General features: G+C 37.0%; 1 protein-coding gene and 3 long non-coding RNA genes across 10 annotated transcripts; 2 read left to right on the top strand and 2 right to left on the bottom strand.

Moving 5' to 3' along the window:
- Positions 1-38576: 38576 nt before the first annotated feature.
- Positions 38577-40004, bottom strand: LOC145018814 (GDSL esterase/lipase At4g10955-like). Its single transcript, XM_078976662.1, has 2 exons — positions 39805-40004; positions 38577-39723 (listed from the first exon to the last, which is right to left on the bottom strand). Exons 1-2 carry the CDS (start codon positions 39867-39869, stop codon positions 38754-38756), a joined length of 1035 nt encoding a protein of 344 aa, XP_078832788.1. The 5' UTR covers positions 39870-40004; the 3' UTR covers positions 38577-38753.
- Positions 40005-43668: 3664 nt separating this feature from the next.
- LOC145017920 (uncharacterized) lies at positions 43669-46365 on the top strand. The gene is made up of 3 exons (XR_013666711.1): positions 43669-45722; positions 45815-45869; positions 46070-46365. It is a non-coding gene; the product is annotated as an uncharacterized LOC145017920 (long non-coding RNA).
- A 3381-nt stretch (positions 46366-49746) lies between these two features.
- On the bottom strand, positions 49747-53058 carry LOC145014161 (uncharacterized). 7 transcript variants are annotated; one of them, XR_013665434.1, is made up of 6 exons: positions 52802-53058; positions 52650-52724; positions 51729-51813; positions 50674-50926; positions 50109-50460; positions 49747-50037 (listed from the first exon to the last, which is right to left on the bottom strand). It is a non-coding gene; the product is annotated as an uncharacterized LOC145014161 (long non-coding RNA). The 7 variants fall into 7 exon arrangements; XR_013665435.1 differs by having other exon boundaries at positions 49747-50031; XR_013665433.1 differs by adding an exon at positions 52280-52316 and having other exon boundaries at positions 49747-50460; positions 52802-53057.
- A 9359-nt stretch (positions 53059-62417) lies between these two features.
- LOC145018086 (uncharacterized) lies at positions 62418-63808 on the top strand. Its single transcript, XR_013666822.1, has 2 exons — positions 62418-62551; positions 63143-63808. It is a non-coding gene; the product is annotated as an uncharacterized LOC145018086 (long non-coding RNA).
- The last annotated feature ends 8281 nt before the right edge of the window (positions 63809-72089 follow it).

The following is a 72089-nucleotide window of genomic DNA, read 5'->3' as shown; positions in this document are numbered from 1 at the left end:
GGTTTTGAGGAGAAAGAGGTGTAGATCAAGAAGAGGAGAAGGAGATCAGGCATCTTTGTGTCATTTCAACATATTCCTTGAGGTATAGCTCGTTTCCCCTCTGTTTTCAAGCTTGTAATCCCTTTTTGCTTCATTGGAGTCCTTCTTGGGCTCTTCCCCAAGCTTGTTTGTGCTTTGTGGGTGATGATAAGCTGTTAGCCTTTAGATCTAGGCATGATTTAGTTCCTGGAGCTTGGATCTATTGCCTTTATGGGGTCATATTGCATGAAAGCCCTAGATCTACCTCTTTTGGTGCACTTTGAGCCTTAAAATCCATATTGGTGAATATCTACACGTAAAGTTGGAAACTTTACGTGTGAATTGTGTCCTAGAAGCCCAGATCTGTGAATGGCATGGACTGGAATCGAGCAAATCGGTGTATTTGATGGATGCATGGCTGCGACTCGGCGAGTCATATATGTGACTCGACGAGTCTGGTCGCGAGTCACTGGACTGGTCCCTTCATGATGTGTCGAGTTGAGTCGTGAGTCACAGGGGGTGACTCGGTGAGTTGGGAGCTGAACTCACCCATGATAGGACTCGGCGAGTCAATGCCCTGACTCGGCGAGTCCAAGGCAATCTTCATAGATCAAGAACAGACTCGGCGAGTTGTTCATACAACTCGGCGAGTCTTAGCATATGTGTTCTTCGGATGAAGATGAACTCGACGAGTTGTTCATACAACTCGGCGAGTAGGATGAAGGAGTTGAATGACAGGTTAGAAGATGAGCTCGTTGAGTCATAGCCCAACTCGACGAGTAGAATCAGGGACCCAGGACAATAGTCTGGTCAGGGACTCGGCGAGTGGAGATCCACTCGGCGAGTTGGGTCAACTAAAAGTTGACTTCGAATTGACTTAGGGCTAGACCAAGGGTAAAATGGTCTTTTTACCCAAAGGACAGTTAACAGTGTATGATTAAGTATATTGTGGGAATTACAGCCGGGGAGTTTCCGGAGCAGCAGCAGCAGTAGTAGGTGATCAATTCCCACACAGACCAGCAGCTATTTCGAGGTGAGTTTCCTTCCAGTAGTAACGGGTCTAAGGCACCAAGGCCAGCCCGTATAGATGAGACGTTAGTATGATAGTGTGGGCCGAGCCCGTATCTATTAGTTGAGTTGATTACGATATATGCCAGTATGATAGAATTGTTTACACTGGGTGTCTGTGTGATACTTGTATGATATGAGTTGGCGGTTAAGTGTGGGCGAGGCCCGTATCTCTCCGAGGGTGGAGTGTGGGCTAGGCCCGTATCTCCCAGATAGCGAAGTGTGGGTGGGGCCCGTATCTTCACGAGTGTGGGCGGGGCCCGTATCTCTCAGAAAGTGAGGTGTGGGCGGGGCCCGTATCTCCTAACTGCATGTTATTTGTTAAATGCTTGTATGGTATGGGATATTATGGGGGAGCTCACTAAGCTTTGTGCTTACGGTTTCAGTTTTGGTTTCAGGTACCTCCTCAGCTAGGGGAAAGGAGCCGGCTCGGTAGCAGCATGTCACACACACACTCTTCGTTTTCCGCATTTACGAGATTTACTGGGATTGTACTCTGATATTCTGATTAGTTGTATGTTTTGGTTTTTCGGACATGGTTCAGTTTATATTATGGATGATCGAATGATGTTTTGGTTATTAATATTTTCTAAAGTAACGTTTTTAAACAAAAAAATTTTGATGCGAAAATTGGGTCGTTACAAGTTGGTATCAGATCCCTGGTTTGAGGGATTCGGACACGCCTTCGGGAGTGTCTGAACTCAAATCGAGGGATTGAAAGATTTTCCAAAAGAAAATGTTCTCTAAAACTCGGAAAAGAGTCATAAAAAAAGAGCGAAGTGTGTGACGTGCGCGACCGACCGAGCTCAAGTAAGTATTCCCCATAGTACCCATACAAGTTTATGTTATGTTTATCAGCTTACGTAGAACCGCATGCTAGAATAGGGCTAAGGATCTAGGAGTGATGCCTTATGTGCCTGCTTATGTGTTACAGCTTTATGAGTATTGCATGCTAGAATTGAGTAGACAGCAGTATGATAGCCTGTTTAGGTTATGCCTGATAGTATGAGCTTAGCATCCTATGCTAGTGCCGTTTCTTGTTATAAGAATAGTTTTGGCTTGAGTCTGTTTCCCCTTATCCGAATGTGCTTGCTTCGTGCTTGGTGGGGTTCTGAGCAATGGGAGTTAGCCACTAGGTGAACACGTCACACCACATGTAATCAGGTTTGAATAATCCCAAAGTACTGGAACTGGCCCTATTGCGTAGCTCTTGTTTGAGTCCAACCGTTGTAGGGACGGATCTTTTACTTGAAGGATTATCTAATCCTCATCACATGTGATGGTGTTTAGGCGGTGGCTAACTGGCATTATGAGGAGACCTACAGCAGCTGAGGACAGTCGTGTTGAACTTGAGTTTTCCCTAGGGCAAGCCTAGGATGAGAATAGCAGAGAGTAGCAGTAGTAAAGGGGATCTGGTGAAGTCGAGGAATTCCTCGGAGAAGGTACGGATAGATGTGGAAGGTAGTATGGGCCCGTACTACTGAAAGCAGAGGATCCGTACCCGAGCCGAGGAAGTCCAAGATGAGACCAAGGAACCTGTAAGTAGTTGAGATCCCTCAGAAAGTAGCAGTATCACTAATGATTATTATGATGTCTTGCAGAATGGTGGTACTTCGACCGAGACCGACAGATGGCGGTTCAAGAGAGGGGTCAGGTTCGGGATCAGGCACCGAGCCGATTGATGAGAGGCTACGTGAGTTCATCACATCGGAGATCACCAGGGGCATCCTTGAGTCGACCCCCATTCTCTTTGGGTCGATCAAGGAAGGGATCATAGAGTTGATGGAGGATCGCTTACGGGCATTCAGGAGCGATTTAGCCTCTAGCCAGTCAGGATCTCGCACACTGTCCTTCAAGGACTTCAGGGGCAGTGGTGCGCCAGATTTCCATGGGGTGAAGGACCCCATTGTCGCCAGGCGGTGGATTGCAGATATCGAGTCTGCCCAGTTGACTAGCTTCTGCCCCGAGGGGTCGAAGGTGAGGTACGCAGCAGGGTGTTTACGGGACCGAGCCCGGGATTGGTGGGAGTCAGTGGGTGACTCGTTGGGAGCCTCGGCTATCGAGGCAATGCCCTGGTCGGACTTTGTGACTAGGTTCAGGGCACTTTAGCAGGGATTGTACTGCTCCAGTTTCAGCTATTCAGACATCCGAGTTGCTGTGTTTTCACTGCAACCAGAGGGGCCACAAGAAGGCCAATTGCCCCCAGTTGTCAGTTGCAGCGCCAGTGAAGGCGCCGGCTCCAGCGACCCTGCGGATCACGGATGGTCGGCAGGGCAAGGCAGAGGCTCCAGTGGTAAGGAGTCGGGCATTTCAGTTGACTGCCAAGGAGGCACGCGCCGTGCCCGATGTGGTGACGGGTATGATTCTTTCCTTCTATCTTTTGTTTTATGATGTTATGGTATTGATAAGTGCTCCATGTGTATACATGTGTATTAGGATCGTTCCATGTGAACGGCATCCCGGTTCAGGTATTGTTCGACTCGGGTGCATCCCGATCGTTCGTTTCTCTTGCTCTTAGCAAGAGATTTCATGAGACTTCAGGCGAGTTAGATTGCCCGTTAGAGGTAGAGATTGCTGACGATCGATCGGTGCGAGCATCGATGGTGTTTCGAGATTGTGTTCTGCGACTGTTCGAGGAGCGTTACCTGGTAGACTTGGTTCCCATCCCGTTGCGTGGGAACAAGGTGATTATTGGTATGGATTGGTTGTGCCCTAATGGGGCAGTGATAGATTGCGCGCAGCAGCTAGTGCGAGTCAGGACCCCAAGCGGGGGAGAGTTAGTGATTCATGGCGAACGGCCGCAGTGTGGACCCACTGTATGTTCAGCAGCGAGGGCTAGGTGCTACCTTCAGCAGGGATGCGCGGGATATGTCGCGTATGTGATGGATACCCGGGAGGCGGGTAAGGCGACCATGAGCGAGGTCCCGGTGGTTCGAGATTTTGCAGATGTTTTCCCGGAGGAACTACCTGGGATACCTCCGGAGCGACAGGTGGAGTTCAGGATTGACCTCATTCCCGGTGCGGCTCCGATAGCCAAAGCACCGTATCGGTTGGCTCCTCCCAAGATGCAGGAGTTGTCTACGCAGCTGCAGGAGCTGCTAGACAAGGGATTTATTCGTCCGAGCAGTTCACCCTGGGGAGCCCCGATTCTGTTTGTAAGGAAGAAGGACGGGTCGCATCGGATGTGTATAGATTATCGGGAGCTGAACAAGGTAATGGTGAAGAATCGATACCCGCTTCCGAGGATTGATGACCTATTTGACCAGCTTCAGGGAGCATCTTGGTTCTCCAAGATTGACTTGCGTTCGGGCTATCATCAGATAAGGGTCAGGGAGGAGGATATGCAGAAGACCGCGTTTCAGACGCGCTATGGTCATTACGAGTTCGTGGTGATGCCGTTTGGGCTCACCAATGCTCCTGCCGCGTTCATGGACCTCATGAACCGCGTGTGTAGACCGATACTGGATCGGTCTGTGATAGTCTTTATCGATGATATCTTGGTCTATTCCAAGACTCGGGAGGAACACGAGGAGCATCTGAGGGAGGTATTGGAGACCCTGAGGAGGGAGAGCTTGTATGCCAAGTTCTCCAAGTGTGAGTTTTGGTTGCGCGAGGTGCAATTCCTTGGACACCTCGTCAACCAGAACGGGATTCTGGTTGATCCGGCCAAGGTCGAGGTCGTGATGAGATGGGAGGTCCCGAAGTCTCCATCTGAGATTCGGAGCTTCCTGGGATTGGCAGGCTACTATCGGAGATTTATCCAAGATTTCTCCAAGATAGCCGTACCCCTGACACGACTGACGAAGAAAGCCGTGGTCTTTCGGTGGGGACCCGAGCAGTAGGCTGCGTTTGAGATGCTGAGACAGAAATTGTGTGAGGCGCCGATCCTAGCCCTGCCTGAGGGCGTAGAGGATTTTGTGGTTTACTGCGATGCATCCATTTCGGGGTTGGGCGCAGTTCTGATGCAGAGGGGGCATGTCATTGCCTACGCTTCGCGGCAGCTCAAGCCTCACGAGGCGAACTACCCGACGCACGATTTGGAGTTGGGGGCGGTGGTCTTTGCCCTCAAGATTTGGCGACATTACCTCTACGGGGTTCGCTGTACCATCTACACGGACCACAAGAGTTTGAGGTACCTCATGGACCAGCCGAATCTGAATATGAGGCAGCGGCGGTGGTTGGACGTGGTGAAGGATTATGATTGCGAGATCCTTTACCACCCGGGGAAGGCCAATGTGGTGGCCGATGCGCTTAGCCGCAAGACGGTGCCAATCAGGGACGTTTGCTTGAGGATGACCGTGGTGACTCCCCTATTGGAGCGGATTCGGGAGGCTCAACAGGAGGCTATCAAGGAGGAGCATCGGAAGAGCGAGCGTGTGGTGGGTCAGGTTTCCTCCTTCGATTATGATGGCAGAGGACTTTTGACACTACACCGTAGGGTGTGGGTGCCGTATCACGGAGGCGTGCGTCAGATTTTGATGGAGGAGGCGCACAAGTCCCGATTCTCTATTCATCCCGGGGCGACGAAGATGTATAGGGATCTTCGTCCGGATTACTGGTGGCCCTGCATGAAGCGGGATGTGGCATGGTACGTCGAGCGGTGTTTGACCTGCAGGAAGATCAAGGCCGAACATCAGAGACCGCATGGCAAGATGCAGCCGTTGGACATTCCACTGTGGAAATGGGAAGATATCACGATGGATTTTATCACAAAGCTTCCCAGGACCGCACGTGGAGTGGATTCGATTTGGGTCATCGTGGATAGATTGACCAAGAGTGCTCACTTTATTCCAATCTAGGAGAGCATATCGGCCGAAAAATTGGCCGACATCTATATCAGGGAGATTGTGGCACGACATGGAGTGCTAGTATCGGTAATCTCGGACAGGGATGTGCGTTTTACTTCCAGATTTTGGAAGAAATTCCATGACGAGTTGGGCACTCGTCTGCATTTCAGCACCGCCTTTCACCCGCAGACAGATGGTCAGAGTGAGCGGACCATCCAGACTTTGGAGGACATGTTGCGGGCGTGTGTGTTGGATTTCGGTGGTAGCTGGGATACCTATCTTCCCTTGGCTGAGTTCTCCTACAACAACAGCTATCACGCGAGTATTGACCGACCACCGTTCGAGATGTTGTACGGGCGGAGGTGCAGAACCCCGATATGTTGGGGTGAAGTTGGCCAGAGAGTCATGGGAAGCACCGAGGTGGTGCTAGAGACGACCGAGAGGATCCAGCAGGTTCGGAGCAGACTTCAGACTGCTCAGAGTCGGCAGAAAAGTTACGCCGATAAGCGTCGATCCGACTTGGAATTCCAAGTCGGGGATATGGTTCTCCTGAAAGTGTCGCCTTGGAAAGGCGTCATTCGATTCAGGAAGCGGGGCAAATTGGGCCCAAGATTCATCGGGCCGTTCAGGGTTGTAGCCCGGGTGGGCAAGGTGGCGTATAGGCTGGATCTGCCAGCCGAGCTCAGTCAGATCCACATCACTTTCCATGTTTCGCAGCTGCGGAAGTGCCTGGTGGACGATTCAGTGGTAGTACCGTTGGAGGATATTCAGGTTGATGACAGCTTGAATTACATTGAGCGCCCAGTCGCAATACTTGACAGGAAGTCAAAGGCTTTGAGAAACAAGAGGGTAGAACTAGTAAAGGTGCAATGGCAACACCGCAAGGGTTCGTAATGGACTTGGGAACCGATGGACGAGATGATGGAGCATTACCCCGAGCTGTTTCAGGACCGGGCATCAGACTTCGAGGACGAAGTCTAAAATAAGTGGGGGAGATTTGTAGCACCTGGTTTCCGGTATGTGAATTTTATTTGAGCATTGCCCTATTTTAGCCTTGGACTCGGCGAGTCATAAGGTCCGACTCGCCGAGTAGGGACGAGACTCAGGACACGTTTAAGTGGGCGACTCGGCGAGTCCATATCCTGGACTCGGCGAGTCACCGCTGCTGGATGAAACCCTAAGTTTCAAGGGTTTGCACCCTATTTAAACCCTCATTCCGCCCCAACTCGTCCCCATTCACCCCCCAGAACTCCCCAACATCGTTTTTCCCTTATTTCCTTGAGAGATTGAAGTGCTCTTGGTGTGTTCTTGAAGGTTTTGAGGAGAAAGAGGTGTAGATCAAGAAGAGGAGAAGGAGATCAGGCATCTTTGTGTCATTTCAACATATTCCTTGAGGTATAGCTCGTTTCCCCTCTGTTTTCAAGCTTGTAATCCCTTTTTGCTTCATTGGAGTCCTTCTTGGGCTCTTCCCCAAGCTTGTTTGTGCTTTGTGGGTGATGATAAGCTGTTAGCCTTTAGATCTAGGCATGATTTAGTTCCTGGAGCTTGGATCTATTGCCTTAATGGGGTCATATTGCATAAAAGCCCTAGATCTACCTCTTTTGGTGCACTTTGAGCCTTAAAATCCATATTGGTGAATATCTACACGTAAAGTTGGAAACTTTACGTGTGAATTGTGTCCTAGAAGCCCAGATCTGTGAATGGCATGGACTGGAATCGAGCAAATCGGTGTATTTGATGGATGCATGGCTGCGACTCGGCGAGTCATATATGTGACTCGACGAGTCTGGTCGCGAGTCACTGGACTGGTCCCTTCATGATGTGTCGAGTTGAGTCGTGAGTCACAGGGGGTGACTCGGTGAGTTGGGAGCTGAACTCACCCATGATAGGACTCGGCGAGTCAATGCCCTGACTCGGCGAGTCCAAGGCAATCTTCATAGATCAAGAACAGACTCGGCGAGTTGTTCATACAACTCGGCGAGTCTTAGCATATGTGTTCTTCGGATGAAGATGAACTCGACGAGTTGTTCATACAACTCGGCGAGTAGGATGAAGGAGTTGAATGACAGGTTAGAAGATGAGCTCGTTGAGTCATAGCCCAACTCGACGAGTAGAATCAGGGACCCAGGACAATAGTCTGGTCAGGGACTCGGCGAGTGGAGATCCACTCGGCGAGTTGGGTCAACTAAAAGTTGACTTCGAATTGACTTAGGGCTAGACCAAGGGTAAAATGGTCTTTTTACCCAAAGGACAGTTAACAGTGTATGATTAAGTATATTGTGGGAATTACAGCCGGGGAGTTTCCGGAGCAGCAGCAGCAGTAGTAGGTGATCAATTCCCACACAGACCAGCAGCTATTTCGAGGTGAGTTTCCTTCCAGTAGTAACGGGTCTAAGGCACCAAGGCCAGCCCGTATAGATGAGACGTTAGTATGATAGTGTGGGCCGAGCCCGTATCTATTAGTTGAGTTGATTACGATATATGCCAGTATGATAGAATTGTTTACACTGGGTGTCTGTGTGATACTTGTATGATATGAGTTGGCGGTTAAGTGTGGGCGAGGCCCGTATCTCTCCGAGGGTGGAGTGTGGGCTAGGCCCGTATCTCCCAGATAGCGAAGTGTGGGTGGGGCCCGTATCTTCACGAGTGTGGGCGGGGCCCGTATCTCTCAGAAAGTGAGGTGTGGGCGGGGCCCGTATCTTCACGAGTGTGGGTGGGGCCCGTATCTCCTAACTGCATGTTATTTGTTAAATGCTTGTATGGTATGGGATATTATGGGGGAGCTCACTAAGCTTTGTGCTTACGGTTTCAGTTTTGGTTTCAGGTACCTCCTTAGCTAGGGGAAAGGAGCCGGCTCGGTAGCAGCATGTCACACACACACTCTTCGTTTTCCGCATTTACGAGATTCACTGGGATTGTACTCTGATATTCTGATTAGTTGTATGTTTTGGTTTTTCGGACATGGTTCAGTTTATATTATGGATGATCGAATGATGTTTTGGTTATTAATATTTTCTAAAGTAACGTTTTTAAACAAAAAAATTTTGATGCGAAAATTGGGTCGTTACATATATATATATATATATATATATATATATATATATATATATATATATATATATATATATATATATATATTAAATTTTCAACAATTATTCACGAAGTGAGACCATAATCATAGCAACACACATATGATTATCACTCTGAACAATATGATTAATAGACAATTAATCTTTTTAGAAAATTGTCTATCAATCATAGCAACAAAGGACAATTTGAAAAACTTCAATTTTATCAACCACAAGATAAATCCAAATAGCCCGAGAGTAATCATCTACTAAGGTTAAGAAATATCATGCTCCATAACTGGAAGGGTATTTATAAGGACCCCACAAATCACAATGTATTTTCTCAAAAATTCAACTAGTTTTATTATTACTTAAAGAAAATTTATCTTTAGAATGTTTAGCCCGAAAACACACTTCACATACTTTATTCAAACTACCTCTTATATCACTAGTAGGAAGGAGGGATTTCACCACTTTTTCTGAAGAATAACCCATTCGTTTGTGCCACAATTCCAATATTGATGAAGCTCCATTGACTGCAACATAACGAATAGATTTTCCTTTTCCAAAGTAGTACAGTCTGTCTCGTCTAACACCTGCTCCAATCAGCTTCCTCGATCAGTCTTGTATAGCACACATGAGAATCAAATTAAGTAAGACATTTCATATCATCATTTTTTTTGCGACACCAAAATCAAGTTACAATTCAAATGAGGGAATAACAGTACACTTTTTTAGTGTAATTTTGTCAGCCAATTTGACACTACCCTCATGAATAGCTATAACCTTCTTTCCATTAGGCAATCCGACAAGAGTTTTTGGAACCTGTCGTGTATGATGTAACCAAGTAACATCACCAGTGACATGATGGGTTACCCATAATCAATATCCAAAGTCATTTTTGAAACATACCATTTAATCATTCTTCAGGAATTTTAGAAGTGCTCATTAAACCTATTAGAGCCTTCCACTATTCAGCAGTAAACAGTAAAGGTGTTCCTATTGTATGTGCATGTCCTGACCTAATGTTCTGAGTAGGCTTAAGTTGTTGTCCAATAAAGATGGAGTGGGCCCGATGAGAACCCATTCGTCGTCCGCTTGACCGACCACCACCTCTACTCCCTTCATCACTTTTACTTCTATCCTCCCACGACTCTGGGTATCCAACCAACTTAAAACAGGAACTTGAATCATGACCAGATCTCTTGCAATGGAAGCAGTGCAAGGATGATTTGTCCACATTCTTAACACACCCTCCTCTTCTGTTTCTTGAGGTTGCTCGAATTCTAAACCCTAACACATCAACATTTTTATCTTCGACCACTACATGGGCTGTCCTCACCCTCTCATCTTGAATCACAAGCTGATATGCCTTAGCAAGTGATGGAAGTGGATCCTGTGACAAGATACTAGTGCATAGAGTGGAGAAAAGGTAAATGTTCAACCCCATAAGAAACTTGTGAAGCATACCGGTTTCTCTTCTAACTTTATGTTTAGATCTGGAGGTACATGCATAACAACAGAAGCTGTTAATAAGAGGTTCATGTTTATGCAATTCTTCCCACAGTTCAGTCAATTTTCTGAAATACTCAGAAGTTGGCATACTTTTTCCTTGTTCACACTTGGCGATTAGTGACTTCAACTGCTGAATTCGTGGTCCATTGACCAAAGCATATCATGATTTTAAAGTCTCCCATAGCTTGTTTGCATCACGATGTTTAGACAAGGAACACTTGACTTCTAGATTAGTTGTGTTCATATATACGTGTATATATACATCTGAGAGTCCTTATCAGAAACAAAAAAAAAACAAAAAAAAAAAACTAATATGATAGGACTAATCTATACATTCAAAATATATTTATCTATGAGATAATACCTAATTTAGGATAACTCCAACAACATACATAGTTTAAAATATATATAAAAAATACATATTTAACATATCATTTAAGGATAAACAATTCAAATGGGGTATTCAATATAGTATTCTAAGGAAAAATAACAACAACAGCAACAACAACAACAGAAGAACGATTCTGTGAACCTACCACAATCTTACCATAAAACAATCCAAGTAAGATTGTGATCGATTTACCTACATAAGATTGTAGGATCGTACATATGATCCTATGATCCTAACACAATCTTACGTAGGATTGTACCTATGATCATGATCATAATTTTAATTAACAACCTTGGTGGAAGCCCATTATGACACGATATATAATGCTTTTATCTTTAAAAAAATTAAATATCTTTTTATTTTTTGTTTCTACCTACACAACACTCATGTAAAGTAATGACATACATAATCAATTAATTTTCTTTCTTTATTTTATTTTGATTTTGACATTTGTAGTAGGTTATTTGATTTTTCTTGTTTTATGGTTTTGTGACACTGTTTCACAAATTAAGCACATGTTTGCCTGAAATTCTTTTGGGTGCAACTTTTTCGCACATGATTCAAAATATTGTTATTGTTTTTGCAATTGACCTCACACGTGAATCATTAAGATGGTACAGTTTACCATGTTTTGTTTCAAAAAAACAATTTTGTTCTTTGGTTGAATAATGTTCCTAGCTATTTTTTTCATAACATAAGAACATTTCTTAATTTAATTTAATTTTTTTTTGTAAAATGTGTTATTCCAAATTCTTTCAAATTATTCATATTAGATTATTTAGCATGTTGGAGTTTTTTTTGTTGTACTATGTTTTTGAAGAATGATTCATAGTGCTGGTTATTTAAAGAGTAGATCCAAATAATAAAGTTGTTTCCTAATTTTATGTAGGCTATTAGGATTTATTTGTTTCCATGTAATTTATTTATAGTTACTCTTCTTCTAAATACATGAATGGGTTCTTGATACATACATTCACAAATACTTTGCTCTGCTAATTTTCTGAACATTGTGGTATTAGAGCGTAGCTTAATGACTCGGTCTTAGTGTTTAACTCAACATCAAAATGACAATTAATACCTCTATAGTAAGAATCACACAACCCTAGATTCCATTATATTCAAAAGGGATGTATATTGATTTTGGAGCATAAAAAAAAGACATTGTTCATGTCATAAGCCTTGTGGATCTTGTTACACATAGAGTCAATGACACTAGCCAAGATGATGCAAGTAAGGAGACACAAAAAAGGATGCAAAATCCATGTTCTTTATTGAAAAAGTTGGATATGAAAGCATCTTTTCAAGAATTACAACATCAACATTAGAAAACGAAAGCCAATAAACCCCAAAATGTAAATATTTTTACACAAACCCTATCCTATAATTTGGAAGCTGTGACAACCCAATATTTCAACTCTTTGTAATGGCCTAATAGGTCAAGTACTGTAACCATTTTTGAGTCGATCAAAATAAACGTTGATAATAAAATGTCCAAAAAGTTTCTATTTAACTACCTACTATGTTTTATATCATTAAAGCGGGATCGTACGTAAAAGAGAATGCCCAAACCCGACTTCGTATATTGAAGTTAAGATTTTTCCAAATTCGGCTTAGCAACAGTCAACTGAAAACTCGAATCAGAGATCGAGCGACTTTTGGCCGGAATGACCTAAACGAGAATCAAAGGTCTCGACAATGGTTGTTCAGCGGTAAAAAGTTTGGCAAAAACCAACGTCAGATAAAGAAGTTATGAATTTTTAAAGAAATTCCTTAATCACGTCATTTTAATAAATAAATAATAACAAATAATTTTGGAATTTGCCGACAGAATCTAAACGAAAGTTGTAGATCGTAGTCTAACCTTCGCGGGGATATAAAGAACGTCGAAAACGGAGTTCGTATGAAGGAGATATGAATTTTTGAAGTTTGATAATTAATTTATATATAATTTTTATTGAAAACTTATCCGAAGTCTGAGTCACGCAAGTACGCCCCGCGTACACGAGTACACCCAGCGTACTCGAGGCCACGGCCTCGGATCTACCACGTCGCCCCTATGCGAGCCTACCCCCCGTCCCATCCGAAGTGCGAGGCAGTCGAGGACTCGGTCATGTGTGACGTACGCGTACGCCCCGCGTACGGAGGTGGTTCTAGCCTCCTATAAATAGGATGCGAGGGTTCCCGGAAAATTTGCTCATTCTCTCTCACTTTTCTTGCGTTTTACCTCGTTTTCCGTGCCCGCACTACCCTGAAGCCCTGGTCATTTTGTGCAAGTATCGATGGTCGATTTTACTCCCGAGATTCCCGAGAATCCTAAGGAAATCCGTTTCCCTAGACGAAACTCTGCCCGGTTTTCCATCTCGCTATCTTCAAACTTTCAAGTGAGTTCATACCCCTTAATTAACCCTTTAAAATATTCTAAACGCTTTTATATGCTTTCTAGGGGGGGGGAATACAAGAAAAACACACGACTACTATCGGGTGTTATATATAAAGATTATTATACACTTTTATTAAGTGTAATCATGTGTGATTTACAAACTTTATAGGGAACTCCCGTATATAAAAATATATTACAATAGATGCTATCTTTAAAAACTATAAATGGTTGCATTGCATGTATAAACTAAACATTTTCTTAGGTTTAAAGTATGTTGTGTCTATCTTAGACGTTACAAAAATCTATGCTTTCATAACAAGTGATTCTTTTCTAGATATTCTAAAAACAAACGAGGCACACTTTTAGAAAACTATAAAAGGTATAGTTTTATGAAGATATTGCTAACTTTTACATACTAGAAACACGATTTTCGAGAAATCACTTTCATGTACAATAACAAACGAACATTTCAACACGTAAATCTGTTTTTATACTACGGTGCTGTGAGACATTTACTTCACGTACGTTCAAGTACACATTTCAAGTCCTGTATTATACCAGAATCCCTTGGAGGGGGAGCATGGTGTTTGTGTATAGATCTATACGGGCTTGACAACCCGCGCCCTGACTGTTAGCTACAGTCCACCGTTTGGGGTGACAAACTTCATAACATTCCAACGCCTGGAGAACGTTGTGTATAGGCATTCCGAGTCAATAGTATGGTTATAAAGTTCACATGAGGTATTAAAAATACATTGATTTACGAGATTTTCAAACATATTGATTACTTTTACACTTACAAACATTTTGGAAACAAACTTTGGTCTGGAAGGAAGACTACTTTTATACTAGTAGAAAATACAGGATTTTCTAAACACAAACAAACAAGGACAAGATATTTCGTTTCATACAAACATTGTCATTAAATACTTATGAAACTCACCAGCTTAAATGTTGATCTACCCTTTCAAAATTACTTGTATGTCCCAGGGATTCAGTAACTACAGGTATCATTATGCTTTTGATGAAGAGATGCTGCGGCGCCAGTCTAATCTCATATTTTGACATCATATTTGTAATTGATTTTGAACATGTAACGTTTGACAAAATGTAAACTTTCAATTATATATATATATATATATATATATATATATATATATATATATATATATATGATGGTTGTATTGCTTTCTTTACTATGTATTCACTTGTTACGGTACCACATGAAGTCATCCGCCCTCGAACGTTTCCGCCGTTCAGGTTTGGGGTGTGACAGATTGGTATCAGAGCAATGTTTATAGTGAACTAAGTATATCGAACCACATAAGATATACAAACTATAAATGCTTAAGGGACTAATACTATCTGACAAAACGATTTTATTTACGCCTAAGCCGCGTTTCGTGTAAATTAAAAATGTTAGTTCATTCAAGTACAAATACATGCATACAACACATTACTTTCATGTTTATTAACTATACAACAAGTATTTAGACAAGTTGGACACTACGATTAAGACTCAATATATGTAATCAGATTTGGGACAAATATAGCGTGATCAACTATATTTGCCCGAAATCGGACCAATGTATATCGAGGAACGCTCGTAGTGAGCAACGAGTCAAAACTTACCAAAAACATCACAAAGATCGAACACAAGAATTTAAATACTATAGGAATATTTGGTGAATATGCTAGATTAATTAGTATTACATGTCTCAAGTTTTATTCAAATCTTATAACCCTATTCTCGTATAGTCAAATGGCTGACGACTCCGGGACAGACTCAGAACCGGAAATAGTCAACCCTCCACCCATTAGGAGGAACTTTCAAGGACCGACTCCCGTCTGGGGAAGTCACCTTGTCCACTGGAGCTAACACTAAAGTATACGCTCTCCCTACGACATGTGCCGAGATTTCTACGATGTCCGAGGTGGAGGTTCAGCCGATCGGGCACTCCCGGTTATGGTGGTCAAACTCGCCAATCAGTCCTACCAATCGGGGGTTCAAGCAAACCAAATCCGAGAGGTAAACGTGGAAGTACAAATCCACACGGCCGATATCAACCGCCTAGAGATGCTGCAGAACGACAGCCACATCCGCGCCGAGGCATTCCAAGCACAAGCGAATGCAGCCTTCGCATAATTGAGGGAATAACAAGCCGCACTTGATAGGCGTCTTATGGAGTCGAAGCAATCAGATGCAGAATCGAGCTCCAAGTGCAACACCCGTCGCAAGTAGTACTTGTGAAAATCCTCAAATTTTGTTATAACATAGGACCTCAGCTAAAAGTCTTTAAATTTCTCGAACTTTGTAATCGGAGACCCTTATAAGGGTCAAATTTTCATGATCGTTGTATCAACTTTTATATTAATATAAGTGACACTATTATAACTACGTTGAGTATTTTGTTCAAACCTTGAAAAGTCATCGAGAAACCAAATACTTGTTTCATACTTTCAGTCTTACAAATAACTTTCATTTTTATGCTATCATCTGTTGTTGAACCATGACGATTTGGTTTATGAGACACATTCATTTGTCACTTATTCTTATGCATATCATCATCTTTTAAACGTATAGTTAAAGATGCCGCCACGCAGGAATACAAGGCGTAACCCTATCAATGAAACACCGATACCACCACCTTCACCTTCACCTCCTCAATTTGATGCTTTCATGTTCCAAGCAGCAGTCACCGCAGCGGTAGCAGCTGCCATGTCACAACTAAATAACTCGAGTACTAATGACTCGAGAACTGGCACACACCTTTCCAACCATGGCGAGAGTCATGGGCAACCCCGAAAATGCACTTATAAGGACTTTACTAATGCCAAACCCCGTATGTTTTATGGAACTGGTGGTGTGATGGCTCTAAGACAGTGGATTGAAAGGACAGAAGCAGTCTTTGAAATCTGCTCCTTCCCCGAGCACAGCAAGGTCAAATTTGCAACCTTCACACTCATTGATAGAGCTTTGACTTGGTGGAACGGCCACGTTAAAGTACTTACTCTAATTGTGGCAAACTCCATTAGCTGGGAGAGCCTCAAAGCCATGATGATGAGAGAATACTGCCCAAGGGGAGAGATTCAAAGGTTCGAACATGAACTTTGGACTCTCGGAATGGTTGGTACCGACATCGCAACATATACCAACAGATTCTGCGAGCTGTCAATCCTTTGCCCATATATGATTGCTCCTGAGAACAAGAAAATAGAGAGGTACATATGGGGACTGACGACCCAATTACGGTCAAGCGTGTTAGCCTCCAAACCTGACACCTTTGAAAGTGCTAAGGAACTGGCACAATCTCTGATTGACTACGGAGGTCATCGGAACTCAACTGTTTCTGCACCAGAACCACAGAGAGGAAACAACAACAACAACAACAACAGGAAGAGAGTATGGAATAGAGGGAAGTGTGGGTCTTAACAAAAATCCGCAAAGAAGCAGCTGGTTTCGGTGAATGCTCCCACGGTACCTACTACAACTCCTACAAATACCTACCCAATAAAACCTTATGAAGGTAACCATCCAAAGTGCACCAAATGCACTTACCACCACCATGGACCTTGTCGGGAAATGCAGTGCGCCAACTGCAACAGAAAGGGATACACAGCCCGTTTCTGCAAGGAGCCCGCAAGGCCGATCACTCAAGTCCCCAGTGCAGGTATAGGCCAGACTTGCTACGGTTGTGGCGAGGTGGGCCACTACAGGAGGAACTGCCCTAAGGCAGCAGGCACCGGCGGCGTAGGACGAGTTTTGACTATAGGCCACGACGAAGCTATAGCAGACCCAACTGTAGTTGCTGGTACGTTCCTCCTCGATAATTCATATGCATGCATATTATTCGATAGTGGAGCGGAGAGAAGCTTCGTGAGTCAAAACTTTATTCACTTACTTAAACCTAAACCTAGCAAACTAGAAAAAGCATTCACTGTAGAGATGGCCAACGGAAAAACCGAAAACACTAACTACACATACAAGGACTGTGCGTTAACTTTAGACGGTCATTCTTTCCCAATCAATCTCATGTCGGTTCCTATTAAAAGTTTTGACGTCATAGTTGGTATGGATTGGTTAAGTCTTCTTCGCGCCGACATTATGTGTTTTGAAAAAGCAGTTCGCCTTAATCTTCCTAACAATGAAACATTAGTGATTTACGGCGACAAATCAAGTACAAACCTTCGTATCATTTCGTGCATACAGGCTCGAAAGTGTTTACGGAAGGATTGTCGAGCATTCCTAGCGCACATCGTCGATACAAGCCAGGAACTGAAGGACATCAAGAACATTCCAGAAGTACGCGATTTTCCCGATATCTTTCCAGAAGAACTACCAGGATTACCACCACAACGCCAAGTCGAATTCAGAATCGACTTAGTTCCAGGGGCTACCCCAGTAGTGAAATCTCCTTATCGTCTGGCACCAGTAGAGATGCAAGAACTTTCCAGTCAACTTAATGAACTCCTGCAAAAAGGATTCATAAGACCAAGTTTCTCACCTTGGGGAGCACCGGTCTTGTTCGTAAAGAAGAAGGACGGATCGTTCTGTATGTGCATCGAATACAGAGAGCTGAACAAACTTACTGTCAAGAACCATTATCCTCTACCCCGCATTGACGATTTGCTTTATCAACTTCAAGGAGCAAACTACTTCTCGAAGATAGATCTACGATCCGGATATCACCAATTATGGGTACTTGAGGGGGATATTACCAAGATAGCTTTCCGAACTCGTTATGGGCACTACGAATTTGTCGTAATGCCATTTGGATTAACCAACGCACCAGCAATATTTATGGACCTAATGAATAGGGTATGCCGTCCCTACTTAGATCAGTTCATCATTGTCTTTATCGATGATATACTTATCTACTCCCGAAGTAAGGAAGAGCATAGTCAACACCTACGAAAATTCCTAGAAACACTGCGATCGGAGAAACTCTATGCGAAGTTCTCTAAATGCGAATTTTGGATTCGAAGAGTCGAATTTTTGGGCCACGTGGTTAGCGAGAAAGGGATACACGTGGACCCCTCCAAAATCAAGGCCATCGAGAACTGGTCGGCACCAAAGACACCTACATAAATTCGTCAATTTCTAGGTCTCGCTGGCTACCATCGCAGATTTATAAAGAACTTCTTTAGCATTGCGAAACCTCTTACTACATTAACCCAGAAAGGCGTGGCCTTTGACTGGGAAGCAAAACAAGAGAAGGCGTTCCAAACACTGAAACAGGCCTTGTGCACTGCACCGATACTATCCCTCCCCGAAGGGATAGAAGACTTCATAGTGTATTACGATGCGTCAGATCAAGAACTTGGTTGTGTTCTTATGCAGAGAGGGAAAGTTATTGCTTATGCCTCCCGACAGCTTAAGACCCACGAAGTAAACTATACGACACACGATCTCGAGTTAGGAGCAGTAGTATTTGCTCTGAAGATCTGGAGACACTATTTATACCGAACAAAGAGCACTATTTTCACCGATCACAAGAGCCTTCAGCACATTTTTGATCAGAAGGAACTCATTATGCGGCAACGACGATGGGTTGAGTTACTAAATGATTACGAATGCAAAATTCGTTATCATCCTGGCAAGGCCAACGTGGTAGTTGACCCCCTCAGTCGAAAGGAATACACTGGTCGGAGGGTCAGATCTCTGACTATGACTATCCATTCCCACTTATCCACACAAATTAAAGAGGCACAAATAGAAGCTTTGCGACCTGAAAATGTGGCGGGTGAACCCTATGGGGAATGGAAAAGAATCTAGAAGTCAAGGGTGACAGAGCATATTATCTTATGAACCGAATCTGGATGCCGAAACATGGCGGGTTCAGAGACGTAGTAATGACTGAAGCACACAACACGAGGTATTCCGTTCACCCGAGTTTAGATAAGATGTATCTGGATCTTAAGAACTTGTACTGGTGGCCTAACATGAAAACAGAAATTGCTACCTTCGTAAGTAAATGCCTTACTTGCGCTAAGGTTAAGGTCGAGTATCAGAAACCTTCAGGATTACTACAACAACCGGAAATACCATAATGGAAATGGGAACGGATTACTATGGATTTCATAACCAAGTTGCCCAAGACGACGGGTGGACTCGATACCATATGGGTCATCGTCGACAGGTTGACCAAATCCGCGCATTTCCTACCCATCAAGGAGACTGACAAAATGGAAAAGCTTACAAGAACTAACTTAAGGGAAGTAGTACGACTGCATGGTGTTCCAATATCCATTATCTCCGACCGAGATAATAGATTCACTTCAAGATTCTGGCAGCCACTACAAGGTTCCCTGGGGACTAAGCTAGACATGAGTACAACCTACCACCCACAAACAGACGGGCAGAGTGAGAGAACGATACAGACTTTAGAAGATATGCTGAGAGCCTGTGTGATTGACTTTGGAAAGGCATGTGATATCCATTTACCCCTTGTCGAATTTTCATACTACAATAGTTATCATACAAGCATAAAGTCTGCTCCGTTCGAAGCCCTCTATGGTCGAAAGTGCAGATCCCCTCTATGCTGGACTGAAGTTGGCAATACCCAGTTAGCTAAAGGAAGAGTTCCTGAAAGCACTCTCACCGGTCCGGAAATCATACGAGAAACAACAGAGAAGATCATTCAGATTCGTGAACGATTGAAAGCCTCTAGAGACCGACAGAAAAGCTACGCTGACCAAAGGAGGAAACCTTTGGAATTCCAGGTAGGAAACCACATTTTATTAAAGGTCTCACCGTGGAAGGGTTTAATACGCTTTGGAAAGCGGGGGAAACTAAATCCAAGATACATAGGGCCTTTCGAGATTCTTGCCAGAATCGGCCCTGTGGCTTACAAGCTTAACCTACCGCGTGAACTTAGTAACATACATCCAACCTTCCACGTCTCAAACTTGAAAAAGTGTCTGTCCGATGAGACTCTTGTTATTCCACTCGACGAAATCGAGATCAACGAGAGTCTCAACTTTGTGGAAGAACCAGTAGAAATCATGGACCGAGAGGTCAAACAAACAAATCAAAGTCGCATACCCATCGTGAAGGTTCGCTGGAACGCCAAGCGGGGACTTGAATTCACATGGGAACGCGAAGATCAGATGAAACAAAAGTACCCTCATCTCTTTCATGTTCACTAGTGTCCTTACTACTTTAAATTTCGGGTCGAAATTCCCTCTAACGGGGGGATGATGTGACAACCCGATATTTCAACTCTTTGTAATGGCCTAATAGGTCAAGTATTGTAACCATTTTTGAGTCAATCAAAATAAACGTTGATAATAAAATGTCCAAAAAGTTTTTATTTAACTACCTACTATGTTTTATATCATTAAACCGGGAGCGTACGTAAAAGAGAATGCCCAAACCCGACTTCGTAGATTGAAGTTAAGATTTTTCCAAATTCGGCTTAGCAACAGTCAACTGAAAACTCGAATCAGAGATCGAGCGAATTTTGGCCGGAATGACCTAAACGAGAATCAAAGGTCTCGACAATGGTTGTTTAGCGGTAAAAAGTCTGGCAAAAACCGACATCAGATAAAGAAGTTATGAGTTTTTAAAGAAATTCCTTAATCACGTCATTTTAATAAATAAATAATAAAAATAATTTCGGAATTTGCCGACGGAATCTAAACGAAAGTTGTAGATCGTAGTCTCACCTTCGCGGGGATATAAAGAACGTCAAAAACGGAGTTCGTATGAAGGAGATATGAATTTTTGAAGTTTGATAATTAATTTATATATAATTTTTATTGAAAACTTCGGTATTATCCGAAGTCTGAGTCACGCAAGTACGCCCCGCGTACACGAGTACGCCCAGCGTACTCGAGGCCACGACCTCGGATCATCCACGTCGCCCCTATGCGAGCCTACCCCCCGTCCCATCCGAAGTGCGAGGCAGTCGAGGACTCGGTCATGCGTGACGTACGCGTACGCCCCGCGTACGGAGGCGGTTCCAGCCTCCTATAAATAGGATGCGAGGGTTCCTGGAAAATTTGCTCATTCTCTCTCACTTTTCTTGCGTTTTACCTCGTTTTTCGTGCCCGCACTACCCCGAAGCCCTGGTCATTTTGTGCAAGTTCTGAAGGTCAAATCCCGAGGAAAATCCGTTTCCCGAGACGAAACTCTGCCCGGTTTTCCATCTCGCTATCTTCAAACATTCAAGTGAGTTCATACCCCTTAATTAACCCTTTAAATATTCTAAACGCTTTTATATGCTTTCTGGGGGGGGGGGGGGAATACAAGTAAAACACACGACTACTATCGGGTGTTATATATAAAGATTATTATACACTTTTATTAAGTGGAATCATGTGTGATTTACAAACTTTATAGGGAACTCCCGTATACAAAAATATATTACAATAGATGCTATATTTAAAAACTATAAATGGTTGTTTTGCATGTATAAACTAAACATTTTCTTAGATTTAAAGTATGTTGTGTCTATCTTAGACGTTACAAAAATCTATGCTTTCATAACAAGTGATTCTTTTCTAGATATTCTAAAAACAAACGAGGCACACTTTTAGAAAACTATAAAATGTATAGTTTTATGAAGATATTGCTAACTTTTACATACTAGAAACACAATTTTCGAGAAATCACTTCCATGTACAATAACAAACGAACATTTCAACACGTAAATCTGTTTTTATACTACGGTGCTGTGAGACATTTACTTCACGTACGTTTGAGTACACATTTCAAGTCCTGTATTATATACCAGAATCCCTTGGAGAGGGAGCATGGTGTTTGTTTATAGATCTATACGGGCTTGACAACCCGCGCCCTGACTGTTAGCTACAGTCCACCGTTTGGGGTGACAAACTTCATAACATTCCAACGCCTGGAGAACGTTGTGTATAGGCATTCCGAGTCAATAGTATGGTTATAAAGTTCACAGGAGGTATTAAAAATACATTGATTTACGATGTTTTCAAACATATTGATTACTTTTACACTTACAAACATTTTGGAAACAAACTTTGGTCTGGAAGGAAGACTACTTTTATACTAGTAGAAAATACAGTATTTTCTAAACACAAACAAACAAGGACAAGATATTTCGTTTCATACAAACATTGTCATTAAATACTTATGAAACTCACCAGCTTAAATGCTGATCGACTCTTTCAAAATTATTTGTATGTCCCAGGGATTCAGTAACTACAGGTATCATTATGCTTTTGATGAAGAGATGTTGCGGCGCCAGTCTAATCTCATATTTTGACATCATATTTGTAATTGATTTTGAACATGTAACGTTTGACAAAATGTAAACTTTCAATTATATATATATATATATATATATATATATATAGATGTATATATATATATATGATGGTTGTACTGCTTTCTTTACTATGTATTCACTTGTTACGCTACCACATGAAGTCATCCGCCCCCGAACGTTTCCGCCGTTCAGGTTTGGGGGTGTGACAGAAGCCTTTCTCAAAACTCAAAACCCACCAAATCCCTTAGGTCGTGGTGTGGCCATCATATGGGCGCGATCAGGCGTCGTTGTGTTTTTTTTTTTTTTTTGCATCGCATTCAATGTGTTCTTTAATTAGTTTGTTGTTATCTGTTGTTGATTTGCTCCTTAGGTGTGACTATGAAAGAGGAGTCATGCGTCAGACTCTTTACACTTGTTATTCTATCAATATAAAGGAGGCCTCAACGATTACAACAAATATGTATTCTTATTTTTCCTTCTTTTTAGTTGAGTTGTATATATAGGTTGAACATAGATCTAGTGATTGTTTTATCAGATGATTTATTATATGTATGTTGCTTGTTCTTCCTCATTCATTGTCTAAGGACCCTCATAACGTAAAACTACCTAGGATCGACAATGTATTTGATCAGATTCAAGATGAAACTTGGTTTTCCAAGATTGATTTGAGGTCAGGTTATCATCAGATAAGCGTCAGGGATAAGGAGGTGTAGAAGACAACTTTCAATAATAGTTATGGACATTATGTGTTCATGGTGATGCTACTCGGGCTCACCAATGCATTGAAAACGTTCATGGATTTGATGAACCGGGTGTGTAGACCGATGCTTGATTGGTCTGTTGGTTTTGATACGAAATATAAGTTTGTTTTTCACAAAAATGGGCAACATAAGAATTTAAAAATAACAAATTTATTTTAGTTCATAAGAAAACCAATCTATCATGGATCCATTTATTGAGATTAGAATGAAAAATAAAAATAACCATATGATGTTTTAGAGATAACATTTGAAGCCTTTGAACCCACTTGGTTTTGGGGTGTTGATGAAGATGTAAAGATCAAAGAACATGATCTTCTCTACAAGCCATCATCGATATTAAGGCCCCAAAAATGCTAGTATCCTCTTGTAACACTTTGTTCTTTAATACTTTAAGTGCTTAACAAATAAGCACTAAAGGAAGATACAAAGTGAAGCACCAAGAGCAAGCACCAACTCCAAAAGGGAAGACTCCTTGGAGTACTACTTTTTGGGAGTAAGATGAGAAGAAGAAGATTTAAAAAGCCTAGCACCATTTCATGCACAAGAGTCCCTTTTTATATCCCATGTAAAGTAAGGTCAAACTATTATTATACTGTAAAGTATAGTAAAGCATAAAATGAAATAGGGGCAAAGCATGGTGACCGATATGGGGAAGATTCACAAGCAATCTCCCATGCCTTAACATTTTCGGCCATGATGTCTTATAAAAGAAAAAAAAAATTGTCTCTAACCTTTTAACCATAGTGGAGTATGTCTTTAACATAATCATGGTTAACCAAAAGGTCCAAAACTTTGTACATGACTTATTATATGATACCAGGTGTTAGATACATTTTACGCCTCCTGATTATTCTTATGTATTGTTTGTTTCATGATTATTTTGTAGAATGCTCGTACTGCTCATATTTGTTATGATTTTCAGGGTAATTTGGAGCACATGGATGATTACGTGATTTCGGGATGCCTTATTGGACGCTTTGGAGCTCAATTCGAGTCTAAACTAAGGAATTATGCTGAGGAATGATCAAGAACAGCCTGGAAGGAGGAATGACGATAAAAAAAAGGAACAAATTGAAGACATGCGATAACATGTCTTGTCTATGTGATCGTAACTTTGTCCATGCAATCGCATGATTGGCTCACAACTTGAATTCGAAGATTTTTCGTGCCAAAAGTTCAGTTGGATCAAAAAATAGTCTTTATACGATTGCAACTTCCCTCTATGCAATCACAACTTTGCCACAATGTCTCAAAACAACAAAGTACTTCATTTAATCGAGAACCAGTTTCTTCAATACATGCAATCGCAAACTTGATACATGCGATCTCATGCATGTCGTTTGTGCTACTAGACGTATAAATAGGCCCATATAACCTTCTAGTAACCGTAATTGGCGATCTGCATAACTGAGAGGCGATTTTCATGTACCAAATGCAGATCTGAAGGATATGATTTGATTTATTTACATCGTTTAGTAAGATTTATCGTTTAGATTCCGTTTCTACTACTTGTATTTCGTTGGTAGCCAAGTCAGACTAAAAACCTTAGATTTCAATTTCGCAAGACGCAACATTTTCATGTGATTAATCATTAGGCACAATGTTTGATTGTGATTACCATTTAGTTTGATCAATTCCATGCTTAATTGAACGTTTGATTTTGATTTCAATTTTTGTTAGCCACTATAATTGTTTGTAAATCATTCTTGTTAGCTAATTGATTGGATATGTAATTGTCTAGGTTAATTAGCACAAAGAACAAGTATTCTATTATTTATATGTTTAGGATTAAATCTAATATGAATTAACCAAACAATTTTTTACGCCTCCGAGCTTGTGAGAGGTATTAGACTTTACTAGGAAATTACATTGTGTCTAATGTTTCTTTTCTTTGTTAATTAAGAGCTTGCTTGGTTAATTTAGTAAAAGTCAGGTTTAATTCAAAGATCTTATTTTGATTAAATGATTTTTGTAATGGAGGTCATTGGAGCTTGTTAATGAACTCTGATACCAGTTTAAAAAAGTGCACACTTCAGTTATCACATTTAAAGTTAATTACATGATTATCGGAGTCACCGCGGAACTGAAATTGTTTTCTCTTTATTTAGATTTCCTAGTCTTTAAATTGTTTTATTATGCTATAATTTTCTATTTTTAATAGTTTTAATTTTCAAAAATCTGGAAATAATTAGTACATGCCTTATACAAATAGACATACACTTTAGGACGTGTCCCTGAGGAATCGACATTGCTTACCTGTACTAACTGTTAGTGCAATAGAGTAGTCTTCCATTTATCTTTATTTGTTTAAATCATATGTAACAACGGTTTTAACAAATTGATATTTTGTTTGTTTGTTTGTTTTGTTTTGTTTTTGTTTTTTGTTTTTTTTTGTTTTTTGTTTTGTTTTTTTTTTTTTTTGTTTTTTTTGAGAAACTAGGAAAAAAATGGAAACTAAGAATATAAACAAAAAAATCTTTTTGGGTTTTTTAAAATTAAAAAAAAAAAACTATCAAGGTAAAATATTCATATTTTAAAGCCAACCAAAAACCAAAAATGTTTACAAAACATAGTTTCCGAAGCATCAAAATCACAAATCAAAGTATCCCAAGATCAAATCTCATAAAATGTGAAGGATGTACATGATCAAGCCTTCATTTTGCCCTGATCATCTAATGTACCTAAAACCATAAAAATAAAACTGTAAGCACGAAGCTTAGTGAGTTCCCTTAAAGTACCATACACAACCAAACATATAACAAAATGCATATATGAGCCTTCAGTTTGATTGGACCCCCGCCCTAGCCTATAGCCTATATAGACCTCTCTACTAGCATTTGACCTAACTGGATCGTCACATAGGGCCTACAGCCTTCACAAAACGCTCTTTGAGCCTTCGGTCTAATAGGACCGCCTAGCAAATCTACAGTCTATCTGGACCACCCTGGGTATCTTGGCCTTTAGCCCGAGGCTGGCCCGCCTCACCCAACAAACCGTAACATGTCTGATGGGTTTTGAGCACTATAACATCCCTATGGTGCACATATAATCCTAATGCTTTGGATCTAAGTTTACTCAAGTTATACATGCAATTTCGTTTTATCCAAAGCATATACCCTAGCTAGCATGCAATTAGTGATATACAACATAAAAACTAGTTAGTTAAATACCTCTTTGTTGTAGCTTGTAGTTCTTGGCCTTTCAAGATCTTAGTACCTCAAGTGTGATACCTCTAATAAGTCACAAACACCAAGAGAAAATGGAGGATTATAAGAGAGAGGTTAGGAGGCACCAAAATGGCTAGGGTTTCTTCTTGGAACACAAGTGCCGATTTTGGATGCTAGGGGTTTAATTTATAGTGTGGAATCCTTAGGGTTTCATACATAAAACACTAAAACCTTTGGCATTCCAATGATCCACATGATACGCCCTTTGAACTAACTCTACATGGACTCTCACATAGATTTAGTCCATCCCTAATCAATCATGGATCATTAGCCCAAACTATAAATATTATTGATTTACCTAATCAGTCCCTGTAAATTTAATCAGTCTCTTTTGATCACTAAATTAATTCTTGATCAATACCAATTAAATAATATGATTTCTCAATTAATATATTATTCATATAATATATTAATAAATCACAAATAACCTCTTTCTTAAATATCCATCCTATCAAATTGCTCCGGTGAAGGCAACCCAAGAGGACCATGCTACTATCGGGTCAAGTACATACCAATTATAGTTATGAGCTTAGACACCTAATCCAACAGTCTCCCACTTGGATAAGTCTAATAACTATAAATGACAATGTAACTTCTAAATCCGATTAGCAATCGTAGCTCTCAAAAGCCGTTGTAGAACTCTGATCTTATTAGCAACGCGTCCTTTAGATACGTGATCAAATATTACTCCATTCTACAAGATATCGTATGGACATGAGACATTGATTTATATTCATTCTCTCTGTCCATGTGTTGTTTCCTGATTTCCAATTTAGGACGACTGACTATAATTGAACACATCAATCTTAGTTTAGGATTGGCCAAACACTTAGATTTGTCATCACTAAATCATCGATGGGCCATAGATATCACTTTTATTCTCTTAGGATAAAAAGAACGGATAAACTTCGACTTGTATGCTTGTACTATTTACTCATCAAATCACACACGACAATACCTTTTATAACATCAAGTTACTGATGTGTTTATGTATTATCAATGTGCAACCTACTTATAAATAACAACTCATATCTCTCCATTTCAAGAATATAAGATATCATCTCACAATCACTCGTGATAAAATCCATGAAATGATTTAGATGAGCGTGGGTTTCATCCAATACTCAAATCTTATTTCAAAAGTGCTCATGAACACTGCAATAAACTTGTGCTATGTCTAAACACTTAAACAATTTACAGTCGGATCCATGATAGTCTTACCTTATTACTTACTTACAAAGTATGATTGACTGTGGATGTTTGAATAATCTTATTATTCGAGAAGTAAAATATGCGAAGTGAAACACAAGAATAAAACAATCAAATATGGTCTCAAAACTTTTGAATATAAATAAAACACTTATTTCAAAATCACCATATTGATTAGACTTTATTCATTGTATAATGTTTCGAACAATCAACTTAATACTTGAATGCCACTATGTTTATCTATAGTCCTTTCCTTGTGAAATAGATCAATTGAACACATTTCCAATGATGCTCATTTTACATTTTCCTATTCCTTATCACAAGCGTAAGAATACTAGATTCTTGCCACTACTAGAATCTATTAGAGTCTAAACTTACATGCAATGATGCTTTCGTCTTGGAACAAAAGTCACAGAGACTTCGCTAATGATATTACAAAGTATTCCATTTGATAATGCTACAAGAAAATTCCCTGGAATTGAAGTCTCATATTCAAAGAACATTTCTTGAACATCCTTCTTGCATTAAAGTTTCTAACTCACACATAGATTCTTAATATCCAACTCCCATTATGGAAACATTTCCATAATTGCCATATGACTATCCATTCTACATAGATTCCTATCTGTTCAGAATTATATCAATATGGTCCATCCATTAGTATAATTCCAACTATTCACAAGCGACCAATCCTTAGTGAACCTTGGATCATCCCTAACAGTTGTTTAACTACTTTAGTCATTGAACACAACAAATTTTCAACCGAAATTTTCATTTTTGAAAACACATAAAACTCATATATTATAAATCATAAAACCATAAGTGTCTCAAATGTCAACATAAATCCACAACAAAATTTAAATCCCAGAATCCTCAATATAATCACGAACAAGTGTGTACAATCATGCATGCACCTTCCCGTAGTCCTAAGAAGTACCTGAAACACATATCACACAACACGGTAAGCAGGAATATTTGTGAGTTCCCCAAAATACCACATACACAAATAATAAGCCTCTCATGGCTATAACTCGGCATCGACCCTCCGGTCTCATGCATCTTAGTGTGGACCCTCCGATCATGTGTCTCAGTGAGGACTCTCGGGTCTCACAGCTCGGTTTGGACCCTCTGGTCCTATCTCGGTGGAAACCATCCGGTCCCACAACTCAGTTTGGACCCTCCGGTCCTATCTCAGTAAAAACAGAATACAGCATATATATCACACAGACAAAATGCATAATATCACAAAACTCAAGTAAGCACATAAGACCCTCCGGTCACACAAAGATTACCACTCTAGGTAGAGTATAGTGAAAAGACTCACCTCATAATAAGCTAGGTAAATGTGTTCCCCTCGAACACAAATCAATGAATCTAGCCTCATCCTATTCATACATGATAATTGACTCTAATTAATACTTTAATCACGATTACAAGTAAACTAAGTTACTTCCTCTCTCTCTCTCTCTAACACTTGGAATGCGATAAAGACCAATTTACCCATCCAAGGTCTCCGTAAATCATGATCGACCAAACCCTAAGGTCAACAGAAGTCACCTCGAGCCAACAGTCCATGTTGACCGAACTCGTCGGGTGCATAAATGCACCTCGTCGAGTCCTATCGATATTTACAGAATCTCACAAAAGTCCGACTCAACTCATCGAGTTGACCCGTCAACTCGCTGAGTTACTACATGGTCAGATCCATCAGGACAACCCCATCCGACTCGTCGAGTCAGCTCATCGACTCACCGAGTCCTTTCAGACTCTCTTCTCATTCAAATATTTTTAAGGTAGAAAGCAAACCCAAACTCTAGATCTAACCTCCCAAGGATCAATTATCGCTTAAAGCCACAAGCTTTATGTCCATCCATGGCACTTAGGGCTTGAAATGCCAAAAACATGATCCATTAAAGGTTTTTCACTCAAGAGCTCTAGTATGGCAGAATAAATTTGGGCCTTTGGACTCTTCAGACCTCACAAGGTCCAGATCTGAAGTCCAAACCTCTAGATGAACTGAAAACACTCAAACTCCCAAATAACAGATAGAAAAACCCCTAAACTCCATAAACATGAGATCTCACCAACATAATGAGAAAGGTGTCGACTTTTTACCTTTCAAAGAAGCTCTGGACGAAAATAGCAACAGATCTAATAGCCCATTCTCTTTCCTTGCTTGAAATCCTTCCATTCTCTTCAAAAGATGCACTAAAACACTCAAGGATTAGCTCAATAACTGCCTTAGCTCACTACCAACGATTAGGGTTTCACACAGGGGAGTAGGGTAGCTGGTGAGGCGGAAATAAGGATATAAGTTTCCTTAAATAGGCCCCAAACCCGAGGATTTAGGGTTTCCTCACACAGTGCCAACTCGGCGAGTCGGCATCTCGGACTCTTCGAGTCAGTTATTGAACTCACGTGTTAAAATCAACTCTGCTCGACGAGTTGAGGCACCAACTCATCGATTTGATTAATAGGTCTTAAAAATAAATAAATAAATAATATACCTAGGAGCCCATATGTTACAAGTCATATCAAGTTCTATTCCTTTTTCCCTCTTAATGCCCTAGGCATTTGGAAAATAGGAACGAGTGAATATTATAGCATATGCAATCAATCCTATATCTGATGCATATTGGATACGATTCATAAAGTCTTACATCAAGAAATGATCCCATGATCAATCTCTTGCTATAATATTTTCGTATGTAGAAATTCCCATATTGAAACATTTCAACATGATATTCTTATATATCCATGACCAAGTTCGATTAATACTTCAATCTAAACTTTTAGATTCGAAATAAATCATAAGTATCCTCTCCCTTACTATAGCAAAACAACTTTTCAAACTTTGTTTCCTATAAATAGCATTGCTAACTCGCAACACCTATCATAATGATTAGGCTCCCACTAGCACAACGATTATGTCCTTACTAGCATAACACTTATGCTCCCATTAGCTTTGATATGTACCTAGAAATTAGTTGGACTTCTAGCAATCAATACTTATTGACTTCCTTACCAAAGTTTAGATTTCTAATATAAGATGATTTGATAGGACTTTATCTAGGCTTATCAAACTCATACACCTTTCCTTAGATATTCCATATATGTGTCTAAACTATTTCAGAACTTACAGTTGTAAGTCCCAAACGTTTAGAGTATCTTCCATTTCTCACAATTCGAAGTATGAAGAGGGATGTCGTAATCATAATCGAATTTCAGAATGCAATTAACACAACTGATATCTCTTTAAATCTACTTAGTGAAAGTGTTTCCTTACAATCCTTTTATGAAGCGGAGAGAAACCTTTTCTCACTTAGATTTTATGGTGTACGTGTTCCTATCCATGTGAATTTTTCATAACCAAAATCACAAGGCAAGGTTGGTGACAAATCCAAACTCAAATGGACTGAACTTTCTTATCTTAATTTATTGCCATTTGATAGCACAAGGGTCCTACCATTGCTTCCGATTGTTGAACAACTTACCCTCACTGATCAATGAACTTTCACTGATCAAGGTGCTTTGCCTTATGTATTCAAATGAGAACTCATAGGACTCACATGCATAGTCAATTTAACTGGAATAGGCACAGCAATAGTAGTATGTACACACAATATGTTACAAACCTCAAGTCGTGTGCTAGCGATAAACAATAGGTTTATTCTTGATTAGTTCTTGAAACTATTCAAGACCATTAGGACTCCTACTGACCACTTGACATATAAGATTCTTTGTGAATAAACATTCCTTAACAAAAAAATATTCAAGAGTTAGTGCGGATTATTATCAAGAAACACTTCATTTAGTTGGTCTTAGTTGTCTTTGTTTTAACCTAAACATCACAACTACCAATTTCAAATGTGCATGAGTAAGAAAACTTTTCTACTCCACATTTCATAATGTGTTATAAAACCTTCTTAAAACATATTACTCAAGGTATAACTTGGAGTAACTAGAGTATAACTCTAAGAACTGATTTTGGAACGAAGTATGACTCATCCTTTTAATTTTAACCATTTCAACAATTTCTGATTTCTCTCCTTAGTCATATAAATGCACTAAGGTGTCCTTAGAGGATCAATTATGACATGGTTCCATAGTCATTGGATGATTTTAAAATACGATACTAAAGTACTCTCCTTTCCATTTAGATTGGAGAAACTTTCATCTTTCTGTCTAATTGATTCTTCTTATTCGTTCTGCTTATACTTTGAAACTTTCCAAGGTATTAGAATTATACTTAACATTGTAATCATAACCATATTTACTAAACCATTAATAAATCATGATGAATAGTCTTGATCACTCTTGTGGTGGATCTGACCAATACATATCAATGTGCACTTGATCCTTTTAGTCCTTCACTTGTCTCACATACATATCTGAACAAGGAATTAGTCACAATTTTCTCAAGTACCAAGATTTTCATACATCATATAATTGAAATTACATGATTCCATGTTCATGTCGAATTAAAACTAGGGTGATAAGAATCTTTCCTTACTTAGAAAATTACGACACTACCATAATTAATATAACTAAGAATCAAACCATTTGTCAACATTGCTATTAATAGAAATATAAACACCAATTTCCACAAATGCCATTGCAAGGAACCATAAAATAATAAAAAATCAAAATTTATTTTATATATATATAGGTGTGGAAAAAATTGTCCTTACAATGCAAATATATATGAAAACTACGTTACTAAATATTCCTAAACAATCTATCATAACTCCCAAGCAGTAGCTCAAAAATCTGATCATCGAACCATGTGACCGAAATTCATCTCTTCGTGAACAGACTCAACTTACCCTTCCTTTAAGCTTCCTTTCTCTTCTTTGATCCTACAAAACATCAAGATGCAATCTTATCACATCATGCATTAAGAATCTATAATAGGAACTTAATGGAGTTAGATAGTGGACTTACCTGAAGCAGAGTCATCTATTTTGACTTTACCATCCTTGCGATCCTTCAGGTATATACTGCAGGTCGGGAGATTGGGTACGAGTGATTATCCGACATCAGCGAGGTGAGTCTTCTCACTATGCCTTACCCGATGGGGTAATTATGTGTGACCGAAAGGTCTTATGTGTATGATGTATATATTATGTAAGTTATATGTGATATGTTATGTGATATGTTATGTGATATGAGTATGATGTGGACCGGAAGGTCAAGATGATATGAACCGGAAGGTCAACAGAGTCTGGGATGGAAATCCCCTGAGACACTTGGATCGGAAGATCCTATGGCCTGGAAAGGCGTATGTGCAGTATGTGGTATATTGGGGAACTCAATAAGCATTCGTGCTTACAATGTTATGCGTTATGTGTTTCAGGTACTAGTGAGGATCGCGGGAAGGCGCCAGCTTGATCAGTACACACTTGCAGATGTCATGTTTTTGAGATCTTGGGTTATGGGTTATGTTATGTATTTTATGGAAACATTGGATGTTTGACTTTTGGAAGATTAAATAATGAAATGTTTTATTAAAAATTAAATGAAAAATTGTTTTAAATTTTACGGTGTTACAAATCATATAATTTTATCTTTTACTAATTTGACCTGATTCAACTCATATAGCAAGACAATTCAAATTAAATAATACAAACAATCAACTTATCATATAATCAAATAATTATCTTAAAATTTGACAATTATCTTTATATTGGATGAGGATAATAACTACCATATCGGAAAAAATAAATTTTATGATACAAAACAGTTTGTGGTAATGATCCTAATCCAAATCTGGCTAAGCAACCCGAAAATCTAAAAACAGATTATCCAACTCGTCGATCCAGACAACGGACTTGTCGAGTTCGCTCATGGGGCTCATCAAGTTCAGCAGTCAGTGGCCAAAACTGAAAATATTCCAGCTTTGAAAACAATACCATTACATCAATGTAATAGAAAACACCTTAGGCTCTGAGACCACTTATGGGTTTTGAGCACTATAACATCCCTATGGTGCACATATAATCCTAATGCTTTGGATCTAAGTTTTCTCAAGTTATACATGCAATTTCGTTTTATCCAAAGCATATACCCTAGCTAGCATGCAATTAGTGATATACAGCATAAAAACTAGTTAGCTGAATACTTGTTTGTTGTAGCTTGTAGTTCTTGGCATTTCAAGAGCTTAGTACCTCAAGTGTGATACATCTAATAAATCACAACCACCAAAATCAAATAGAGGATTATGAGAGAGAGTTTAGGAGGCACCAAAATGGCTAGGGTCTCTTCTTGGGACACAAGTGCCGATTTTGGATGATAGGGGTTTAATTTATGGTGTGGAATCCTTAGGGTTTTATACAAAAACACTAAAACCTTTGGCATTCCAATGATCCAAATGATACGCCCTTTGAACTAACTCTTCATGGACTCTCACATAGACTTAGACCATCCCTAATCAATCATGGATCATTAACCCAAACTATAAATATTACAGATTTATCTAATCAGTCCCTGTAAATTTAATCAGTCTCTTTTGATCACTAAATTAATTCAAACTTAATTCTTGATCAATACCAATTAAATAATATGATTTCTCAATTAATATATTATTCATATAATATATTAATAAATCACAAATAACCTCTTTCTTAAATATCCATCCTATCAAATTGCTCCGGTGAAGGCAACCCAAGAGGACCATGCTACTATCGGGTCAAGTACATACCAATTATAGTTATGAGCTTAGACACCTAATCCAACAGTCTCCCACTTGGATAAGTCTAATAACTATAAATGCCAATGTAACTTCAAAATCCGATTAGCAAACATAGATCTCAAAAGTCGTTGTAGAACTCTAATCTTATTAGCAACGCGTCCTTTAGATAAGTGATCAAATATTACTCTATTCTACAAGATATCATATGGACATGAGACATGGATTTATAATCATTCTCTCTGTCCATGTGTTTTTTCCCAATTCCTGATTTATGACGACTGACTATAATTGAACACATCAATCTTAATCCAGGCTTGGCCAAGCACTTAGAGTTGTCATCACTAAATCATCGAGGGCCCATGGATATCACTTTTATTCTCTTAGGATAAAAAGACGGATAAACTTCGACTCGTATGCTTGTACTATTTACTCATCAAATCACACACAACTATACGTTTTATAACATCAATTTATTGATGCGTTTACGTATTATCAATGTGCAACCGACTTATAAACAACAACTTATATCTCTCCGTTTCAAGAATATAAGATATCGTCTCACATTCACTCGTGATAAAATCCATGAAGTGATTCATATGAGTGCAGGTTTAATCCAATACTCAAATCTTATTTCAAAAGTGCTCATGAACACTGCAACAAACTTGTGTTATGTCTAACCACTTAGACAATCTACAGTCGGATCCATGACAGTCTTACCTTATTACTTACTTGCAAAGTATGATTAACTGTGGATGTTTGAATAATCTTATTATTCGAGAAGTAAAATATGCGAAGTGAAACACAAGAATAAAACAATCAAATATGGTCTCAAAACTTTTGAATATAAATAAAACACTTATTTCAAAATCACCATATTGATTAGACTTTATTCATTGTATAATGTTTCGAACAATCAACTTAATACTTGAATGCCACTATGTTTATCTATGTTCCTTTCCTTTTGAAATAGATCAATTGAACACATTTCCAATGATGCTTATTTTATAGTTTCCTAACCCTTATCACAAGTGTAAGAATACTAGATTCTTGCCACTACTAGAATCTATTAGAGTCTAAACTTACATGCAATGATCCTTTTGTCTTGGCACAAAAGTCACAGAGACTTGGCCAATGATTTTACAAAGTATTCCATTTGATAATGTTACAAGAAAATTCCCTGGAATTGAAGTCTCACATTCAAAGAACATTTCTTGAACATCCCTCTTTCATTAAAGTTTCTAACTCACACATAGATTCTTAATATCCAACTCCCATTATGGAAACATTTCCATAATTTCCATATGAATATCCATTCTAAATCGATTTCTATCTATTTAGAATTATATCAATATGGTCCATCCATTAGATTACTTCCAACTGTTCACTAGCGACCAATACTTAGTGATCCTTAGGTCATCCCTGACATTTGTTTAACTAATTTAGACATGGATAGTGACCAAAGTCAGTTACCACTCAAAATACCCTTAATGTCAACTATCCAGCTTCATGTCGTGACCAGACCTTGGTCACATCGTGAGAGCCTACTCGATCTAATTCCAACTCGTGTCATCCCAACCTATCCAACTCAATCAAATGACATCACCTGAACCGTCCGCATGAAATGAGCAAGCTTCTCTTACGTAATGAGCTCCAATGACCTTAAAAGAAAATGGTGTCATTTAACCCTCATGTCATGAGACCCTAAGTCTCACGTCGTGAGCACAATTTGAAGTCAAAATTCAATAATTTAAGTCCTTAATCCATAAAGCCTTTAACTATAACTTTTCAAAAGGTCTTATTACTCCTTAATACACTTAAAAGTCGATGCTTTATGGCGATGTATGTCCAATACATACCAAGATCTCATTTGGGACCAAAATTGAAGAAAAGATCAACCAACTTTCATGCAAACGTTCAAAACTCAATCATTCACTGGATTTAAACTTCATGATACTCTAAAGACCCTTATAACCCATAAAGTTGCCAAATTTATGGTTTCTATTCATTCAAACTTGCTCAGGGAAGGAGAAAATTGGGAAAAACTTGGATCAAGCCAGAAAAAACAATATAGGTGAAAAATTAACACTTACAAGGGTCCAGAACACAATGTGAGGTGATGATGATGATGATGATTCCTTGCATGCCTCTTCAAAAGTTCACCTTCTTCTTCTTCTTTTCTTCTTCGTCTTATTCTTCTTCTTTTTCTCTTCTTTTTCAAACCAATAAATGTTCCCAAAATGGCCAAGAATCAAGAAATGAGTGAAGGTTGGGGTTTTCTAAGATGAAAGAGGGTTTGAAGGCTGATAACGAACCCTAAAATGGGTTTAGAAGGACTTAAATACGAAGGAAACCCTAAATCATCATGGGCTTGGGATGTATCAGTTTTGATGCCGTGAGCCACTATGTTTCACTTCGTGAGGTCAATCCTGAACAAAATTTCCTTAAAAACCCATCTCACATCGTGACCACTCAAATCTCACAACGTGAGGCTCCATTTTTTCCAAAATTCGACATTGACTCCTTGAAACCCTAAATCAATCCATCTTGGAAAACGGGTGTTACATTTTTCCTATGTCTTGTTCCATGTTTGAAGTTAGCGATCAATGCCCGGGGATGGAAGACATTATGAAATGGAACACGAGAAGCATTAAGCCAGATAAACTCACTTTTTCATCCTTTAATGGTTTCAGGAAAGCCCTCGATGAAACTCTTTCCCCGAGAAGAAAAATAAAACCATGAATCACTATTACAAATCCAAAAAAAAAAAAGTACTGGAACAAAGTGACAGTAGGAATAACAAGGGAAGCATGGCACAACAATTTGAAACAAATTATTTTTGAGATTGAGTTTGGTTTCAGTTGGCATGTATGAATTTTATAAGCCTCAATAATTTTCCCCAAAAAAGGTAAAAAAGGAACTCTCAAACTGACTTTGAAGTAGTAAAGATAAAAACCAATCTTACTGGATGTAGGATGATCAATAGTAGTAGTCGGATCAAGAATAGAAGTGTCATCTTCATCAATAAGATAATACTTCTTCATCACTTAAGCTAAACGTTTTGCGACTAACGGTAGATGAAACGATAGACATAATGGAGTACGCCATTGTCACCAATAACAAGAAACAAGGAATATCAGAGGAAAGTAACTAACAATGTAATGGGAAAGAAACGAATGATATGACAAGCATTTATAAGATCAACAAAGCGGGAATACCAATCGATGAATTAATAACCATGTTGGTACTTAAGCGTGTATACCTAAACGTCGAACGCCTTGATACCCATGCCCTCCAAAGAACACATTTAACCCTAATCATTACGAATGATTTAGCAACTGTCTCTAACAATTAGGTTAGGGTCTTAATGGTGTATGAGGATCAACCTACACACAAAGAAAGAACATCACATATTAAGATCAGTATACTAACAAACAACGGGCCCAAATACTTAGCAGGCTGAGAGTTCTCCTATCAAGTCAACAGGCTTGGAAAAAAAGGGCAACAACATATTAAAAGCAAAAGAAATCATTCATATGGATTTCAAGGCAAAATATATCCCAAAAAATACATAAAAGGCAACATGATAGTATTGAAGGGGAAAACAAGAAAACATACCATCTCGTTTATATATAATACCCTTGATACGCGTCAACAAGGTAGAGTTCGAACAACGCAAGCAATTTTACTACCTCTTCTAAACGACGTCTAAGTAAGCATCAAACATCAATATCAGGGTCCATCTATCGGTATCACTTTCTAGCCTAGTTTTGTCCACATTTGCGACGTGTCTTCTAGATTGCACATTAGAGGATATGATAATTCCATCCGGCTATCAAGCATCCCGAAGCCAACATAGCAACATTACTTAAAGGAGATACGGATGGAGAATACAATTTTAAAGAAAGTGTATTTTGGCCATTTTAATTCCTTTTGATAATTAAAATGATTTTAAATAATAAATTGATTATAAAATGTTTTGAAATTTTAAAAAAATATGATTTGAACAAATATGATATTTTAGAAGTTGATGTAAAGTATATATAATATTTAGATATTAGGTAGGACAAACATGACATTTTATTGTTTATATAGAGCATCTTTTTGTTAAAAAAAGTCGAATTTCATCACCATTGGATGGAGGGAAAACGGATGTAAATTAACGGTTGTTCAAATCGAACAAAAATTGCTTAAAAGTATAAAATTTGTAATTTTAAAATAGCTATAACCACAAAAATAGATAAACCATAACGAACAAATTTACAAATTCACCATACATGCAAAAGGGAAATTAGTGGATGATGATTGATACTTCGATGAAACAAACAAATAATTAAACAGAGGATAACTTGCAATCGCTGCATTTGACAGAGACAGAGTAATTATAGAAAATAAACTACTTGAATCTGTATAGCTTCGATTGCCATTGACAATGATCTTGCCACCATTGGTCAATTCCATGAGCTTTATTGAAATCCTCCGACGGTCTAATATTCACCGTCATATAAGCCGACGGTAACAGATGCAACGGCTCCGATTCCCTCCCAATTGTGCCGTAAACCAGACTTCCGATCGAATATCTCGTCGCCACATTTTCGATTCTTCCGACTCCCATCTCCTCCATCTTCTCCCTGTGCTCAAAATATCCTATATACTCCGCACAGATCGTATCTGATGGATTCACAAACAGATACGGCGTCCATTCAGATAACACAACAAACGGATCTTCTTCTGGATCCTCACGGCGCCGGTTCATCGCCGCCGCAATTCCGGCCGTTAAGAAACTACCGGCTACACGGACGCCGTGTTTCAACGTTTCGTTTGGGATTATCTTCTCGATTGGAAGCGATATGATCGGCGGATTGAACAGATACGTTTCCAATTGATATCGAGACTTCGCCATGTTCCTCCCTGCGAGCATTGCAATCGACGCGCCTAACGAGTGTCCGGCTATCCAAACGTTTGCTGCTCCAACCATCGCCACCGTGTTCCAAACTGTATCAAAAGCTGTACGAAATCGAGAGCTTTCTTCGAGTGTATCAAAAATACACCTAGCGTTTAGCTTCATATCGTCAGATCTGCTTGAAGAATTCAGGATTGTGCCTCGAAACGCTACGACGTATCTCGGAGGGTGGGGAGTTGATTGATAGAAGAACGGATGTGCATATTTGAGCTCGAAAATTGCCCCAAAGTAGGATAAATCACTATCGTCTACTAGAACGCGATTCAACTGAAACTGAAATCGTTCCCACCATGGAGGAGCATGAGCATCCTGTTGAATGCTTCCTCGTTGACGATCCCTTTCCAGAAGGTAAACACCTTCAACAAGGCTTGCAGCAAGGGATCTTCGATGAAACGTGTTTCTCCTGTAAAGCAGAACGAATCCAACTGGTTATTGGGTTGATTAATCGAAGCAAAATTTTCATGTTAGAAACTGCAATACGTACCAATCGAAAGAAGTTAGCAGGTGTACAGGTCCTGAAACATCAAAAATTTCCCCGTATGAAACCATCAGTGATCAGTTGGAGCTTCTCTTTCGGAGTTTCAGGTTAGTTTCTTCTCTGAATACACAGACACATGCACGATTGCACGTTGAATATTGATTACAAACCCATAAAGATGAAGACAAAAGGTAGAATTTGTTTCATAACGTACAGAAGCAGTGTATGATTAGACTTATAAAGGAGACTAAGCACGAAAACAAATCCATTATTAATTCACAAGTTGTGATAGCATCCAGAGTAGTTTATGCCCCGTTGAAGTTGTGTACATTTACTGATTTACAAGTTGCTCGTACTTTATTGTATTTTATTAACATAATTTTAATCACCAAAATAATCAAAATTTGGGTAATGCATCCAGATGAGAATCACTTATTTATTTCTTTGTCCATTAGCTAAAGAGGTGTGGAAAGAGCTGCAAAGCTTTGGCTCTCACATCTTTTGCTTAATGTTTCTGTAATTGTACTCCAAAGTTCTTTGCTAGTTTCCCCTTTTAATATATTTCTTGCCTTGTTAAAAAAAAAAAAAAAAAAAATCAATTTTGGGTTTGACTTTGAGTCGTTGACTTAGTAAATACAATAATTAGCTTTAATTTTGCTTGCTAAAAAAGAGAAATAAAATAATAGAAATAATAAAACCAATCTAAAATATTAAAGTTTTTTCACGAACACAAATTTCGCAGGTCAACTTGAAAAATGAGTAATGTAACTGTTTGACCTGCGAAATCATCAAAATATTGTTATTTTACGGTTTCGTTATATAAACCAAATTTTCATTATCATTTTATTTTTCAATTTTCTATCAATTTGATTCCTAACTTCTGTTTCATATTTCATATCCCACAAACAATGATTCTAAATTCACATTCTTAGGAACTTTTATATTTTCTTAGTAACTATTTCTTGTGCTTGGTCGTTATTTTATGTTATGCAAATTTTGGATGTTCGAGTAGTAAGCAAACTAAGAAATGCCACTAGTATAAAAATGACTTTTGATGATGGTTTTCTAAAACAGGGTGGTGACGGTTTTCATATTTTTTGTCACTTAAGGTCCTATATTATTGGGATACATACACTAAAATCCTAATATTTTTTTATCTATTTGATAAGAAAGTCATAAACTTTATTTTTTGACAGTAAAGTTCAAATTACCAGCAATTTTTAACGCTTTTACCATTTTTTTCCCAGTTAGCCGGTAATTAGGATTTTTTTGTTAAAAAAAAATTTAGGACTTTATTGTCAAATCGTCAATTATGACTTTACTGTCAAAAAAATAAAGTTTAAGATTTTTTTGTCAAATCGCTGAAAATATTGGGACTTTAGTGTATATATCATTTTTTTTGTTAGAAATTTAATGGTATGATACTTTTTAAGCATAAGAGTTATTGAAACATTCTCTAGTCAGCTAGATCCTATTAAAATTATTAATGTTTGCTTTTTGTTAAATCATTTTTTTAATTTCAACAAACCGACATTGAAAAAAATGGAGATAATCAAGAAAGAAAGAAAGATCAGGGTTGTGTTGGCTTTTTGCACTCCCAAAAATGAAGAAATAAGAAACCGAAAAAGAAAAAAAAAATTGTCCTTCTTTCCCTTTTCCACATTCACACCCTTTTGACTAGGTATGTGTTGTTTGTGTTTGTATAATCTTTCCCCACTTTTTAGTTCAAGATTTGGCGGCGAAGTAAGAAGAAAATTTTACATGTCTTTTCACCCTTGTAAAAGTTTTTTCTTGCTTTGCCGCCAAATCTTGAACTAAAAAGTGAGAATAAATTATACAAACACAAACAACACATGTCTACTCAAAAGGGTGTAAATGTTGAGAAGGGAAAGAAGGGCAATTTCGTTTTTTTTTTTTTTTTTTTTTTTTTTTTTGTTTCTCCTTTTTTTGGACTGTAAAAAACCAACACAACCCTAGTTCTTTTTTTCTTTCTTGATTATCTCCATTTTTTCAATATCGGTTTGTTGAGATTAAAAAAACGATTTAACAAGAAGCAAACGCTAAGGATTTCAATGGGATCTAGCTGACTAGATAATTTTTAAATAACTCTTACGCTTAAAGAGTATCATAAGATTAAATTTCTAACAAAAAAATGATATATACACTAAAGTCTCAATATTTTCAACGATTTAACAAGAAAGTCTTAAAGTTTATTTTTTTGACTGTAAAGTCCTAATTGACGATTTGACAAGAAAACCTTAAACTTTATTTTTTTTTTTGACAAAAAAATCATAATTACCGGCTAACCGGGAAAAAATGTCAAAAATTGCCAGTAATTTGGACTTTACTGTCAAAAAAATAAAGTCTAGGACTTTTTTGTCAAATTAATAAAAATATTGGGATTTTAGTGTATATATCCCTATATTATTTTTCAAAATTCTTTTTGTCATGGTTTACTTAAAATACGTCACAATGGCAAATATGAATTCATATCTTAGCAACAGTTTTACATAAGAATAATGATAGTTTTTAAATGAGACGTAAAGACATGTAAGATGGCAAGGTTTAATTTTAAAAGACTAAATCTTATATTAGAATTTGTCACATGAAAAAACGATGACCAAAAGGTAAGGTATATAATGAGGAAATTTATTTGAATGACCAAAGGGTTATTATCACGATTTAATATTTGATTAGTGACTAAAAGTAAACAAAAGTCTGATAAAGATAAATTATAATTTGCCAATACAAATTGTAAAATATCAATGTTATTATAAATAATATGTGGCGAATGGTGATGGTTGAATTTCTTATGTGTGACCAAAAGTAAACAAGAATCACGATAAGGGATTAAACATGTCATTAAATGTAAACAACAATCATGATACACAATTAACTTGTTTTAGTGTGTATACAAGATACACAATATTTATGCAAAAATAAACAACTTGTAACTATACTTATCTTATGGTGACTGTTGGATGACTACTTTATGTCTAATAGTAAATACTTGTTATGATCTAAAGATAAAACAAATGTATGAATACAAGTTTTTTTTATAGTGATGTTAAAAATCCTATGGATGTCGTATAAATAATATTTTTGATCATTTAAATTATTCATTACATTCTATTTATATTGTTCTTCTAACTGATGTGTATAGTTTAATTTTCATGTCACGAACTTTTACTCAAGTTCCATGCACCTAATTAATGTTAAAAAAAAAATATGATAACTCACACGCATAGAAAGAGAAAAAACTAATACTAGGAAAATTTTGTAATTTCTAGATTTGAACGTAGATAAATCTTAACAAAAGCAAAAAATTATCAAACTTATTAATTAAAATATTGGGTATGCAATAACAATAGACCCTTATATATATATATATATATATATATATATATATATATATATATATATATATATATATATATATATATATATATATATATATATATATATATATATATATTGAGAATTAACAACAAAAATTTAACCAAATATATTTACAAAAATAAAAATATAAAGAGCAACATCAGGTTTTATCCTGCAGCTATGTATTGTATCTTCATAGTTTTTATTTGATGTTAATAGTCCGAGCGAAAGTAATGATTGTAATATTTATCACCAGATCAAGTAAATCTATAGGTGACATTATATAACTATTTGTGTGTGGTAAAACTATTGTATTATATTTCTTATCATCGCTTTCATATATATATATATATATATATATATATATATATATATATATATATATATATATATATATATATATGTTCAGAATCGACTTTTTCTTATCTTCCTAATCTTTCACAGAAAAATATTTGTCGTGCTTGTACAGCCAATATGAAGTAAATCTACAGGTGCTTGTACGATCAATATATTGAGAATTAACAAAAAAAAATCTAATCAAAAATATTTACGAAAATGAAAAAAGAGCAACATCAGGTTTTGTCTTGCAGGCTTGCAGCTATGCATTGTATCTTCGTAGTTTTTATTTCGTGTTAATATTTTTGTAGTCTTACAGTCCGACTGAAATAGTGATTGCAATATGTATCACCAGATCAAGTAAATATACAGGTGATATTATGTAATTATCTGTGGTAAAACTATTGTATTATATTCTCTATGGCTTATATACCTTTACTATATTATTAAATATATTGCCTCTTTCTTGAACATTAAGAGGTACAATACGTATTACCTCATGTACAATAATATTAAGCATATAACCACATCCGTATTACACTATACGTTATTGCTTTACCCTAATCTCCTACATCCGTATTACACTATACGTTATTGCTTTACCCTAATCTCCTAAACACACAGCAGTCACCTTCAAACCAATTATCATCGTCTCCACCAAAGATGCAGTCCACCTTTTCCAGTAATACACAAGTATCCCTAACCTTATCTCACCGCTACGATCAACCAAGATTCTCGAGGAAGTTAAGGAAGATCATCAAGAAAGAAAAAAGAAAACCCCATATCAGAAAAACTGGAATCGAGATCGATGATTTCGGTCAGATGGGCTTGAACTGTTTTCAAGATTCTACTACAGCAATGGCGAAATCAATATCTCAGTTTCCAACGTCTCCCACCAAAGGTCCACGGCTACCGTCACCACTTGCACTGAACCGCACATGCATCTTATGGTCACCAAGGGTCTACCACTATTTTCATCAGCGACCTATTCTTACAATCAGATCTATTTTTATATGCTTATTGTCTTTCCTGTTCTTGGTTCCTTTGTTCAGTGGTCATGTAGGATTCTTGGAAGATATGATGCTGGTAAGAATCATCTTCTCTCTCTCTCTCTCTCTCTCTCTCTCTCTCTCTCTCTACAAACATCTCCGATGATGTCGAATCGTTAAGCTAAATAGTTTTTCCTCTTTCTTGCATCCAAAAGGCGTATCTTTGCCTCTCTCCATTCAATACTAAGAGAAACCCTAAATTCTCCCCGAAAAACTGATGCCACACTTTCATCATCCTCGATTAACCCATCTCGAGATGGATGCTAAAGACATCCCAACATCACCATCCTCCGAATCTTTCACCCCCAGGTGCGCTCTAGGTCGATTTATGTTATTTTTTCTTGTTACTTTTTAGATCTTTTATCTTTATAATTAGTTAATTATTCGATGTTGAGATTTTGTTGCAACAACAGATGATGAACATGAATAAAGGTTTTTGAGTTTTGATTCTTGGTCTCTGGTTCGATCTATTCATTTTCTTTTTTTTTGTAACTTGTTCCATCATCGTCGTTTGTCTTCCCATAAAGGGTTTTGTCTTCTACAGGATGAACTATGAAGTCCCTTATGGCTGAATCTTCTTGACCACCTTCACCACCATCTCACTTCATCTCACCAACGTCCCTCTTGGCTGAATCTTCTCTTACCGTAATTTCAATTTTTGAAGCTTTAACCTGATGTATCATTTTTGACCTAGATTTCTATGATGTTTTGGGTATAAATGGTCGAAAAACATGGCTATTTAAAGTCGAAAACCACACCATTTTACCTTTTTTTTGTTCATAATCTTGTGTGACTTAGAACATTTAACCACATATATGATTTCTGACCTAGATTTCTATGGTCGTAGATAATAAAACGTCGAAAACCTCTCTATACCTTGATTTCTTTCAGAATCTGATGTGACTTTGAAGATACCACTGGTATAGTTTCTGAACTAAATTTCTAGATGTTTTGAGTTATAAAAGGTTAAGAACCTCACCATTTCACTTTAATTTCATTTAGAATCTGTTGTGACTTTGAAGATTAAACTGCAGGTATCAACCTTTATAGTTTATATGCATGATTTTCCGATTGTATTTTTTTTGTATTTACAAAAATACCCTTTAAATTGATAGGAATTGGAACTGAACTTTCAAGAGATGTTACTAGCCTATTAGGGAGGTAATTATCACTCTCTATTGATGTTTTTTTTTCAAGATTTTATTATGGATAAGGTAACAAATAATGCCTTTTTATGTTATGATTGGCTACAGGTTCTTGAAAAAACATGGTTTAAACAAGAGTTGACGATTTACTTCTGGTATTCAGGTTAGAAACAAACAATGGTTTTTTGGATAGTGGACTAACTGATGCATTATATATGGTCTTTTGGTATGTGTAGCAGTTGATTAGTTAATGGGTGATATTTCTATTATTTGTTAAACATCTAGCAAAGACAATGAGACAAAGTAATTTTGAGAATGATTATTCATTTTACTTTACTAATGAAACTACATTTCTCGGATCAGGTGGTTGAATAGCTTGCAATCTATAGCATGAAGTTCACAGCAATGAGATACGGTTTGTCCTGCTGTGTGCAAAACCAAAGTTAAAAGGAGTTCTTTTTGAAATTATGGTCAAACATGTTAATATTTGAGTTCACACCGTTTTAAGACTTCTAAAAAAGTTCAAATAAAGTTGCTGAATGTGGTCATTAAGAAAATTAAAATAAGATTATGCTATTAAGGTACAACAATTAAGAAAAAACATGAAACATATCATTGATGCTTGAGTACTTTTAAATTTTAAATCAGTTCAATTTCATTAATCACCAATTTTGTAGTTTCATACTGTTTCAATTTATAAATGGTTTTTGGATCTTTTAGTTAATATTCATGAATATATTACTTTTGTAAAGTCAATCGATAGGCCCAAGGGTGGTTGAATGATCTTTCTGGTAATTGTATTGAATGGTTGAATACAAATATAGCAATGTTCTTTCTCAATTTTTGTAATTATATTGAGTGGTTGATTTATCATTTTGGTATGCAAAGTATAGTATAAGATCTATAGAGTAACAATTGTACTTCTACATTTCACAAAATGTTTTTTTAGAACAAATAGTGTATCTGTCAAGATTTTCTAAAGTTTTGGGTGTATTAATATGTTATTTTGCAGGTTTATGCTTAAATCCTATTAGAAAGACGTCCCTTTTAGGAGCTTAACATAGATCATGATGCCTTGGAAAGTGGAGGCGTCGACATCTATAGTTAGTGGTGGGCTACATGTTGCTTTGATGTTTCAAGGGAAAATAATTATAGATGACAATAGACTACAAGATCTAATCATGCAACCATATGTATGTTTGATAAATTGAATGTCATTTGTGTGTAAGTGGCTTTATTTTACCTAATATTACATAATGAACTTATTAAAATTATGGCATCATAATATAAGTAAAAAATCTAAACTATATAAAAAGCACTTCAAACTTATAAGCCTTCTCATAGAATTTATATATTTTTTATTGTTATATAATCAGGCATAGTATAATTAATGTATTAATACACCACAAATATAATTATGTATTGATTTTTCAATTTGATGTTTTATTCTTCGAATTCAAAGTTTTTGTCGAACACACCATGGGGTTTTGGAGAACTACACAAGTTTTTGAACAAAATAAAATCAAATATCAAGCAAACATGAAGTACAAATTTGTTAAAAATGATAATCGTTAACCAAAGTTTGCGTTTTCTGAAAATATTAATTGAAAATACCTGTTTACGACAATTAGTTTTTACTTTTAACCAAAAACAAAAACGATATTTTTATTTTTATCCCTAAAAAAATTTCGGCTTATAATTTAACAAAAAAACTTTTCTTTTTAACAAAAAAAAAACAAATAAGTTTTAGTTTTTTAACCAAAACAAGTTTCTTTAAGCAAAAATATCACACATTTTAGTATTAACCAAAAATAACAATGTAAAAATATTTATTGTTGTGTTGTTTATTTTTTAAATTATGACACGTTTTTGAAAAACTATATCTTTGAAAGAAGTAATCGATGTTGACTGTATTGCACGTCAAATGAAATTTATATTAAGACTAATAAAAAGACTACAAATTACAAATTACGCAAGAGGTTAAGACTTGCATAATAAAAGTAAGCAGAGAAGGACGTTATTGTCGAACCGAAGTTATTTGATATAAATTGAAAATGTTTAACGCATGCGAAAATGAAACTAATCTCATTTCGGAAACTAACTGGCAAAAGGAAAATAATTGTCACGGCTATATCCCACAGGTACTATACATGGTTTTTTTTTTTTTTTTTAATATGACATGTTTAAATGGAACATGGAACAAAAGTATTACTTACAATATATATATATATATATATATATATATATATATATATATATATATATATATATATATATATATATATATATATTATGATGCTAATTGTTAAAACTTCAATCGACAAAAACTTGGGCTCGTATTTAACCAAACATGTTAATAACAAAAATGACCGTAGTCAAATGGTTTTTTGTTGAATAGAAATTATCCACCACCTGCTAAGATGACCTATTCATCGATTCTTGAAAAGAAAATAATCAATGGATGCCATATATTTATTCAATACTTTTATTTTTAGCTTGAAAAGCATGCCGGAAAAACACTAATCGTTGAAAGAAACTAACATCCGCCGCCGCATCAAGCGACGGGTGTACAATTACTTTAAAAAAATAGTTTCTAGAGGTGATTGTTTACAAATGTACATGAACACATAATTGATTGTACATTATTAATCGTGCAACATTTCTTTATACACCAGATTTGATGTAATAAATTGTTCGTTGAACTTCACTAATAATTTCATCGTTTTTTTGCATCTTGGAAAAATATTTTCATATATTGGCTCCATTGCGTCGAAAATGGATAATTTATATTTCATGATAACATATTTGATTCCAAAGAACACAAAGTACTTTATAACTATCATTCACCATTTAAATATATCGTTAATGTATGTAAATAAGTGTATGGTATTTTGGATTTTAGTTGTTTGTTCAAATTGAACATCGTAACCAATTAACCCATGTTGTGTTTGAAAGTACGTTTCTAGTAGATGTGTACATGCGCAAAGAGTCGACGGTGAAAATGTTATTTTCGACTCATAACTTTCTTTCGACGAAGTTGTTATCGAAACATGTCGTATTTAGACATATAATTAATGCATCGACTTGCAAGTCTGTTGTCGCTTAGGTTTGCAAGTTTCATTCTTTTGCTCGAGACCTTGCAATGCAGTGGAATATGAACCTTGTAAAAGATTTTGAGTGAGATTAGTTAATTGGAACTGAACTTGTAATTTATTTTTCTCGAATCCGTGTTGTAAGGCTTTTGATTTGAGTCTTTAAGAATCATTTTGTTAGCTACTAGGTGTGAGACCCGTATATTATACGGGTTGATTTAAAAAATCATTAAACTTAAAATATAAAAATGAAATATTTTTTAATGTATAACTTTACAATAAGAAAAAAAACGTATTTATGACAATTTAATATCATATATATGATATTTAATACTTTACATATATAAGTATATGACTTTAATTAAAAATTAAAACAAATAAAAAATTGACAAGTGGATAATATTTATTTCAAAATTACCACAAAATGACAAATATCAAAACTCATGAGAGATTGACAAATAACAAAAAAAAAAAAAAAACCTTCATTTATTAAGGAGGATTTATCATCTCGTATATACCACCTAGCGAGATGAATGATATACATTTATAATCTACTAATAGTGACTTAAATTAATATATCATGTCCAATAACACCAACCATATATCATGTATAATCATGTATAATCATTTTAAGAAAAGATTTATAGTAAGATTTAACTATCTTTTATTATAATTTCAAATTTAAAACTTAATATAACTAACTTAACACATTTAATTCAACATTCTTGTTATTTGTTGAACTTTTATTTAGTTTAAGAATGAATGCAATCTTATATCATCATTAACCCATTAAATCAATCTTACATCGAATTTCCAATTTTGAATGGTCCATGACAGATATTATATTTCTTAAACACATTATTAGTAATATGAGTGAATAGTTATAATCTAATTGTATAGAAAGACGACAATCAATAAAATACAAACACACACAATATTTATTTATTTTCTTCACTCCAACATCGCCTATATTAGAAACAAATAAAGAATAATACATTTTGACATAAAAAAGAATTACATGATTTTAGCATATTTGAGTAAAGTGAATCAAATTATTGCAAATCATGTCTAATAAAATTCCTCCATTCTCATGCAAATCTTTGAACAAAACCCTACATCATAATTTGCTCTTGTATGTCACCCAAAATTAGCCTTTGTCTTGCAATCTTATCTATAATATCAACAACTCCACCGTCGTATTCATTGCCCAAATTGTTGCTCTGTTGTAATCATCTTCATCTTTTCTAATTATTAATTTTCTTTCGGGGTAAAAAAAAAAAAAAAAAAAAAACCTTAGATTTGAAATTCACCTCTACTATGTTGATGCTTCTTGAGACCAAATAATGTCCCTATAATAGGAAATTAACAAAAATAGAACAAAAAGTGGCATGTGAGAACGCCTTTCTCTTTTTAGAAAGTGTGTTTGTGTTTTGACTCAACTAAAAACAATCCCAAATTAAATATGAAACACTGACTAAACTCTAAAAAAATACAAATACTAAAAACCATGCAAGAAGGAGGACAAACTTGATTTATTTCATACGTTACTTCTGAACACACTTTTATAACCATTGTTCTTGAGATTTTGGAAAAAGTCGGCATACAAAGATCAATAGACCATGTCTTCCAAGTTTTTTAGGGTAAAGCCCACACTTTGCATCCCTACCAACGGAACATGTAAAGAATCAGAAAAATACAAGAGTTATAAGATCTGGTGTATAAATGAAGAGATTTGGATCATGGTTTTTTAAGAAATCTTAATCTGGCTGGAAAATGGTGTTTCATTTGGATGGAAAACTAAGTAAGAAACTGTATTTTGACAGAATATATAGAAGAGGAGTTACAAAGCTAATTTTTCACTAAGAGATGTCTTACCAACAACTTGTAGACCAACCGGTAAGATAACAGTGAGGAAGATTCAAGGCCACTGCTTAGCTGACCAAACATATTTGCTTTTAGTGGATACTTTTGAGACCAATTCCTATTGTTGAACTTTTGTAAACTCTAGTCCAACTGTGCCTAAGTTTTGGCTTCCAATGGTCTATTGTGCTTTTTCAACAGCTAATTGTAAGTATTTATTTCCCTTGTGCTTATATTTGAAGTTGTAAGTGTCTCTGTACGATTGTACCTATTTCAGATTAAGAGAATATAAATAATCGAACCATAAACATTTCTATATTTTTGAATTATCTTTTGTGCCTCAAGTTGTTCATGTATGTAAGAATTCGGGATAAAATAGCTGTGGAAATTCTGAGAATTGTGGTTTCACTTTCAGATTAAAGTATTTGGATGGTACTCTCAATCTTTAATCGGATAAGACTCAGAATTGAGAGCAAGAACAGAAAGTATGGATGTTATGAATTTCGTGATTGTTGTTGTACCTAGAAAAAATGATGACCAAAAAGATTAAGTAGTTCATTTGTCTGAAAACTGTCAAGGCAGTTTTCTTTGTCCAAAAACTACTCCAACTATCAAAAACCAATAACAGTCACAAAAACAAATTTTTAATAAAGGTCAAAATGAAGTCAAAAATCGGGTTCATTTACAGAAAATTCTGCCCCTTGGACCCCGCTCCCAGGGTCGCTGCCCCCGGACCCCCGTTTGTTTAGCGGCTTCGCCTCTAAATGACAATCTACTTTGAATCTTGAATAAATTTAAACAAGTGTGCACTCCACACCTTCCTTACTTATTTTATATTCATCAATATTGAATTTTGGTCAACAAGTCAATCCATTACCCTTAAATACACATTGATGATACAAAATCACCAACAATGTAGCCTTCTTTGAACTTTAATTTGCATTTGTATTGCTTCACTTATCTGTAAATTTCTGAATGGATGTTTGTATGATTGTATCATTAATGAACATTTGAGGGGCATACATTAAATTACATATATTGATATGCACAACTAAATAAATGTCCCTTACTTGTTTGTTTGAGGCCAAACACTTTAACTGCTCATGTCGGTTCCATTCGTTTCACCAATGGCATCTCCTGCTGGTACGACCATATCTGGAACCAAAATCTTGTTATCATTCAACAATAATTTACTTTAAATTATTTCAAAACATTTTAAAAATCGATTCTCAGATTTCTTTTATCGACTTTACTTGTGCCACCAATATAAAATTGGGGATATAGATTCTTACTGAGAATAGAACACTTACAACAACCGACCAAAAATTTGAAATCACATTGATACGGTTTCTTGCCATTAGAGTATTAGACACCACCATCAGATATTCAGAATTAGGGGGTTAATTTTTGGAGAATAAGTAGAGGCATCTATTAAATAAATTCCACAAATGCAACTTTATAAACTTAAAATTATCAGTAAATCTCTACCTATAATTCAGTACATTCCTGGTGCTAAATATTTGTTGCAATACCAACACCATTGACCATTAGATGAATTAGAACTAATAAAAAACTCAAGTCAGTTTAAGACTCGGAAAAATAAAGATAATAGATGCCTTACCCCAACAGACATTTCATCAAACACTTGGCGTACATACCTAATGTATCAAAGGAGGTAAGAAAATTTTAGAAAAATGGTTAAACCAATTACCTTAGCTGCTAAAAAATGTATGAACATAACTTAAATTTTGAAGATTGAACAATATCTAAATAGTAAAATCTTACTTCTGAGGTCTTAGACATCCGGGTGGAGATGAATAACTCGATTAGCACAATGATTGGAAGCTACTTGGGTTTGGTGGTAAAATATTATTTTTATTTTGTTTAAAAAAATCAAGAAAAATCTTACCTAAGATAACAAAAAACTCACATATATTTCCTAAATAAATGGTGAAATCTATACAAATATTTGAATAAAAATAAGATAATACCTAAACAATAAAGAGTTGGCATCACTTTTGTAGAAGGCGGTTTCTAGAGAGGAGAAATGATTCATGGATAAAAAGCTTCAAGACGAAGAAAAACTAATAAATTTCAAAATTAAGACATTCTAACAAATATATAAAGGGAAGAAAGATGGAACCTGAAGTATATGCTAAAATTGGCCGATTTCCCCATATGTTGTTGACAGGAAGCACGAGAGAGAAAGAGAGAGACCTCAATGGTGGTGCAGACAGATTTTTATGTTTTCATGTAAAAAACAGACTGTTGTGGTGGTGAAGTATGCTTGATGACCGTGGTAACTGGTTTTGAAGGTCTTGGTGGCTAAAATAGAATCTCGTACCTGAAATTCTTTATAAATGAAAGGATCATTAGCAGGGGCGGACGGGGTTGCACAAAATTTTTTTTCCGGTCAAACATAATATAGAACGTTAAAAAAATCCGTTCAAACATAATATAAACCATCTAACACCAATTTTTTTCTGGTTAAACATAATATAACAACTATCTATTATAATTTAAATTTGTCCTCTTCGTGCAAACATCTTTTGAAACCGTTCCATTACTTTTTCATCCTCAACTTTCGCAAGTGCTTCCGTCTCGACATTACAAAGCAATGCGTCGTTCAAAAATTTATCGCCAATTTTGTTACGCAAGTCTGTCTTCAAAAGCTTCAACTTTGAAAAACATCTTTCTATACTTACGGTCGCTACATATAATATCAAAGCCAAATTTAAAAGCTTATAAACCAAAGGATAAGACCAATGCTTCCCTATACTAACTTGTAACACCGTAAAAATTTGAACAATTTTTCACTTTTGTAACCCATAAAATATCATTCGTAATCATAAATAAGACATTGTATCAACATTGTATCAGTACAAAACCCAAGATCAATCAATATATATATATATATATATATATATATAACTCCGGTGTGCGTGTGTACGAATCATGTCGGTGCCTTCCCGCGATCATCACCAGTACTTGAAACACATAACATATAACACTATAAGCATAAATGCTTAGTGAGTTCCACAAAATACCACTCTAACACATAATAGCCACTCGAGGTTGTAACTCTGTTGACCCTCAGGTATATGTGTCTCAGTGGGGCCCTCCAGCCCCAACTCTCTATGGGCCCTCTGGCCCTAACTCTGTGGACCCGAAAGTCCTAACTCTGTGGACCCGAAGGTCCTAACTCTGTAACTCTGAATCATGCATAGCACATATCACAATAAATCATAGCACATAAATAACATGCAATTACACTGGCATATAACTCTAAAATACTCTATCACATAACTCTGTTACCACACTAGGTAAAGTATAGTGAGAAGACTCACCTCAGGTATCTCGGTAATCTCTGACTCATTAACGCTGGTCTAACCTCCGCCTAATCAAAATAAATACCCTAATTATTATAACTTTCAAAGGCTAGACTATGTCCTCTTTTGATACTCTCAGAAGGTTAAAAGGCCATTTTACCCCTCTCATATCTCAAAGGCCCCACAATAGACCATACCCTAAAAGTCAACTCAAAAGTCAACTTTCCGGGTTACGCTGCGCGTACCAGATGTGTACGTTAGGCGTACCCGGCTGCCTCTCAGAAACGGGGGGCTCTACCTAGTACGCGGCGCATACTGGGATTTACACCCGGCGTACTCCCAGTTTCAGCACTTAACTCTTTTAGGTCTTAAACGGTTAAGACCCACATCCAACTTTTAGATCTGACCATTTCTAATCCTCTTAAACCATAAAGTCGATGACTTTAAGCCTTTTCATGGCTGAATAAGTCACTAGCACCCAAAACATTTCATTCTCTAACCCTAGAAAGCATAGAACTCAAGCATGACCTCCTATCAACGACCAAGATGGGAACTTTATGGATCTGGACCTCAAATACCACTGAAAAGGGACAGATCTCGGACCATGAAGCACCCTACACTCATAAAGTCTCCACCTTTTGGGTTTTTAACCCTAGAAATGGCACATGCAACATCTAACCAAAATGAAGAGGAAAGTTTTGAACTTTATACCTCCAAATGCAGCTCCTTTCTCTGTAGATCTCAGATCCAAACTTACACTTCAAGCTTCTAGTCTCCACAAGCTCTTTTCTTCCTTCTTCACTAACACACCAAGTCACTATTAGCTCCAAGAACACACACACTCACTAAGGACGATGGAAGGCTCTCTCTTAGGGTTTTACTCACTGATATGGAGGCTGAGAAATGAGCGTTAGCATCCTTTAAATAGTGCACAACATAACATTAGGGTTTTGCACCTGGGCCGGGCGGCGTAACCCTTGGTACGCCGAGCGTACCTAGGCGAAGACGCGTCATTTTAAGCACTTGAGTACACGCAGCGTACCCCTATGGTACGCCCAGCATACTCACTTGCTCAACAAAATCCACTCAAGGGCCAAACATGGCCAAACACAAAGAACAAGTGTGAAAGAATAATACCTGAATCTCGGGGTGTTACAATTCTCCCCCACTCGAACCAGACTTCTCCCCCGAAGTCTCATTCCTCGAACAACTCTGGATGTTGCCCCCGCATCTCCGACTCTGACTCCCAGGTCATCTCGGACCCCTTCCGATGCTACCACTAAACTAAAACCAGAGTCACTTCCTTATTCCTCAAAACTTTGATCTTCCGATCCCTGATCGCCACCGGTCTCTCAGCATAATTCAGGCTCGCATCCACCTGAACATCCTCCAAAGGCACCACTGCCGACTCATCTGCTATATACTTTCGCAACTGTGACACGTGGAAACTGTCATGAATCTAACCCAACTCTGCAGGTAGCTCTAAGCGATGCGCTACCCTGCCCACCCTCGCGATCACTTTAAACGGCCCAATATACCGGGGTCCCAGCTTGCCCCTCTGAATCGGATCACTCCTTTCCAAGGAGATACCTTCAGAAGCACTAAATCGCCGACCTGAAATTCGAGCTCGAATCGTCGCCTATCAGCATAACTCTTCTGGCGACTCTGAGCGGTCAACAACCTATGCCTAACCTGCTGGATCTGCTCAGACGTCTGAAGCACTATCTCCGTACTACCCATCACACGCTGCCCCACCTCTCCCCAACAAATGGGGGTCTGACACCTCCTCCCATACAACAGCTCAAAGGGTGGCATATCAATGCTCGAATGATGGTTGTTGTTGTAGGAAAACTCTGCCAAGGGTAAGTACGTGTCCCAACCCCCGCCGAAGTCCAACACACATGCCCGGAGCATATCCTCGAGCGTCTGAATCGTCCGCTCACTCTGTCCGTCATTCTGGGGGTGGTACGCAGTACTGAAATGCAGTCTATTACCCAACTCCTCATGGAATTTCTTCCAAAATCTAGAGGTGAAACGCACATCTCGGTCTGAGACAATCGAGATCGGAACTCAATGCCGTGTTACCACTTCCCTCACATACATCTCTGCCAACCTCTCTACGGAAGAGCTCTCGCTAATAGCAAGGAAATGAGCGCTCTTTGTCAACCGGTCTACAATCACCCAAATTGCATCGACGCCCCTCGTAGTCCTTGGCTATTTTGTGATAAAGTACATGGCAATCTGTTCCCACTTCCATTCGGGAATCTCCAACGGCTGCAACTTGTCGTGTGGTCTCTGATGCTCGCCTTAACCCAGCGACATGTTAGACACCTCTCCACGAACCATGCAACGTCCCTCTTCATACAGTGCCACCAATACTCCCTTTTCAGATCCAAATACATCTTATTGGCCTCGGGATGGATCGAGAACTTCAATCGATGAGCCTCTTCCATCAAAATGGTACGCGTTCCGCCCACATGCGGTACCCAGATCCGACCCTGAAACGTCATAAGCCCCCGACCATTGGTGACGAACTCTGATACTTGCCCGACAACCCGCTCTCTCTTCTGATTTTCTGGCCTAACGGCGTCGGTCTGAGCTCCTCAAATGGTGTCCAACATCGGATTCATCACCGTCAACCTCATACAAATGTCACGCATCGGAACACTCTCCACCCTACAACTCAAGGCATCGGCCACCACGTTGGCTTTTCCCGGGTGGTATAGGATCTCGCAATCATAATCATTTACCACATCCAGCCATCTCCTCTGTTGCATATTTAGGTTGGGCTGATCCATCAAGTACTTCAGGCTCTTGTGATCCGTGTATATGGTACACCGGACCCCATATAAATAGTGATGCCAGATCTTGAGGGCGAACACTACTGCCCCCAACTCTAAATCATGGGTAGGATACCTTGCCTCATGAGGCTTCTGCTGCCTCGATGCATACGGTATCACATGACCCCTCTGCATAAGTACTGCTCCCAACCCTGATATTGACGCGTCACAATATACCACAAAATCCTCCATTCAAATTTGGGTATAACATGAAGTAAAAGGATGATTCCACACTAATTTATAAAGATATGGGGCCGAGTTTCAAGGGGATTTGGGAATTCAAATTTGAAAGTAACTATAGTTCCTCGATCTGTGCTAGAATTGGTCCATATAGATAATAAGGGAAAATGTTTGATATACGGGGAGGAGATAACACGGTCAGGTCAGGATAAAGAGAGCAAGGAGGGAATGGATTAGATTTCCGTAAATGTTGACCGGGTTAGATTTGATAGCATCAAGTCATTATACATAATGTAATAAGGCTTGTACGTCTTAAAATTCAGCCTTTGACTTAATTTGCATAATAAGTAGTAAAGATAAAGATATATTTAGATTTCAAAAGTCATGTTGACTCATTCTAGTGAAAAAGTATGATTTTTTTAAAATTTAAATCCTCTATATTGGGTAAGATAAGGATGTAGGTTTGAATGTTTCAATATTAATTTTACATTTGTACTTAATGCAAGGTATTTTGTAATTTGTTGATAAATGTTTGTACATTCAGCTTAAATGTTTGGATGTCTTCAATCTGTTTTTAGAAATAGTAACGTTTGTATAATAAGATAGTATATATATATATATATATATATATATATATATATATATATATATATATATATATATATATATATATTGAGAAGTAACAACAAAAATTTAACCAAATATATTTACAAAAATAAAATTATAAAGAGCAACATCAGGTTTTATCCTGTAGTTATGTATTGTATCTTCATAGTTTTTATTTGGTGTTAATTGTCCGATCGAAACTAATGATTGTAATATTTATCACCAAATCAAATAAATATATAGGTGACATTATATAACTATTTGTGTGTGGTAAAACTATTGTATTATATTTCTTATCATGGCCTTCATATATATATATATATATATATATATATATATATATATATATATATATATATATATATATATATATATATAAAATCATGATCAGAATCGACTTTTTCTTATCTTTCTAATCTTTCACAGAAAAATATTTTCTGCTCTCTCATCCGCTATGGAAACTCTCAGAGGTCAACTCATCGCCTCTCTACTAATACTGATGTATCGGCTAATGGCCAGCGATACAAAAGATCGACTCGCACCCGAGTCAAATAACACTAGAGCAGGTACAAAATTCACAAGGAAGGTACCTACGCATAACAATATATAAGCACAATCATCACAGAATATGAAAGAATACATGACAGAGTACATACCGGCCACGGCATCGGTTAATGCACGGACCTCCTCCGCAGTCAAATGGAAGGCTCTCCCGCGTGCCTTCGGTGCCTCAACCTTCGCAGGCTGAACATTCACAGCTCTCACCGCAGCAGGGGCTAATCTCGGAAATGCTCCCTACGCTGACCCTTGCAACTATGGACACTCTGCCTTCCGGTGTCCAGTATGGTTGCAATGAAAACAGACTGAAAAACCCTTGGGGCAATCCTTGGCCATGTGCCCCTCCTTGCCACACTTGTAGCAAGACCCTGCTCTGCATATCCCATCGTGACTCTTGCCGCACTTACCACAAGTGCGGGCCTTCTGGTTCCTAGATCTCGAATCAGCGGGTTTGGCCCGCTTGGCTGCCGGCTGAGACTGAGTCGGCCGCCGATCCCTTCCCTGAGACTCAGCTTCCTCCCTGGCTTGGGTCTCCAGCTCTATCTCCCTCTTCCGGGCATTTGGCTGAAGCTCGGCAAATGTCCGGTACGTCGAGTTCGCCACGAACTCACGTATATCCCTCCTCAGAATGCTCAAATATCACCGTAACAGACTCAGTACCCTGCTTGAGGGTCCAAAACTCCTGGGCCAAACGCTCCCTCTCCACCTGGGGAACGTACTCATCACGTAACATAGTGGTGAACCTCTCCCAGGTCACCGTAGCAAGCTCAGCAGACGTAAAATGCGCAGTCACAAACTTCCACCAGTCCTTCGCTCCCAAGCGAAGCTGGTTCAGCGCGAACCGGACTCTCAAATGCTCTGGAGAAGAGCAAGTAAAGAAACACCCTTCTATGTCTGAAATCCATCTCATCCTTGCGATCGGGTCCTGGGTCCCGTCAAACTCCGGTGGTTTTGTGTTGCTGAACTCTCGGAACAACAACGCATCACCACCCTGCGGCCTAGTCGCAGCTATAGCTGCAGTGGCCGCAGCAACAACAGCCTCAGAAAGAGCAGCGTATCTCTCATCAAATGTCTCCATCAAAGTGGTCTTGATAAACCCGAACATCTCTGATATCTATGCACTGATGGCCGCAGCCACCTCCTCCTGGATGATCCTACGGATCTCCTCATCACCCGAACTGCCGATCACTGGTGTGTGGCGTGTCCCAACCATGGTCTCCCTCTGAAATACAACATAAGAATATTAGAGACCCTTTTCGAGTATAATCACACTCGATAACTCCACCCTACTCGTTCCTTGGTGCCCAAAGGATTCTTACTTGGACTGCGTACCAACCCGGTATCTTCAGGAGTACGGGCCCAATACTACCATCCATACCGCCTTGGCATTCATCCCAAGTCCTCCTCCTTGAGCCTCAAATCCCAAGTACTCTACTCTCTCTATCATGTGCTACTCACTAACAAAACTCTCATAAGCACCTCGCTGCTATCTAAATCACTCTTAAGCATCTCTAGCAACAAAACCCCTAGACTAAGGCATCATATATCAGGCCACTCTAGTCCTAATAAGAATACCTAGTCTACTCTAGCATGCATATCGTAACTCATCATATAGCATACATAACATATCTGATAATCACTTATTATGAGGGTATTTTGGGAAATCACCGTTCGGGAGCTGGCTGATCGTACACACGGCTCTGCTCTGTTTTTCTCAAAACTCTTTTTACTCTTTTCCAATATTATTTCTATTATTAAAAATTTCCTCAAATCCCCAGTTTGAGTTCAGATATGCCCGAAGATATATCCGAATCCTTCAAACTAAGGCACTGATACCAACTTGTAACACCGTAAAAATTTGAACAATTTTTCACTTTTGTAACCCATAAAATATCATTTGTAATCATAAATAAGACATTGTATCAACGTTGTATCAGTACAAAACCCAAGATCAATATATATATATATATATATATATATATATATAACTCCGGTGTGCGTGTGTACGAATCATGTCGGCGCCTTCCCGCGATCATCACCGGTACCAGAAACACATAACATATAACACTATAAGCATAAATGCTTAGTGAGTTCCCCAAAATACCACTCTAACACATAATAGCCACTCGAGGTTGTAACTCTATTGACCCTCAGGTCTATGTGTGTCAGTGGGGCCCTCCAGCCCCAACTCTCTATGGGCCCTCTGGCCCTAACTTTGTGGACCCGAAAGTCCTAACTCTGTGGACCCGAAGGTCCTAACTCTGTAACTCTGAATAATGCATAGCACATATCACAATAAATCATAGCACATAAATAACATGTAATTACACTGACATATAACTCTAAAATACTCTATCACATAACTATATTACCACACTAGGTAAAGTATAGTGAGAAGACTCACCTCGGGTATCTCGGTAATCTCTAACTTGGTAACGCTGGTCTAACCTCCGCCTAATCAAAATAAATACCCTAATTATTATAACTTTCAAAGGCTAGACTATGTCCTCTTTTGATACTCTCAGAAGGGTAAAATACCATTTTACCCCTCTCATATCTCAAAGGCCCCACAATAGACCATACCCTAAAAGTCAACTTTCCGGGTTACGCTGCGCGTACCAGATGTGTACGCTGGGCGTACCCGGCTGCCTCTCAGAAAGGGGTGACTCTACCCAGTACGCGGCGCGTACTGGGATTTACGCCTGGCGTACTCCCAGTTTCAGCACTTAACTCTTTTAGGTCTTAAACGGTTAAGACCCATGTCCAACTTTTAGATCTGACCATTTCTAATCCTCTTAAACCATAAAGTCGATGACTTTAAGCCTTTGCATGGCTGAATAAGTCACTAGCACCCAAAACATTTCATTGTCTAACCCTAATCTTTCACAAAAAAAAAAAAAAATTTCGTGATTGTTCGGCCAATATGAACATATCATCCTTATATCTTAATGTATCAAGTTCTATCAATATGTAGGCAAGAAGATTTTTATTAACCCTTAATTATTTTGAATCAGTCACACTAATAGGTGAATTTTCTTGTTTTATAATCTGGAACTCATATATCTTGTAGAACACAATAATAAAAAGAATTTTCATAGGATACAAGTTTTTTAGAAATGTGCATGCATGACGCTTCTACGCAGATCCCACTATTTTTTGTTAACTCTACCTTCATGAGATTTTGTACGAAATAGACAATCATTGATGTAATGTATACCATATTTCATAATGTTGTGTTGTGGGCCATAAGAAACTTACCGTAAGTCCTTTTAAATACTATTTATATCGATAATCATTTCTCGCTCAACCTAAATATCATTAAAATAATAAGCATAAGGTGGAATTACTTTTTTTTTTAAATCCTAGTAATTCCCTACGAAAAAGTCACCAAATGTCAACAGAAGGTATTGATTAATCAAATATTGTTTTGATCAAGCCAATGACAAATGACAGCGAGAGTTTTGCCAATTTTCTCATTGTTTACCTCATCTTTTAACCACTGACCAAAACGTTTGATTGTGCTCTTTATCCAGCCATGTTTTTTTAACACTATTTATTTTCCAGTACAACCATATGTCACCTATATGTATAGTGATGAATAATAAAGTCATCACATGTTTCTTTTTGATTTATTGAACTATATGGGTTAAGCACTTAATCAAGATAGATGCATATGGTTGTTTCTCTTTCTCGTCATATGAACAAAATGAGTAAAAGGGTTAAGCCAATTAATTCATGGTTCAAAGTACTTAGACCCCAACATATTTTATTTATCCATCAATATGTTAATGTATTATACAACTATCTATATTATGGGCTTAATGTATTATATAATTATCTAGATTAAGTGTTTAATTAACATACTTTATAGTTATCCAAATTAAGTGTTTAACATAATAATGTATTAACAAATTTATGCCCCGTTGAAGTTCTGGATATTTACAAGTAGCTTGTATTTTATTGTATTTCCAACATAATTTTAATCACTAAAATAATCATTTTGGGTTTGACTTTAAGTCGTTGACTTAGTAAAAATACAATCATTAGCGTTAATTTTTCTTGCTAAATTGTGAAATAAAATATAGAAATAACAAAACAAATTTAAATTTTAAAATATTAAAGTTTTCTCACAAAATTTAAGATTTTTCCACCACAAATTCCATAGGTTAATGAAAAGGGTTTTCCAAAGAGGTTTTTGATATATCCGCTTAATATTTAATATATAGACTATTATACCCTTTAATTCATTTAATTTACGGATAATAATATGGGATCTCAACTACCTTACGTGAATTATACACGACGCAAAACCACACATTAGAAATCCACAGTCGCACGGCGATCTTCAACAGTGACGCTATTTTCGCTCATCTTCAATCGGTAAGCTTCAAAATCACTATTATTAGCCACTATAGAAATTACAAAAAAGACGAATAAGAAGAATAAGAAAAGTTCCGGTAGACCACATGTGCTAGTGGTGATCCTAAAAAATTTACTTTGAATAATTGATTGTTTTAGCAACATATATTAAATTTTCAATACATCATTTTTCTTAGAATAAAAAGTTTTTTTAATTAAGCATCTCAACAACCCAAAATACATGTAAAAAGATAAAGGCATTGATTTTTCCATTAGTGACATTAAATTCTTCAATATGAAAAAAAAACATGAAGGTTAGATGAAGAAAATGAGCAAGACTTTGACTTTCTTACCTTAAAAGAGCATTAATCAATTGTTTAGAGGTTGCTATATTTTATACTTTTGATTATGTTAACACCATATGATAACTCCACATTTAAACTTGAATTAGTTATGATTATGTTAAACTTGAATCGATTATTATTTAGAATTGAAACATGAACTGATTATGATTCAAAATGTGTTAAAATTGACTTTGGTTATATTAAACTTATTGATTCAAAATGTTAAACTTGAATGTGATGTTTGATTGTGTTAAAATTGATTCAACAGAGGGAATGGATTCATCAAGTTCCAAAATGAAGAGCTCTATTTAGCTAACTCCAATTTGAATCGTATGATGAATTACTAAAGAGTGTAAGAGATTTTTAATATGCTAAGGATATGGAGTATTTATTCGAGATTCGAGTAAAGATAAATATGTCATGTTGCAATGTGATCGAGCCGGTTCCTATCGAGATAGAATGTGTATTAGAGATAAAAGGAAGAATATTGGATCTCGTTTGATCATATGTCCCTTCTAGATTGTAGGTAAAAAAAGAAAATGATGGTGATTGGGTACTTAAGGCAAAAAAAAAACTTGACTTACAACCACAAACCTTCTACTGAGATCTTTGGACATTCATCATTTCGTCGATTATCACTGAATGACGTACAAAGTGTCAAAAACATGACGTTTTTTGGCATACCCTAAAGGCAAATTATTTCTTCTTTGTGTCAAGGAAACCCAAATCTTTCAGCAGTCTCTTGAACTATATACAATCTGAAGGAAAAAATTTGCAAGGAGAACTTGGAAAATCAATCAACGATTAGTGCTTTATTTGAAGAGTTTGAAAAAGAGGGTTTTATCTATGATATTTTACATAACTAAATAAGGCATATAACCTATTTGTTCATTGCACATTATTTTTCAATTAAATTAGCAAAAGCTTTCTCTAATATCTTTATAATGGATTGCACATACAAAACCAACAAATATAACATGACTCTCCTTGATATTATTGGGGTTTCATGTTTTAATACATCTTTTTATTCTGGGTTTGTATTTTTTGAGAGAGAGGATGAAGATAGTTATGTTTGGGTATTAAGTGTGTTTAAGAAAACTCTTGAAAATCGTGAACCCTCTGTGATTATGTCTGATAGAGAGTTGAGATTAATGAATGCCATAAATATGGTATTTCTGAACACGAAAAACCGTTTATGTATTTGGCATATTGAAAATAATGTGTTGGCAAATTGCAAGATACATTTTGCACATTCATAAGAGTTTAATATATTTATGTCAAGTTGGAATAATGTAGCATATTCAACAACTACAACTATTTTTTAACATAATTGGAGTGCATTTGAGTTGTTTTATGATATGAAGAAAGTTGCAGTTGAGTACATAAAAGGCACATGGTTACCTTGGACGGAAAAGTTTGTTAGTGCTTAGACAGAAAATTATTTGCATTTTGGTAATCAGTCATCACCAAGGGCTGAAGGTGCTCATGCCAAACTGAAACAATATCTACAAGTATCTACATGTGGATTTCAAGATGTAACAGAAAATATTTGTTTTGTGATTAAACATGAATTCAACGAGATTAAAGTGAAACTCGTAAGTGAGAGAATCCAAGTTCTTCATAATTGTGATGCACCTGTTTTTAGAGAGCTTTTGTGTCATGTATCTCATTTTGCATTAAAGTAGATACGTATGCAATATGAAAAAAAATCAAAAATAATTTGTAATATTTATAAAGCTTATAGTTTTACATTGGTGCATAATAATAATTTTTACATTAACCTTTAATGTATTTTTGGTTTTTAGATAAATTGACTCCTTGCACTGGTCATTTTATGGAAACCATGGCTCTTCCTTGTACTCCCAAGATAAAACATTTAGAATAAATGACCCTTTCATTGGATCGTATTCATCCACAATGGAAGATTGATACGTTGCATTTGAATTCAGAAAATGATTTACACAATGATGGAGCCAAGGAATTTGATGAGTTACTTAGTGAGTTGTCTTCAAGATACCAAATATGTGATGGGTTTTGGTCATAAGACATCCTATGTGCTCATACAAACCCTAATGCTTGGATCTAGGTTTCTTTATTGTACATGCTTTGAATCCAAGACTATAAACCCTAATTCTAGCATACAATTAATCATATTAATATGTAATTAGGTTTAAGATCATACCTTGATTGTTATGTAGCAATAACAATCCTAATTCCTCTTTGTATTGACTTTGGAAGGCTTAGAGTCACAAGTGTCACTCCTCTAATGGTTCACAAACACCATAAGCAAGAGGATGAAGAGGAGAGAGGTTGGAGGCTGCTAAAAACGTGTGTAAAACCTAACAAGAACATTAGCCCCGTTTTTTAGCCTAAAGGGGTCTTTATATAGTTGGGCTATTAGGGTTATCTAACAAGGAAACCCTAATTTTGATGCTTAAGCCCTAAGCAACCTATAGACTCCTTTTATCAAGCCCATGGACGATTTCCTTATGGGTTTCCCATTAGAATTCGTCCATCCCTTAATACAAGGCAATCCATGGCCCAAATTGCAATTATCCTATAATTACAATTCCAGTCCCTTAAGTTTAATTAATCTATTTTAGTCACAAAACTAATTACCAATTAATTATTGACTAATATTAATTAAACAATATGATTTCTCCTTTAATATATTATTCTCATAATACATTAATAAATCATATTTAATCCTTACTCTCCATAATTCATCCTATCAAGTTGCTTTGGTGAAGGCAACCCAAAAGGACCATGCACCATCGGGTCAAGTACATACCAAAATAGTTATGGACTTAGACACTAATCCAACAGTCTCCCACTTGGATAAGTCTAACAACTATTCTGCGTATGACTTCAGATCCCGATCTGCAATCGTAGCTTTCCAAAGCCGCTGTCAACTCTGATCATATCAGATACGCGTGTCCTTAGATAAGGGATCATATATTCCTCCATTCTGGATATCGTATGAGATATGATTTCAAATCATTCTCTTTGTACTATATCTCGATTTCTGATTTATGACGACAGACTAATTGAACAAATCAAATTAGCCCTAGCCCGGCTGAGCATTTACGTATGTCATCACTAAACCATCGAGGGGCCCAAAGATATCGCTTTTATTCTTTGAATAAAAGGAACGGATAAACTTTGATACAATGCTTGCTTGCACTCACTAACCAAATCACACACAACAATATGTTTTAGAACACCAAGTTACTAGTGCGTTTACATATTATCAATGTGCAACCAATTAGTAAGATACAACTCACACATCTCGGTTTCAAGAATATAAGATGTTATCGTCTCACTAATCACTCGAGATAGTGATCCAAGTGAGCGTGGGTTTAATCCAATGCTCAAATCATATTCATAAGCACTCATGAACGTTGCAGCAAACATTTGCTTATGTCTAATACTTTTCTAGACAATCCACACACCAATTCATGACAGTCTTCATTCATATCTACTTCCAACATATGAACGACTGTGGCCCATTTGAATAATTCGATTATTCTTAATAAACTCAATTATTCTGGAAGTCAAAACATGCAAGGTGAAACACAAGAATAATACTAATCCCATATGGCCTCAAACCTTTGAGTATAAACAAAACACGTTTTATTTATCACCATATCGATTACTCATTATTTGTCGTTTCGGGTAATCAACTTTTTACTTGAATTATTACACTTGTCCCATGCTCCTAGCATGCACACAATGTTTACCTATGGTTCTTACTTTTGGGAAATAGACAAATTGAACACATTTCCAATCATTCTCATTTCACAACTCCAAATCCATTTTCTTAAGTGTAAGAATATCAAATTCTTGTTACTTATAGAATATACTAGATTCTAACACTTTATGCAACGATCCTTTTGTAATGTCACTGCACCAAAGTTTCAAAGACTATTGCCAATGATATTACAAATTCCTCTAACAGAGATTGTTACAAGATAATTCCTTAGATATGATGTCTCTCACTCAAAGTACATTCCTTTGAACATCCTTTTGCATAAAAGTTTCTAATCTACACATAGATTTTCAATATTTACTTCCCAATATGGACATGCTTCCATATTTTCCATATGACAACTCATTCTTAATAGAATCTTATCTATTCGTAATTATGTCGATATTGTCCATCCAATATGGAAACATTTCCATAATTTCCAATACTATACTTCCAACTACTCACAAGCGACCAATCCTCGTCGAACTTTGGATTGTCCTTTGATAGTTGTTTAATTATTTTAGTCAAAACCAATTCTAGTCCCTTTTCCCTCTAAATGCGCTAGACATTTGGAAAATTTTAGAATGGTCAAACATTGAAGCATTTGCAATCGATCCTATACCCGAAGCGTATGGGAGACAACGCACAATGTTTTATTTTCTATGTTCTCAAAATTCGAATTGTGAAGAGGAATGTCGTAATCATAATCGAAACTTTAAGAACACACTATGTACCTTTGACTAAATTTATTAACATTCCACAACCTAATCCTTTAGATTTGAAATGAAGCATAATATTCTATCCCTATATTATAGCAAAACAACTATACAACCCTTACGACTTTGCAAGGTATAAATCTTGTTTTTCTATAATTAATATTGCCAACTTGCAAAACTTTCCATAATAATCATAAAATCATAACTTTTATGCTCCCATTATCATGATGATTATTATAAAACATAACACTTATGCTCCCACTAGCTTTGACATGTATTCATAAACATCTTAACTTTCAGAAAGACAATACCTATTGAATTTCTTAAGTCCATGTTTCTAATACTTAGTGCTTTGATAATCTTTTATCAAGGATTCTTGAACTTATACACCTTTGCCTTTAGATAGTTCATATGTGTGTCTCAACAATTAAGACTAATTTCCAAACCTCACAATTCAAATTATGGAAAGGGATGCCGTAACCATGATCGAATTCAAGAATGCAATTTTACAATCACTATCTTTTAAAATCTTTCTTAGTGAAAGCATTTTCTCACAATCATTTTCATGAAGGAGGAAATCTTATAACACTTAGATTTAAACGGTGTATGTGTTCCTATCCATGTGAATTTGTTAAAACCAAAGTTTACGACAAATTCAAACTCATATGGATCGAACTTTCTTAATCTTGATTTCTTGCCTTATGGTAGCACAGCTGCCCACCACATCTTCCAAGTAGTTAAGCATCTCACCTTTTTCCTATCAATGTACCTTTCATTGATCAAGGTGCCTTGCCTTTTATGCGTTCAAAATGAGAACTCATAGAACTCACATGCATAATTAACTCAATTGGAAACAGCACAGAAACAAGATAACGTCAACACGATAGGTTGTAAACCTCAACTCGTGTGCTAGTGATGATTGATAAGGTTTATTTGATTTGTTCTTGAAACTTTTCAAGACTATTAAGACTCCCACTGACTCCTTGATATATACGATTCTCTTATCAAAACATTTATTGACAAACAAATATTCAAGAGTTAGTGTAGCTTTTATCAAAACAAAAACACTTCATAATTTTGGTCTTAGTTGGTCTTTGTCTTATTCAAGACATCACAAATTTCCACAATTGATGAATGTTATAAACCTTCTTAATACTATTCACTCAATGTCACAATCTTGACTTTAAGACTTGTTTTGGAACGAAGTATGATTGTCTTCTTGATTTGACCATTTCATTAATCTTTGATTCCTCTTCTTGAACATACAATTGTACCAAGACTCACTTAGAGGATCAATTGAGATATGGTTCTTAATCATTAAGACCTATCATAAAGCATAAAAGGTACTCTCCCTTCTTCTTAGAATGGAGAAACTTTTATCTCTCTGCCTACATAATTCTTGTTATTCGTTCTACTATTGATCTAAACTCTTTAATCAATTCAGAATTACACTTAATCTTATAAGTATAGTCATATTTACCAAACCTTTAGTAAATCATGACGAATATATTTGTTACTCTTATGGTGAACTTGATCAACACACAACTTTGTGTACTCGATCTCCTAGTCCTTCACTTGACACTTTGTCAATGAATTAGTCTAATTTCCAAATACGAAATTTCTCATTCATCGTGCATCCACGTTGCATGATTCCAAGTTTCTGTCCAATTGAAACTTGGGCGATGAGAAACTCTCCCTATTTGGTAAATTCTTGACATTTCCATAAATGACATAACTAAGAATCATATCCATTCGTTGTAGAAATATTCAACATCAATTTTCATAACGATTTCATTGCAAGGAAGTAAACAAATAAATAAATAGGTCAATCAAAATTTATTTTATTTATAAAGGCAGCGGAAAAACATTTGTCCTTACAATGCAAAATCTATTGAAAACTATGTAAAAAGAAAATTTCTAACAACTCTATCATAACTATCTAAGCTCAAAATCCAATCTTTAAGTCCATGAGATCGAGATCCATCTCTTGTGATTAGATTCATCTTGCTCTCTTATCAAGCTTCCTTTCTTTTCACCGATCCTTCAAAACATTTAAATGCAATCTTATCACATTATGTATTAAGAATCAATGAATAGGAACTTAATGGAGTTAGATGGTGGATTCTTACCTAAAGCGTAGTCATACTTTTGACTCTCCCATCTCTTAGATCTCTTAGGTAAATAGGGCAACTTCATCTCCAATGCCCCTTCTCTTAGCAATAAAAGCAAACTGACTCTTTTGGAACAACACATGGAACTACCTCAGACATCGCCTTTCTCTTATGATCAAACTTTTCGATCATTGCATGTCTTTCATTTCCATTGTCTATATCCATAGAGGTCTTGAAGGCAGATTTACCAATCAACTTTGCTTTTCTATTGTGCCAAACCATTGCTGATTCAGCAGCAACAAGCATATAGGTGAGATCTATAAGGGTCACGTCGTAGCTCATCATATAGTACTCTCTTACGAACTTACTATATGAGTTGGGAAGTGACTGAAGAACCCAATCAACAACCATTGCTTCACCGACAACGGATCCCATCATTCTTAATCTATCAATGTGTGACTTCATCCCTAAGACGCGTGCACACACCGACTTGCCCTCTTTATGTTTACTTGCCAAAAGGGCTTGAGTGATATTGAACCTTTCAATTTTACAATCTTGTGGGTTAGGGAGAATAATTGGAGGAGGAGGAAGTGAAGCATGATTTCTTGTTCCTTGATCGAATCGTGGAATATCATCTTCATGTAGAATGCTTGTTCCACGGGATTTGAGAAGACCATAATTGTCGAACTTTGACATCGGGAGAAAAACGAATTCAAGTTAGTTGATTGATTGAGTCCTTGGTAAATCACCCAAATGAAATTCCAAGGCTAGGACCCAACACAATATCCTACAACTCGGGAGAGGGATGTCGTAACCCAAATTGCAGAACATTTGAAGGTAAGTGAATGACGATTCACTAGTTTCCACCATGAAAAACGAAAAAGAAATTTAAGTTTTAAATCTATGAAAACTCCTAGATCCTTTGAGATTCATTGAACATTTCAATGGCATGTTTAAATCTCGATATGCCCCTCTTGTTTGTGACTGGGATGCCGAGGATCACAAAGCGGGTGTGAATAACCATGCAAACTACATGGTGCCCTCACATGTTACAATCACCTATTCGATGTGTCGGTAAACCACACACGCTCCACCGAACTATGACAAACATTGAGTCACCCTTTGCTACCTTTGCTTAGAACCATTTAGTGTGCCGGTAAACCACACACGCTCCACTAACGTCTTCGCAAGGGCACAAAGTGTAATTTCATGGAATTGCATCAATTCACTTTTGCCTGAGTAACTAAGATTGGGAATTTGAAAAACATTTAGTTACTTTGTATTTCATTATACTTATAATGGAAGGTTTCGTCCTATCCTACCCGTTCGGCTAACGACCCTCCACTAGTCAAGAGTGCGGTGGGTAAGAGTGGATACCCATTCAATCGCCATTTTATAGGCAATTTCCTTAAACACCCCTTATAGACCAGCTTCGTGAATGAGGCCTACTAACGGTAAGACTGACTTTTACTCATACATATATATAATGTTAGACTTTTAATGTTATATATAGTATAGGGTGTATTTTATACTTTTAAAATACTATATGGTTAACTTTAACAATTACACTTTTAATTCAATTAAATGGTTAACCTAAACTTTTATGGATTTATTAAACCTCTTTTAATTATACTCCTTAATTAATTAATAAAACCATAAGGGTGTGATTTGAACTTTTCAAAACATTACTAGGGTTTTAGAATTTAACATTCCTAATTAAACTTTTAATCAACTTTTAAATTCGAAAACTTGAGGGCAAATTTGAAACCTTTTTCAAACATTAGGGTTTTAACTATTTAAATTTCAAAACTCCAAAACTTTTGGGTTCAAATTTAAACTATAAAACCTAAAGGGGAAAATATGAAACCTTTCATAACAACGAGGATCAAATAACAAATAATTTTAAATTAACATTTAATCACATAATTATCCATATTTGATTTGTTTAATGATTTCTTGCAAAACAATTTATCAATTTACTCAAAATAATTAATCAATTATCTTATAAGGAAAAAATTATCTTGTTAATTGATAATTATCTTTAATTAGATCAAGAATATAGTCATATATATCATAAAATCAGATTTATATTGATCTAACATGATAAGGTAACTATCCATATGCAAAAACAGCAAGAAATCCCGAGATAAGCATTATCTGACGAGTTGACTCGTCGAGTCAGGCATGGACTCGGCAAGTTCAGCCATGGACTCGGCGAGTCCAGCCTCCACAATCCAAAAAATCGAATTTTTCAGTTATACAATGCATCAATACAATTGAAACCAAGCTAGGCTCTAATACCACTGATGGGTTTTGGTCATAAGACATCCTATGTGCTCATACAAACCCTAATGCTTGGATCTAGGTTTCTCTATTGTACATGCTTTGAATCCAAGACTATAAACCCTAATTCTAGCATACAAGTAATCATATTAATATGTAATTAGGTTTAAGATCATACCTTGATTGTTATGTAGCAATAACAATCCCAATTCCTCCTTGTATTGACTTTGGAAGGCTTAGAGTCACAAGTGTCACTCCTCTAATGGTTCACAAACACCATAAGCAAGAGGATGAAGAGGAGAGAGGTTGGAGGCTGCTAAAAACGTGTGTAAACCCTAACAAGAACATTAGCCCCGT

Source organism: Lactuca saligna, chromosome 9 (assembly GCF_052625555.1).
Source record: "Lactuca saligna cultivar CGN05327 chromosome 9, ASM5262555v1, whole genome shotgun sequence".
Lineage (NCBI taxonomy): Eukaryota > Viridiplantae > Streptophyta > Magnoliopsida > Asterales > Asteraceae > Lactuca > Lactuca saligna.
Note: the sequence above shows the minus strand (reverse complement) of the source record. Positions and strands in the feature narration are given on the sequence as shown.

What these genes read in the sequence shown, in the direction of transcription:
- LOC145018814 (XM_078976662.1), bottom strand. Translation starts at nt 39,869, where the DNA reads ATGGTTTCATACGGGGAAATTTTTGATGTTTCAGGACCTGTACACCTG. An exon ending in CTGCTAACTTCTTTCGATTG is followed by an intron (nt 39,724 to 39,804) that starts GTACGTATTGCA and finishes TCTGCTTTACAG; the next exon opens with GAGAAACACGTTTCATCGAA.